The 72,089-nt window shown below is 36.2% G+C and overlaps 2 protein-coding genes and 2 non-coding genes across 5 annotated transcripts; 2 read left to right on the top strand and 2 right to left on the bottom strand.

Annotated features, from left to right (window-relative positions):
• Positions 1-9,917: 9,917 nt before the first annotated feature.
• LOC141679530 (small nucleolar RNA R71) lies at positions 9,918-10,024 on the top strand. Its single transcript, XR_012558126.1, has one exon. It is a non-coding gene; the product is annotated as a small nucleolar RNA R71 (small nucleolar RNA).
• Positions 10,025-20,730: 10,706 nt separating this feature from the next.
• Positions 20,731-20,837, bottom strand: LOC141679518 (small nucleolar RNA R71). The gene has a single exon (XR_012558124.1). It is a non-coding gene; the product is annotated as a small nucleolar RNA R71 (small nucleolar RNA).
• A 16,593-nt stretch (positions 20,838-37,430) lies between these two features.
• LOC141664270 (uncharacterized) lies at positions 37,431-50,113 on the bottom strand. 2 transcript variants are annotated; one of them, XM_074470193.1, is made up of 11 exons: positions 49,907-50,113; positions 49,736-49,805; positions 48,519-48,659; positions 46,348-46,411; positions 46,162-46,231; positions 44,558-44,642; positions 44,149-44,205; positions 38,810-38,914; positions 38,526-38,596; positions 37,944-38,080; positions 37,431-37,760 (listed from the first exon to the last, which is right to left on the bottom strand). In XM_074470193.1, the coding sequence occupies exons 1-11, from the start codon at positions 50,005-50,007 to the stop codon at positions 37,633-37,635; spliced, it is 1,029 nt and encodes a 342-aa protein (XP_074326294.1). In that variant the 5' UTR covers positions 50,008-50,113; the 3' UTR covers positions 37,431-37,632. The 2 variants fall into 2 exon arrangements, with proteins under 2 accessions (XP_074326294.1, XP_074326290.1); XM_074470189.1 differs by having other exon boundaries at positions 37,431-38,080; positions 49,907-50,111.
• A 9,776-nt stretch (positions 50,114-59,889) lies between these two features.
• On the top strand, positions 59,890-60,342 carry LOC141676579 (uncharacterized). Its single transcript, XM_074482289.1, has one exon. It carries the CDS (start codon positions 59,890-59,892, stop codon positions 60,340-60,342), a length of 453 nt encoding a protein of 150 aa, XP_074338390.1.
• Positions 60,343-72,089: the final 11,747 nt, after the last annotated feature.

Genomic DNA, 72,089 nt, shown 5'->3' with positions numbered 1-72,089 from the left:
AACCAAGAAACCAATCTGCCTCCAAGAAATTGGCAGCTTCCACTTGTGCTTTTCCTGTCAATTTTGCAACCTGCAAAATCTGCATCTGAATAACCTATTAGTTTAAAATCTGATTCTCTAGGATACCACAATCCCAGATCAATTGTTCCTTTAAGATACTTGAAAATTCTTTTCACAGCTGTTAAGTGAGGTTCTCTTGGATCTGCTTGAAATCTTGCACAAAGACAGGTAGCATACATGATATCAGGTCTACTAGCAGTTATATAGAGTAGAGAGCCAATCATACCTCTGTAATCAGTAACATCTACTGATTTACCAGTATCCTTATCCAGTTTTGTTGCAGTGGCCATGGGAGTGGATGCACTTGAATAATCTTGCATTCCAAATTTCTTCATCAAGTTTCTGGTGTACTTAGTTTGACAAATAAAAGTGCCTTCTTCATTCTGCGTGACTTGAAGGCCCAGAAAATAGCTAAGTTCCCCCATCATACTCATCTGATACCTTGACTGCATCAGTTTGGCAAACTTCTTGCAAAGTCTGTCATTTGTAGATCCAAAAATGATATCATCAACATAAATCTAAACCAGAAGTAAGTCCTTTCCATGGTTGAGGTAGAACAGTGTTTTTTCTATTGTTCCTCTGTTGAATCCACTTTCCAGAAAAAACTGAGCTAAAGTCTCATATCATGCTCTAGGAGCTTGCTTAAGTCCATAAAGTGCTTTATCAAGCCTGTATACATAATCTGGATGTTTGGAATCTACAAAGCCTGGAGGTTGTTCAACATATACTTCCTCCTCTAATTCTCCATTGAGAAAAGCACTTTTCACATCCATTTGAAAGACAGTAAACTTTTTGTGAGCAACATAAGCCAAAAATATCCTTATGGCTTCTAACCTAGCAACTGGTGCAAATGTTTCATCATAATCAATTCCCTCCTGTTGAGAATATCCTTTTGCAACCAGCCTTGCCTTATTCCTTGTAATTATGCCATCACTGTCAGTTTTGTTTCTGAATACCCACTTTGTACCAACAACAAATCTATTCTTTGGTCTTGGCACTAGGGTCCAGACTTTGTTTCTTTCAAATTCATTTAACTCTTCCTGCATTGCTTGCACCCAATCAGCATCTTGAAGAGCTTCTTCCACTTTCTTTGGCTCAGTCTGAGAGAGAAAAGAATTATAAAGACATTCGTTTGAAGTACCTGTTCTAGTTCTGACACCTGCATCAGGATTTCCAATTATCAAATCAGGTGTATGTGATTTTGTCCACTTCCTTGCAGATGGAAGGTTTTCTCTAGAACTGGATGCTCCCCCATGATCCATGCTGTCTTCATTTTCATTTTCTGATGCTCCCCCTGAACTATGTTCTCTGAGTTGGATTCTTCAGAATTTAGATTTTCAGCACTATCAGAACTTGGCTTATCAGAACTTGACGAATCAGAACTTGACGAATCAGAACTTGAAGAGCCAGATGTATGTTCTGATGTTTCTTGAGATGTGGTATGATCTTGAGTATGCTCCCCCTGCATAGGTGTTAGGGCGAGTTCACGCACTAATATTCACGCAAGTATACGCGTTCGCAAGTAATATTGAATACTTTCTAGTTCGTTCCCTCAGAGACTCAGACTAAGTTATTGTCTAATTAAACTCACTCACCAATGTATGATTACTTCTCAATGTTAAGATAACACTTAAAATTGTTGATTAAATATTAACTATAATTAACTACTTAATTAACCACTTAACTAACACTTCAATTTATCAATAATAAAACACTCATGAGATCACAACTTCATTATTACTTCCTTCTATAGCCATTGTTATTACCTTTAGCATGTGACAGTGATGATATTAATCGAATAACACGAAACTGATAAAAAGCCAACTTTCATTGTACTAATACCATTCTACCAAGCATCCACAATTAAGATAGAAGTTGAATAGTCATCAATTATGTTGAGTTCCTATATGTCTACAGAAATTGACAACACAACGATTTAAGCACAAGTTATTCCTTTTGATTACATAAGGCAAATAAAACTGTTAGAGTTACCCACTAATCATGCACAACGTACATGAACCTATGCTAGCATGGCAAGTTCTAAATCTCAAGATCCACCGTCGCTTCACAAGAGATTAACACCATATCTTATATGTTCGCGACGCACATAAGACGAATACGCACAACCAATACTAGATATCATGCAATCATCACACACTAAAGTATTAAACAATTAACTAAAGAATTTCATAATAAATCCGTTGCAACCCCATGATCACGATTAGCCCATAATAGAACTTATCGCCATCATGGGTTCATATGAAATCATGATAAACGACACAAGAAAATAATAATTAAACTAATTATATTAAAACAGAGTACGTCTTAAGAGTAAATAAGTCAAAGCAAGAAAACTAGCATCCAACGTTACAACGAAACAAGAATCACAAGAATATATGCTTCCTCTTCGTTGCGGTGTGCTAAATCGGTCTTCTTCCTTATCTCCTTCGCTTCTTGCGCAAAACACAATCTAAAACATAATCTCTTTCATATTCCCTATGAAAACATCTCAAATCTACTTATATAATAGTCCCATAAAACTCAGATTACATAGAAGTTGGAAGCCAAACAGAAGTAGAAGTCTAAAATAATTCAACTTTTTCCCCGACCCTGCGCGGCCGCTCAGCATTTCTGCGCGGGCGCGCAAGGCTGCTACGCGGCTGCTCAGCATTGCTGCGTGGGCGCGCAGGACCCTACTGGAAAAATTCCAGGTTTGCTCCGTTTCTTCGCCGTAATCTGTCCGTTCTTTTCCTCTCGCAATGGTGAACACATGCCAAGGCTTATTCTTGATGATTCCTAGGCACAAAGTCCCCTAAAATAACTCGAATACCAAAGAACCCACTCTTGATCAATTATGCAAAATTTTTTTTTTTTTTCTCTGAGCAAGTGCGTTTCGCTCCATCATGCTCAACCCTAGACTACTCGCATAACATGCGAGCCGGCTACTAGCCATTTGACGCCTAGCCACAACTAGCAACAAATTCCATTTTTGCTCCATTTTTTTTTCTTTTTCATGCCTTTACCACTAAGAACCTATTATCAAATTCTAAGCATAATAAATAGATTATCCTCGAAAATAATCAAATCATAACAACAATCTAACCCTTAAGCATTCTCTAAGACTTAGTGAAAATACAAGTGCTTCTAGCATGCATATCAACCTACACAACTTAATAACACTTTAATGCTATCACTACACTCGCATCAATATCACAATTCAGTCGATAAATCATTGCAAAAGGGATCATGGTATATGCATGAGCTATATGATATGAAAAACAAATAAAGCTATATAAAAAAAACTATATGGCAAAAATTATGCAACTATATGAACTAACTATCATGAATATGCAGCTATATGACACACACAAAATATTCCTTAACTACCACCCCCAAACTTAAAATCTTCACTGTCCCCAGTGAAGGTAGTAGAAAGGAACACAGGGTATACCTACTCGGAGTCATCATCATCATCACCCTCAGTGGGTGGAGTATCAGGCGGCGGGTATGCAGAGTCCTCACCAAAAACTGGCCACTGGATATCAGCTCCAAGGCCTCGAAAAGCAGTCCCTAACGCAAGGGCGAGCTCCTGAGCAAACCTGCTCTGCGTCTCATACATGGCATCCATCCGCCGTGAAAGCCTCCTATACTGGGCATCACCCATCCCAGCACCCTCCTGAGCTCTCGAAGAACCAGCCTCACCACGCCCTGGCCTAGCCATAGTAGCACCTCATGCTGGACGCCCTCCTGGAAGATGATAACCCAGCCCATGCTCCTCAGGCTCACCACCGGTCCACTCCTGCATCCCATTCAGAGTGCCAGAATCTATCGGAGCTGCTGGCAACTGCAACTGCTCATGAGCCGGCCAGTTCACTCCTACTGCTCGGCATAGCTTCGTAATCGTGGATGCATAAGGGATGTTTATATGCTTTGCTCCCCTCAAAAACTTCAGAATTCCTTGGTAGATAAACTCACCAAGGTCCACATAGTATTCCTCATTCAGAATTCCTCACAACAACTGTGCTCACTCAACTGTGACCTCGTGTGCATGTGAAGAAGGCAAAATATTAGCACATATAAATGCATTCCATGCACGGGCATACCTGTTCATGGCGATCGCCGAAAAGTGACGATACTCATTATTGGCTGGACTGCGGTTCCAAACTGTGCCCGGTCGACAGAGAGTCGCACAAATCAAATCCAAGTCAAAATCCTCAGCAGTCTTTTCATTCCAGTTCTCCTCCTCGGGCTTCCTCTCTCGCTGTCCAATCACACGGCGAATCACCGCAGGATGATAATCAACTGTCAGCCCACGAACTACAGAAAACCCATTCTTTTCAGCCTTCGCGTTCGCGTAGAACTCGCGAACAACACTCATCGGTACTGCTTCGGGTGACTCACAAAAAGCTATCCACCCCTTCTCTGCAATCATGGGTAACAACTCACCATCCCTCCCTGATGGTAAAAACCCCCTCTCCTTCAGAATCGGCTTCCCCAACAGCCTAGCGTACTCCTCCTCCGCAGCTTGGTCAGTTAACCGAGGCCTTGCAGCAGCAGTACCCCTTGATGAATCAGCAGTAGGAACTGTGCTGCTGCTGTCAATAGTGCGTGCTCTCTTGGGCGCCATTGATTTGTGAATAAAAGTGTGTAAGAACTGATTTTTGATGTTTATGAGAGGGTTTAAGTGTAGGAAGTTTGTGGGAGATATGTAGGATAGGTGTATGTATATATAGTGTGTGGAGTAGGTTAAATTAGATTAGGAGTGGGGTTGAGTGATAAAATCATGGGGTAATGGGAAAAGAATTCGTGGGTTTATGGGCTGTGATGGGTTTTTGTGTTTTTTTTTTTTTTTTTTTCTGAACTGTAAAAAATTTTCTGGAACTCGACCCCTGCGCGGCCGCTCAGCATTTCTGCGCGGGCGCGCAGCAAGCTGCGCGACCGCTCAGCATAGCTGCGCGGGCGCGCAGAGGGTCTCTGGAAAAAAAAATTTCAGCCCCTTTTTTTCTGATTTTTTTGTGTTTTTGGATAGGTTATTAACTTCTAAGGGATCCTGTAACAACAATTCATGGGTTGCCTCCCACGCAGCGCTTTCTTTTTCGTCATTAGCTTGACGTTCTGTACCTTTCTCAAGTAGTCAACAAAATGGCACTAACCACCTCTCGGTTTGCCATGTCCCCATAGTAGTGCTTCAACCGCTGACCGTTAACCTTGAATGCTTGGTCCGAATCATTCTCAAAAATTTCCACCGCTCCATGTGAAAACACAGTTTTGACAATAAAAGGTCCAGACCACCTTGATTTCAACTTCCCAGGAAAAAGTCGGAGCTGAGAGTTGAATAACAGAACTTGTTGCCCTGGCACAAATAACTTAGGATGTAGCTTCCTATCGTGCCACCTCTTCACCTTTTCCTTATACATTTTGTTATTCTCGTACCTTTGAAGTCGAAATTCATCAAGTTCATTAAGCTGAAGCATTCTTTCTTATCAGCTGCATCTAAATCCAGGTTCAATTTTTTCAATGCCCAGTAGGCCTTATGCTCAAGCTCCGCCGGTAGATGACATCCCTTACCGTACACCAACTGAAACGGTGACATCCCAAGTGGAGTTTTGTATGCTGTTCTGTAAGCCCAAACAGCTTCATCGAGCTTTAAAGACCAATCCTTCCTTGACGAACAAACAACCTTCTCTAGAATGCGCTTTATCTCTCTGTTAGACACTTCCGCTTGACCATTTGTTTGCGGATGATAGGCAGTAGCTACTCGATGATTCACATTATAACGCTGCATCATAGAAGTGAACTTACGGTTGCAAAAATGCGATCCTTCATCACTTATGATTACCCGAGGCGTTCCAAACCTTGTGAAAATTTGCTTATGAAGAAAATTTAGTACTACCTTTGCATCATTTATCGGTAAAGCTTTAACTTCGACCCATTTGGAGACACAATCGACTGCCAGCAAGATGTACTGATTATTGCAAGATGAGATAAAAGGCCCCATGAAATCTATTCCCCATACATCAAAGACCTCGACTTCAAGCATCACATTTAATGGCATCTCATCCTTCCCTGACAAATTTCCCACTCTTTGGCAACGATCACACCTTAAAACAAACTGATGAGCATCCTTGAACAAAGTAGGCCAGAAAAAACCTGCTTGCAGAATACGAGCTGCCGTCTTCTCACCTCCATAGTGTCCACCATAAACCGTGGAATGGCAGTCTCGTAATATCCCCTCCGTCTCACAGAACGGGATACATCTCCTGATGATCTGATCAGCTCCCTGTCTAAAAAATATGGTTCATCCCACATATACCACTTCACCTCATGCAGAAACTTCTTCTTTTGAGCGGATGTCAAATTAAGCGGCATTATATTGCTGACAAGATAGTTTACAATATCTGCAAACCATGGTTCTTCCTCCTGAATTGCAAACAACTGCTCATCCGGAAAATATTCATTGATTAACGTCCTATCTTGTGAAGTAGAATCGGATTCTCCAACCTAGAGAGATGGTCAGCTACTTGATTCTCGGTACCTTTTCTATCTTTGATCTCTAACTCAAATTCCTGAAGTAAAAGCACCCAACGAATGAGTCTCGGCTTCGAATCCTTCTTAGAAACCAGATAGCGAATAGCTGCATGATCAGTGAATACTGTTACTTTCGTACCAAGCAGATAAGATCGAAATTTCTTAAAGCCAAAGACTATAGCGAAAAGCTCCTTCTCAATAGTGGTGTAGTTCAATTGGCCCCATTTAAAGTCTTACTCGCATAGTAGACCACATGGAAGAGATTTTTCTTGCGCTGTCCCAGAACTGCACCTACCGCATAGTCACTCGCATCACACATCATCTCAAACGGTTCTGTCCAATCTGGTGCTGTAATAACTGGTGCCGTGATCAAACTCTCCTTGAGAGTCTCGAATGCTGCCAAACATTCATCATCAAATTTGAAAGGCACATCTTTCTCAAGTAAATTGCACAACGGCTTAGATATCTTTGAAAAGTCCTTGATGAATCGCCGATAAAAACCCGCATGACCGAGAAAACTACGGATTCCTTTCACCGAATTAGGTGAGGGAAGATTTTCAATGACTCCCACCTTGGCCTTGTCCACCTCCAGACCTTTGCTAGAGACCTTATGCCCAAGGATAATGCCTTCACGCACCATAAAATGACATTTCTCCCAATTAAGCACCAAATTAGTTTCCACGCATCTTTTGAGTACGGCGTGCAAATTATTCAAACATTCATCATATGAGTGTCCAAAGACGGAGAAGTCATCCATGAACACTTCGACGTTATTTCTAATCATGTTAGAGAATATAGCCATCATACATCTCTGAAAGGTGGCCGGGGCGCCAAATAACCCAAACGAAACTCTATGAAATGCAAATGTGCCAAATGGACAAGTGAAGGTAGTCTTTTCCTGATCCTCTGGTGCAATACAAATCTGATTATACCCGGAATAACCATCCAGAAGACAAAAATACTCATGTCCCGCCAATCTGTCAAACATTTGATCAATGAATGGGAGAGGGAAGTGATCCTTCCTTGTGGCTTTGTTCAATTTTCTATAATCCATGCATACTCTCCATCCTGTAACTGTTCGAGTAGGGATGAGCTCATTCTTTTCATTTGCGACCACAGTGATACCTCCTTTCTTAGGTACACATTGCACGGGGCTCACCCACGAGCTGTCAGAAATAGGATAAATGATGCCTGCATCTAGCCATTTCAGAATTTCTTTCTTCACCACCTCCTTCATGATCGGGTTCAGTCTTCGCTGCTGTTCCACAGTTGGCTTACTACCTTCCTCTAACAGAATTTTATGCATACAATATGAAGGACTTATCCCCTTGATGTCTGCTATGGTCCATCCTATAGCCGATTTGAATTCTCTCAAAATCCTTAAGAGCTTGTCTTCCTCACTACCTGAAAGGTCAGCTGAAATAATAACAGGTAACGTAGATGAATCACCTAAAAAAGCATACCTCAAGTGTTCAGGTAATGGTTTGAGCTCCAAAGTAGGTGCTTCCTCTATTGATGGTTTGAGCTTCCCTTCAGCATTCTTAAGGTCAGAAGTACCAAGAGATTCAAATGGTATGTCGAGCTTTCGCTTCCATGGAGAAGCATTCAGATATTGTAATTGCTCGTTGCTATCTTCATCATCGCTGTCAAAATCCCCCACTAAGGCCTTTTCCAATGCATCAGACATTAGCATGTGATCGAGTTTTGAAGTAACTGCGGAATCAATCACATCCACTTTTAAACACTCCTCATCTTCTGTAGGGAATTTCATTGCCTTAAATACGTTGAAGGTCACATCCTGATCTTGGACCCGTATAGTAAGTTCCCCTTTTTGCACATCTATCAAGGTACGTCCAGTAGCCAAGAAAGGCCTCCCCAAGATTATGGGAATCTTCTTATCTTCCTCAAAATCCAGAATAACAAAATCTGCAGGAAAGAAGAGCTTATCCACCTTGACGAGCACATCCTCAACTATGCCCCTTGGGTAAGTAATGGAACGGTCCGCCAATTGTAGCGACATGTATGTGGGTTTTGGATCAGGCAGATCCAGCTTTTTAAAGATCGATAAGGGCATCAGATTAATGCTTGCTCCCAAATCACAAAGGCACTTGTCAAAAGTTAGATTGCCAATGGTGCAAGGAATGGTGAAGCTTCCTGGATCTTTCAGTTTTGGTGGTAACTTTTGCTGCAGAACAGCGCTGCATTCTTCCGTGAGAGCAACGGTTTCAAGGTCATCCAGTTTCACCTTCCTTGAAAGAATAGTCTTCATAAACTTCGCATAACTAGGCATTTGTTCCAGAGCCTCAGCGAAAGGTATATTGATGTGAAGTTTCTTGAACACCTCCAGAAACTTCCCGAACTGTCTATCCAGCTTTTGTTGCTGCAATCTCTTAGGAAAAGGTGGTGGAGGATAGAGCTGTTTCTCCCCTGTATTAGCCTCAGGCAGAGTGTGTTCAACAGTAGTCTTCCTTGGTTCCGCTACTTTCTCCTTTTGCTTAGATTTTTCATCTCTAACTTAAGCTTCGACTTCTTTTGCCTTTTCAGCATCAGCTACTTTTCCAGACCTTAAGGTAATAGCCTTGACTTGCTCTTTAGCTTCCTTCCTGCCTGGTACTTCCGTGTCACTGGGAAGAGTGCCAGGTTGATGATTGAGCACTGCATTGGCTAATTGACCGATTTGATTTTCCAAGGTCTTGATAGAAACCGCCTGACTCTTGCACAACAGCTTAAGTTCCTCAAAATCAGCACTAGTAGGTGCAGCTGCACTTCCCTGTTGAGGATATGATTGCCTTGTAGCATACTGCTGTGGTTGCTGGAATCCAGGTGGGATAAACTGTTTACTCACTCCTTGCTGATATGGTGGCTGAATAGCATTCTGATTATTTCCCCAGCTGAAATTTGGATGATTTCTGTTGTTAGGATGATAAGTCGCTGGCACAGGCTGCTGTTGTCGCTGATAATTATTCACATACTGAACAGATTCGTTGACAAGAGAACACTGATCCGTAGCATGAGAACCTGCACAAAGCTCACAAACCATAGCTATTTGATTAACTCCATACGTAGCCAAAGAATCAACCTTCATTGATAGCGCTTGGAGCTGGGCTGCAATAGTGGTGGCTGCATCAACTTCCAGAATACCTGCTACCTTCCCTCACGTCATCCTCTGAGTTGGGTTTTGATGCTCATTTGCAGCCATCGTCTCGATAAGATTATACGCCTCAGTATAGCTTTTAGCCCATAAGGCGCCTCCAGCTGCTGCATCGAGCATGGGCCGAGATTGGGCCCCCAAACCATTATAAAAACCAGTGATTACCATCCAATCCGGCATTCCATGATGTGGACATTTTCTCAACATTTCCTTGTAGCGTTCCCAAGCCTCGCACATAGATTCTGTAGGTTGCTGCGCAAACTGAGTAAGAGCACTCCTCATAGCAGCAGTCTTTGCCATTGGATAAAACTTCACCAGAAACTTTTGCGCAAGATCTTGCCACGTAGTGATGGACCCAGCTGGTTCAGAATGTAACCAGTCTTTAGCCTTATCCCTCAGTGAGAATGGGAAAAGCCTCAACTTGATAGCCTCATCAGTCACGCCATTATACTTAAAAGTGTTGCAGATCTCGACAAAATTCCTTATGTGCATGTTGGGGTCTTCAGTTGCCGCTCCTCCAAAAGAAACAGAATTCTGCACCATCTGAATAGTGCCCGGCTTGATTTCAAAGGTGTTAGCTTGAATAGCCGGATGAAGGATGCTTGACTGAATGTCATCAATTTTAGGCCGAGAAAAATCCATAAGAGCTGGATCAGCTTGAACAATACGATCTCCCATGTTTACTGGTTCTTTCTGCTCAGTTCCTGAATCCGAATCCTCAAAATCTAACTTCTCCGAAGTATCAAGAACTTCGTCTTTCTCCTCAGCTGTATCTAAGGTCCTCTTGCGAGCACGAGAATGAGTTTGCATAAACGCTTGCTAAAGTACCTGAAACACAACCGAAAAGAGTAATTAACTACTACGTCCTAATCACTGAGTCCTAATGACCAATGATGGTAAGTACATAAACTAAACAAATACGCCGAGTCCCCGGCAGCGGCGCCAAAAACTTGTTAGGGCGAGTTCACGCACTAATATTCACGCAAGTATACGCGTTCGCAAGTAATATAGAATACTTTCTAGTTCGTTCCCTCAGAGACTCAGACTAAGTTATTGTCTAATTAAACTCACTCACCAATGTATGATTACTTCTCAATGTTAAGATAACACTTTAATTTTTTGATTAAATATTAACTATAATTAACTACTTAATTAACCACTTAACTAACACTTCAATTTATCAATAATAAAACACTCATGAGATCACAACTTCATTATTACTTCCTTCTATAGCCATTGTTATTACCTTTAGCATGTGACAGTGATGATATTAATCGAATAACACGAAACTGATAAAAGCCAACTTTCATTGTACTAATACCATTCTACCAAGCATCCACAATTAAGATAGAAGTTGAATAGTCATCAATTATGTTGAGTTCCTATATGTCTACAGAAATTGACAACACAACGATTTAAGCACAAGTTATTCCTTTTGATTACATAAGGCAAATAAAACTGTTAGAGTTACCCACTAATCATGCACAACGTACATGAACCTATGCTAGCATGGCAAGTTCTAAATCTCAAGATCCACCGTCGCTTCACAAGAGATTAACACCCTATCTTATATGTTCGCGACGCACATAAGACGAATACGCACAACCAATACTAGATATCATGCAATCATCACACACTAAAGTATTAAACAATTAACTAAAGAATTTCATAATAAATCCGTTGCAACCCCATGATCACGATTAGCCCATAATAGAACTTATCGCCATCATGGGTTCATATGAAATCATGATAAACGACACAAGAAAATAATAACTAAACTAATTATATTAAAACAGAGTACGTCTTAAGAGTAAATAAGTCAAAGCAAGAAAACTAGCATCCAACGTTACAACGAAACAAGAATCACAAGAATATATGCTTCCTCTTCGTTGCGGTGTGCTAAATCGGTCTTCTTCCTTATCTCCTTCGCTTCTTGCGCAAAACACAATCTAAAACATAATCTCTTTCATATTCCCTATGAAAACGTCTCAAATCTACTTATATAATAGTCCCATAAAACTCAGATTACATAGAAGTTGGAAGCCAAACAGAAGTAGAAGTCTAAAATAATTCAACTTTTTCCCTGACCCTGCGCGGCCGCTCAGCATTTCTGCGCGGGCGCGCAAGGCTGCTGCGCGGTCGCTCAGCATTGCTGCGTGGGCGCGCAGGACCCTACTGGAAAAATTCCAGGTTTGCTCCGTTTCTTCGCCGTAATCTGCCCGTTCTTTTCCTCTCGCAATGGTGAACACATGCCAAGGCTTATTCTTGATGATTCCTCCTCCGAAATGCAACTAATACCCTGAAATGCATAAACACTAGAAAAACGCATCAAATACACAAAATACTTGATTTCAAGACACCAAATTAAGCCATTTTAAGACGTTCTAAGTGGTATAAAATGCCACTTATCAATAGGTGCATCTTCCTTTGGTGTAGTCACCATAGTTTCAATAACATCAGAGTTTAATCCATCAGAGTTTATAGTATCAGGACTTAGACTGTCAGTATTTTCAGTATCAGAATTTGAGTCAAAGTGTTCATACTCTTGAGTGAGTATTGTCTTCCTGTTCTTCTTAATTGTATCAGTTCCCTGACACCTTATTTCCAGAGCATCCCATATCTCCTTAGCAGTCTTGCAGTTAATTACCCTGTTTGACATTACATTTTCAATGGCACTATGCAGTAAGTGTCGTACCTTAGCATCCTTAGCAATTAATGCGATATCTTCAGCAGTATAATCACTCTTTTCCTTTGGTACAGTCTTTGCTGCCTCGCCTGCAACTGCAACAGCGAGCTTGGTTGGTTTGTGAGGCCCTTCCTTGATTCTATCAAGATATTTTGGATCTGTAGCTTCCAAAAATATGGTCATCCTCACCTTCCATATGGCATATTCAGATGGTCTCAGTATGGGAACTCTGATGGTTTCATACCGACTTTGGATTTGTGTCTTTGGAGGTTTTTCAATTTTGGTAGGCTTAGTTGGAGTTTCTGTGTCAGACATGATTGTGTTTGGATCTTTAACTGTATGTGTGTTAATAGATAGGCTCTGATACCACTTGTTAGGTCACACACACTGTAGAGGGGGTGAATACAGTGTAAAATACAATCAAATCGAACTTTAATATCTTAAGTAACAGAAAACAAATTTTATTGAAACAATAAACTCTGTTACAGTATGGAACTGTTACCTCTCAGTGATGAACAAATATCACGAGAGCTGCTAGGGTTACAATGAATAATCTTCTCGAATATGATAACACTTATAGTGTAAACCCTATATCTGTGTTTATATATTACACAGTTACAAGATAATCGCTAATTGATATGGAATATAATTCTGCTTCCTAAAATATATCAATCAGATATCTTTTCTTCCAAGTATTCCATTCTTCACAGAACTCCTTCTTCATGCATATCTCTTCTTATGTTTATCTCGATCTTCTTTCCTTTAATCAGCTACTATCCTTATCTGATTGTCCTTCAGCACTTAAGTTCTGATATCCAACTTCTGATGATTATCTCCTGATAATATAAGTATTGATATCCTTAAGTCCTGACTTCCAGTATAAGTACTGATTCCCAGTTAAGTACTGATTTGTCCTGTTAAGTAAGATCTGAAAACAAAACATAAATCATATTAGCCATGACATTATCAAATATATCTAACATAAGACATGCTATTAACTTTAGTAAACTGTCACTTGTCATTTTCATTTTAGGAAAAGTATATCTTCCATTTCTGGCTTAGCATATCTTTGCATACTGTGTTAACTTTGATCTTTCTTTATCAGTTAATCTTCACCCTTGATCTTGCACACTCTTCAAGCTGCCTTTTGTAAACTTGTCAATCCAGCTGGTTGGATTATTTGTTGATTGTTAATCTTGAATATTGAACTGGTCTGCAAATTGTACTTTGAGATTTTACCTCGAGATCTCCAGTGTGGTCTATAGAGAACTTGACATCTCGATAAGTACATTGGCCTATCGAGATCTCTAATACTCCATTGTAAATTTGACTTGTAGAGGTGTATGAGTTCTCTATAAGAGAATTTGTCTTGTCGAGAACTCTAGTCTTCATATCTTCACTTTGACTTATCGATATCTCTAAGTTCTCTAGTGGCTTATTGACTTGCCGATAACTCAGAGTTATCTAGTCAAATTTGACTTGTCGATAAGTCAGAATTCTCTAGTGAATTTTGACTTATCGATATCTCTGAGTTCTCTAATGAATGTTGACTTATCGATAACTCTGAGTTCTCTAGTAAAGAAATGACTTGTCGATATCTTCATGTCTTCAATTTGGCTTGTCGATATCTCTGAGTTCTCTACTAGCTTTCCTGAGTTCTCTATAAGTCATTCTGGAGTTCTTGAGTGACTTCTCTATAACACTAAATCTATGACTTGTAGAGATCTTGACTTAGAACATTTTTCCCAAAACAGATTTATTCAACTCCAAACTTCTTCATAATTCTTCTGAGGCATGATCTTCTTGATCTTCTTCCAGATATATTCTTAAGCTTGATACTATTTAAAAGAAAAAGACTTCAGTCTGCTCTTTGACATTTTTACATACTTTAATGTTACGATATAAAATGCAAAATAAGATTACAATACAATTTACTTAGTGTTGTCAATTTGATTTAGTCTTGTTAAAGTACAGACATGTCTTGCACAGCACTAAATATATTGTATAGTTTTTTTCCGGATCAGTAATATTTAGTATTTTGTCTTAACCTGATAGTTAAATTTAGTTTTCTTATATTATTTTTTGTCCAAAATATTAATTATAATAATATAAAACTAAATATGAATTATAATTTAAAACTTGCAAAAGAAGTTGACTTTAATATTAATTAATAATAATGTAAAATTCGATGTGAAATAGAATTTATATTGTTAGAGGATGTTGACTATAAATTCAATTAGAATTGAAATTGACTGATCCACTAACAGACTAATTAGAATTAAAATAATTAACTACAGATAATTAAGTAATTTCAGCAAGTATTGACCGACCGACTACCAAATTTTTAATATTTCGTCTATTATAATATTGTATAGATTATATGTATAAAATTTAAAGTTATAAAATTATTCATAATTTTCTGATTGATTAATTGATCGTATATTATGGTTGACTAAAGTGTTATTATAAAGTGTGTATTGAATGTTGAGTTGAGTCTGGTGTTATAACAAAGAAAAAATTTAATTAATCGATTTTAATTAATTATATAGTTGCTCAAAATTGAATTTGAAATTCGGATGAAAGTATATGAAAAAATAAATATTACTTCATTACAAAGTTACAGAAAATCAAACATGAATCTAAAGAAGCGAAATAATAAATATAAATATTGTATAATTAAATAGTTACATGAGATAGAGCCCGGTGGATATCAATTGATGGAATCATTTAGGGGTCGTTTGATTGGAGGTATTCTGGTATCAGATATGGGTTTTGTTCATTCCAACCCCATACTTAATGTTTGGTTCAAAAATTTTTCCTCCAAACCCATTCCTCATACCCCCAAGGTATGACTTTTTGATACCCAAGGGGAGAGGTGGGTATGAGGAAGGGGTATGGGAAATCAATTTATTTATAGTATTTCAACTTTATTTAAGTAATCAAATGTAAATGTTTAATACAAAAATAATTTTATGAACTAAAATTTATTAAAATGATAATTAAAATAATATTTAAATTAATTAAAATTAATAACTTAAATAATATTTTAAATCTAAAATATTTATTCCAGCACTCAACCAAACACATAATATCATAAATGATACCTCAACCCCATACCAGCTTAACCCGATTTCTTATTTCAATCCGGTACCACTTCTCGAACCAAACGACCCCTTAGTGATAAATAAAATTTGAATATTTATTGTATGAAAAGGTGTTCTATTAAAGAGTATAGATTCTTAAATGTAAAATGGCCGTATTAAAAATATTCTTAAAATTATCCCGATGAAATAGCGAGATAAAGTTCTCACAAAAGTTCGGTGTAGTCCATTTTTATGTGAAAACCTGGAGTCCCGTTTGTAGCGCGTCAGATGGGATGAAATAGAAATCTCATGTGTATAAAATAAAATCTAAATTAACCGATTGCATATATCAACTAATTTTTTCTTCCTTATTGCATATAAATTTTTTTATCTATAAAAACTTATTTTTATCATTTACTCTATATTATATTATAATTTTTATTAGGCTAAGTTATGTATTAGAATTCTATTTTTGAATATAATTTTCACATATTATTTATTTATTTTAAATTATATTTTTTTATTTAGATATTAAAGTACTAAACTTTATTTGTAAAAGATCTACAATAGGTTATGCACTTTTTAAAAAAATATATTTTTTCACTTAATATTTTATTCTGCAAGTTGTATTATATTTTTTTTATTTAGGTTTAAAAATACTACATTTTATAATTTTAAGTACTGCACTCTTTTTATAAAATTCTACGATATGTTTTGCACTCTATATTTTTTAATATGTTTTTTCACATAATATTTTATTCAGCAACTTGCATTATATTTTTTATTTAGGTTTAAGAGTACTAAATTTTTATTTATGCATAAATTCTTTTTTTTATTTACTCTGCATCAAGCATATTATACTATAATTTTTATTAGGCTAAGTTATGCACTAGAAATCTATTTATGTATATATTTTTTACATTACATGTGTTCAGCATGTTAAATTATATTTTTATTATTTAGATTTTAAAGTACTATACTTTATTTATAAAACAAATCTACAATATGTTATGTACTCTATTTTTTCTAATATATTTTTTCACATAATATTTGATTTACAAGTTGTATTATATTTTTTATTTAGGTTTAAAAGTCCTACACTTTATAATTTTAAGTATTACACTCTATTTATAAAATTCTACAATATGTTCTGCTTTTCATTTTTTTTAATATATTTTTCACATAATATTTTATTCTTCAAGTTGCGTTATATTTTTTTATTTAGGTTTAAATGTATTACATTTTATAATTTTAAGTACTACATTCTATTTATAAAATTCTACAATATGTTCTGCACTTTTTTTTAATATATTTTTCACAAATATTTTATTCTGCATGTTTCATTATATTTTTTATTTAGATTTAAAAGCTAAATTTTATAATTAAAATACTACAGTCTATTTATAAAGTTGTACAATATGTTCTACACTCTATGTTTTTAAATAAAACTTTTACGTGAGATTGTAATCTTGTTACATTATTTTTTTATTTAGGTTTAAATGTACTACAATTTATAATTTAAACTACTACAATTTATTAAGTTCAGCACTCAATTTTTTTAATATAATTTTCACATAATATTTATATACATGTTAGATTATATTTTTGACTTTATAAGTATTAATCTTCTCTCACTCTACATTCATTTCTAACCGCACAATCTTACAAAATCTAATGACAGTTATATAGGTGTCTCCAAATAATATAGGACCCAACTATATATAACATAAATATATAAAGATCAAATTACATTTTGCATACATGTAATTTTTTACTTTTACATTTTGATGACCCAAATAAAAAACTTAACACATAGATGGCTAATTGTGCATTTTGTATTTATTTTGGGAGCTCCGCTTCTTCGATTAAGAAATAGTAAACCCCATTAGTTTTTTTAGGAAATAAATAAATAACTTGGAGTAACAATGTAAATTTATTAGCATCTCTCATATAATGTCCAAATATAACCTATTTTCATACATCTTTTTGAAATGTAGGTCGGTTGTTAATGATCCGTGGATATTCGGGAGGATGAAAAAAAGGAATGTTTTTACATGGACGGAAATGCCTCAGAGTGGGGAAGAAGCGTGGATGTGATGAAATTGTACCCTACGCAGTGAGTGACTTTCACTATCTGCCTTGTTGCCATCGGGGCTTATTCAAGACGGATTTTCGTTGTTTTAAAAGTATGGCTTCCTCACATTTTTAACACATTTGAAATGAAAATTAAATTTTTTTAGTACAACTATTCAAAATGTTCCAAAAGTGGCACAGAACGCCACTTCCTTCGGGGTTCAACCCCAGATACCCAGAAGAAGTGGCGTTCTGGGATAAATTAATTTTTCTTTTGTTTTTTTTTCTATCCTCCCGGATTGAATTGCACTTGTTAAATTGTTTGTAAGTGTTTGTAAGAGGAAAATATTTAATGAAGACCTATTTTTGAGTCTTCATATTAAATTGGAAAAATATTATTTTGGTGTAATTTTTTTTTTGTTGGATAGTCATGCAAGCCTGTATGTAGTACGTAATTTTTGTTTTTTTAAAAAGAAGTGTATGTATGACTTTTTGTGCCCTCAAAAAGGGTACCTTGGTAGTCGGCAACGAAAATATTCAATGAAGACCTATTTTGGTCCTTAATATAAAATTATTAAAAAATTGTTTTGGTGTTTTTTTCTTAGATAGTCATGCAAGATAACCTATTTTTCGTACGTATTTTTTGTTCTTAAAAAAATATAGTTTATATATGAATTTTTTGGGTTTGAAAAGGCTGTCAAGGTACTCGAGTGTGCAATTGTTACGTGCGGGCATGTTTAGCAAATCCCATAATTAATTCGTAGAAAATTATTTTGGTTTAATTTTTTTTCTATTGACTAGTGATGTAAACCTATTTGTAGTACGTAAATTGTACTTTAATTTTAAATTTTGTTTTGTAATGTTTTAGTTTCATGGAATAGTGTATCATGGGGGAATATTTGTTGTTGACGAGTCCTTATATTTGATTTGAACTAATTTGCTGATAATGAATACTTGACTTGAAACTAAAATTATATTACATAACATCAGTTACAAAATAAAACACAGTTGAAAAACTGTGCGTTGATAAGTGGCATTTTATACCACTTAGAACGTCTTAAAATGGCTTAAATTGGTGTCTTGAAATCAAGTATTTTGTGTATTTGATGCGTTTTTCTAGTGTTTATGCATTTCAGGGTATTAGTTGCATTTCGGAGGAGGAATTATCAAGAATAAGCCTTGGCATGTGTTCACCATTGCGAGAGGAAAAGAACGGGCAGATTACGGCAAAGAAACGGAGCAAACATGGAATTTTTCCAGAAGGGTCCTGCGCGCCCGCGCAGAAATGCTGAGCGGTCGCGCAGCAGCCTTGCGCGCCCGCGCAGAAATGCTGAGCGGCCGCGCAGGGTCGGGGAAAAAGATATATTATTTTAGACTTCTACTTCTGTTTGGCTTCCAACTTCTATGTAATCTGAGTTTTATGGGACTATTATATAAGTAGATTTGAGACGTTTTTCACAGAGTATTAAGAGGAGATTATGTTTTAGATTGTATTTTGCAAGAAGCGAAGGAGATAAGGAGGAAGACCGATTTAGCACACAGCAACGAAGAGGAAGCATATATTCTTGTGATTCTTGTTTCGTTATAACGTTTGATGCTAGTTTTCTTGCTTTGACTTATTTACTCTTGTGACGTACTCTGTTTTAATATAATCAGTTTAGTTATTATTTTCTTGTGTTTGTTATCATGATTTCATATGAACCCATGATGGCGATAAGTTCTATTATGGGCTAATCGTGATCATGGGGTTGCAACGGATTTATTATGGAATTCTTTAGTTAATTGTTTAATACTTTAGTATGTGATGATTGCATGATATCTAGTATTGGTTGTGCGTATTCGTCTTATGTGCGTCGCGAACATATAAGATAGGGTGTTAATCTCTTGTGAAGCGACAGTGGATCTTGAGATTTAGAACTTGCCATGCTAGCATAGGTTCATGTACATTGTGCATGATTAGTGGGTAACTCTAACAGTTTTATTTGCCCTATGTAATCAAAAGGAATAACTTGTGCTTAAATCGTTGTGTTGTCAATTTCTGTAGACATATAGGAACTCAGCATAATTGATGACTATTCAACTTCTATCTTAATTGTGGATGCTTGGTAGAATGGTATTAGTACAATGAAAGTTGGCTTTTATCAGTTTCGTGTTATTCGATTAATATCATCACTGTCACATGCTAAAGGTAGTAACAATGGCTATAGAAGGAAGTAATAATGAAGTTGTGATCTCATGAGTGTTTTATTATTGATAAATTGAAGTGTTAGTTAAGTGGTTAATTAAGTAGTTAATTATAGTTAATATTTAATCAACAATTTTAAGTGTTATCTTAATATTGAGAAGTAATTATACATTGGTGAGTGAGTTTAATTAGACAATAACTTAGTCTGAGTCTCTGAGGGAACGAACTAGAAAGTATTCTATATTACTTGCGAATGCGTATACTTGCGTGAATATTAGTGCGTGATTTCGCCCTAACAAGTTTTTGGCGCCGCTGCCGGGGACTCGGCGTATTTGTTTAGTTTATGTACTTACCATCATTGGTCATTAGGACTCAGTGATTAGGACGTAGTAGTTAATTACTCTTTTCGGTTGTGTTTCAGGTACTTTAGCAAGAGTTTATGCAAACTCGTTCTCGTGCTCGCAAGAGGACCTTAGATACAGCTGAGGAGAAAGACGAAGTTCTTGATACTCCGGAGAAGTTAGATTTTGAGGATTCGGATTCAGGAACTGAGCAGAAAGAACCAGTAAACATGGGAGATCGTATTGTTCAAGCTGATCCAGCTCTTATGGATTTTTCTCGGCCTAAAATTGATGACATTCAGTCAAGCATCCTTCATCCGGCTATTCAAGCTAACACCTTTGAAATCAAGCCGGGCACTATTCAGATGGTGCAGAATTCTGTTTCTTTTGGAGGAGCGGCAACTGAAGACCCCAACATGCACATAAGGAATTTTGTCGAGATCTGCAGCACTTTTAAGTATAATGGCGTGACTGATGAGGCTATCAAGTTGAGGCTTTTCCTATTCTCACTGAGGGATAAGGCTAAAGACTGGTTACATTCTGAACTAGTTGGGTCCATCACTACGTGGCAAGATCTTGCGCAAAAGTTTCTGGTGAAGTTTTATCCAATGGCAAAGACTGCTGCTATGAGGAGTGCTCTTACTCAGTTTGCGCAGCAACCTACAGAATCTATGTGCGAGGCTTGGGAACGCTACAAGGAAATGTTGAGAAAATGTCCACATCATGGAATGCCGGATTGGATGGTAATCACTGGTTTTTATAATGGTTTGGGGGCCCAATCTCGGCCCATGCTCGATGCAGCAGCTGGAGGCACCTTATGGGCTAAAAGCTATACTGAGGCGTACAATCTTATTGAGACGATGGCTGCAAATGAGCATCAAAACCCAACTCAGAGGATGACATCAGGCAAGGTAGCAGGTATTCTGGAAGTTGATGCAGCCACCGCTATTGCAGCCCAGCTCCAAGCACTATCAATGAAGGTTGATTCTTTGGCTACGTATGGAGTTAATCAAATAGCTATGGTTTGTGAGCTTTGTGCAGGTTCTCATGCTACGGATCAGTGTTCTCTTGTCAACGAATCTGTTCAGTATGTGAATAATTATCAGTGACAACAGCAGCCTGTGCCAGCGACTTATCATCCTAACAACAGAAATCATCCAAATTTCAGCTGGGGAAATAATCAGAATGCAATTCAGCCACCATATCAGCAAGGAGTGAGTAAACAGTTTAACCCACCTGGATTCCAGCAACCACAGCAGTATGCTACAAGGCAATCATATCCTCAACAGGGAAGTGCAGCTGCACCTACTAGTGCTGATTTTGAGGAACTTAAGCTATTGTGCAAGAGTCAGGCGGTTTCTATCAAGACCTTGGAAAATCAAATCGGTCAATTAGCCAATGCAGTGCTCAATCGTCAACCTGGCACTCTTTCCAGTGACACGGAAGTACCAGGCAGGAAGGAAGCTAAAGAGCAAGTCAAGGCTATTACCTTAAGGTCTGGAAAAGTAGCTGATGCTGAAAAGGCAAAAGAAGTCGAAGCTGAAGTTAGAGATGAAAAATCTAAGCAAAAGGAGAAAGTGGCGGAACCAAGGAAGACTAATGTTGAACACACTCTGCCTGAGGCTAATACAGGGGAGAAACAGCTCTATCCTCCACCACCTTTTCCTAAGAGATTGCAGCAACAAAAGCTGGATAGACAGTTCGGGAAGTTTCTGGAGGTGTTCAAGAAACTTCACATCAATATACCTTTCGCTGAGGCTCTGGAACAAATGTCTAGTTATACGAAGTTTATGAAGACTATTCTTTCAAGGAAGGTGAAACTGGATGACCTTGAAACTGTTGCTCTCACGGAAGAATGCAGTGCTGTTCTGCAGCAAAAGTTACCACCAAAACTGAAAGATTCAGGAAGCTTCACCATTCCTTGCACCATTGGCAATCTAACTTTTGACAAGTGCCTTTGTGATTTGGGAGCAAGCATTAATCTGATGCCCTTGTCGATCTTTAAAAAGCTGGATCTGCCTGATCCAAAACCCACATACATGTCGCTACAATTGGCGGACCGTTCCATTACTTACCCAAGGGGCATAGTTGAGGATGTGCTCGTCAAGGTGGATAAGCTCTTCTTTCCTGCAGATTTTGTTATTCTGGATTTTGAGGAAGATAAGAAGATTCTCATAATCTTGGGGAGGCCTTTCTTGGCTACTGGCCGTACCTTGATAGATGTGCAAAAAGGGGAACTTACTATGCGGGTCCAAGATCAGGATGTGACCTTCAACGTATTCAAGGCAATGAAATTCCCTACAGAAGATGAGGAGTGTTTAAAAGTGGATGTGATTGATTCCGCAGTTACTTCGGAACTCGATCACATACTAATGTCTAATACATTGGAAAAGGCCTTAGTGGGGGATTTTGACAGCGATGATGAAGATAGCAACAAGCAATTACAATATTTGAACGCTTCTCCATGGAAGCGAAAGCTCGACATACCATTTGAATCTCTTGGTACTTCTGACCTTAAGAATGCTGAAGGGAAGCTCAAACCATCAATAGAGGAAGCACCTACCTTGGAGCTCAAACCATTACCTGAACACTTGAGGTATGCTTTTTTAGGTGATTCATCTACGTTACCTGTTATTATTTCAGCTGACCTTTCAGGTAGTGAGGAAGACAAGCTCTTAAGGATTTTGAGAGAATTCAAATCGGTTATAGGATGGACCATAGCAGACATCAAGGGGATAAGTCCTTCATATTGTATGCATAAAATTCTGTTAGAGGAAGGTAGTAAGCCAACTGTGGAACAGCAGCCAAGACTGAACCCGATCATGAAGGAGGTGGTGAAGAAAGAAATTCTGAAATGGCTAGATGCAGGCATCATTTATCCTATTTCTGACAGCTCGTGGGTGAGCCCCGTGCAATGTGTACCTAAGAAAGGAGGTATCACTGTGGTCGCAAATGAAAAGAATGAGCTCATCCCTACTCGAACAGTTACAGGATGGAGAGTATGCATGGATTATAGAAAATTGAACAAAGCCACAAGGAAGGATCACTTCCCTCTCCCATTCATTGATCAAATGCTTGACAGATTGGCGGGACATGAGTATTTTTGTCTTCTGGATGGTTATTCCGGGTATAATCAGATTTGTATTGCACCAGAGGATCAGGAAAAGACTACCTTCACTTGTCCATTTGGCACATTTGCTTTTCGTAGAGTTTCGTTTGGGTTAGTGGCGCCCCGGCCACCTTTCAGAGATGTATGATGGCTATATTCTCTGACATGATTGGAAATAACGTCGAAGTGTTCATGGATGACTTCTCCATCTTTGGACACTCATATGATGAATGTTTGAATAATCTGCGCACCGTACTCAAAAGATGCGTGGAAACTAATTTGGTGCTTAATTGGGAGAAATGTCATTTTATGGTGCGTGAAGGCATTATCCTTGGGCATAAGGTCTCTAGCAAAGGTCTGGAGGTGGACAAGGCCAAGGTGGGAGTCATTGAAAATCTTCCCCCACCTAATTCGGTGAAAGGAATCCGTAGTTTTCTCGGTCATGCGGGTTTTTATCGGCGATTCATCAAGGACTTTTCAAAGATATCTAAGTCGTTGTGCAATTTACTTGAGAAAGATGTGCCTTTCAAATTTGATGATGAATGTTTGGCAGCATTCGAAACTCTCAAGGAGAGTTTGATCACGGCACCAATTATTACAGCACCAGATTGGACAGAACCGTTTGAGATGATGTGTGATGCGAGTGATTATACGGTAGGTGCAGTTCTGGGACAGCGCAAGAAAAATCTCTTCCATGTGGTCTACTATGCGAGTAAGACTTTAAATGGGGCCCAATTGAACTACACTACTACTGAGAAGGAGCTTTTGGCTATAGTCTTTGGCTTTGAGAAATTTCGATCTTATCTGCTTGGTACGAAAGTGACAGTATTCACTGATCATGCAGCTATTCGCTATCTGGTTTCTAAGAAGGATTCGAAGCCGAGACTCATTCGTTGGGTGCTTTTACTTCAAGAATTTGAGTTAGAGATCAAAGATAGAAAAGGTACTGAGAATCAAGTAGCTGACCATCTCTCTAGGTTGGAGAATCCCGATTCTACTTCACAAGATAGAACGTTAATCAATGAATCTTTTCCGGATGAGCAGTTGTTTGCAATTCAGGAGGAAGAACCATGATTTGCAGATATTGTAAACTATCTTGTCAGCAATATAATACCTCATAATTTGACATTCGCGCAAAAGAAGAAGTTTCTGCATGAGGTGAAGTGGTATATGTGGGATGAACCATATTTGTTTAGACAGGGAGCTGACCAGATCATCAGGAGATGTATCCCGTTCTGTGAGACGGAGGGGATATTACGAGACTGCCATTCCACGGTTTATGGTGGACACTATGGAGGTGAGAAGACGGCAGCTCGTATTCTGCAAGCAGGTTTTTTCTGGCCTACCTTATTCAAGGATGCTCATCAGTTTGTTTTAAGGTGTGATCGTTGCCAAAGAGTGGGAAATTTGTCAAGGAAGGATGAGATGCCATTAAATGTGATGCTTGAAGTCGAGGTCTTTGATGTATGGGGAATCGATTTCATGGGGCCTTTTATCTCGTCTTGCAATAATCAGTACATCTTGCTGGCAGTCGATTATGTCTCAAAATGGGTCGAAGTTAAAGCTTTACCGACAAATGATGCAAAGGCAGTGCTAAATTTTCTTCATAAGCAAATTTTCACAAGGTTTGGAACGCCTCGGGTAATCATAAGTGATGAAGGATCGCATTTTTGCAACCGTAAGTTCACTTCTATGATGCAGCGTTATAATGTGAATCATCGAGTAGCTACTGCCTATCACCCGCAAACAAATGGTCAAGCGGAAGTGTCTAACAGAGAGATAAAGCGCATTCTAGAGAAGGTTGTTTGTCCGTCAAGGAAGGATTGGTCTTTAAAGCTCGATGAAGCTGTTTGGGCTTACAGAACAGCATACAAAACTCCACTTGGGATGTCACCGTTTCAGTTGGTGTACGGTAAGGGATGTCATCTACCGGCGGAGCTTGAGCATAAGGCCTACTGGGCATTGAAGAAATTGAACCTGGATTTAGATGCAGCTGGTAAGAAAAGAATGCTTCGGCTTAATGAACTTGATGAATTTCGACTTCAAGCGTACGAGAATAACAAAATGTATAAGGAAAAGATGAAGAGGTGGCACGATAGGAAGCTACATCCTAAGTTATTTGTGCCAGGGCAACAAGTTCTGTTATTCAACTCTCGGCTCCGACTTTTTCCTGGGAAGTTGAAATCAAGGTGGTCTGGACCTTTTATTGTCAAAACTGTGTTTCCACACGGAGCGGTGGAAATTTTTGAGAAAGATTCGGACCAAGCATTCAAGGTTAACGGTCAGCGGTTGAAGCACTACTATGGGGACATGGCAAACCGAGAGGTGATTAGTGCCATTTTGTTGACTACGTGAGAAAGGTACGGAAAGTCAAGCTAATGACGAAAAAGAAGCGCTGCGTGGGAGGCAACCCATGAATTGTTGTTACAGGAACCCTTAGAAGTTAATAACCTATCCAAAAACACAAAAAAATCAGAAAACAGGGGCTGAAAAAAAAAATTCCAGAGACCCTCTGCACGCCCGCGCAGCTATGCTGAGCGGCCGCGCAGCTTTCTGCGCGCCCGCGCAGAAATGCTGAGCGGCCGCGCAGGGGTCGAGTTCCAGAAAATTTTTTACAGTTCAGAAAAAAAAAAAACAAACAAAAACACAAAAACCCATTACAGCCCATAAACCCACGAATTCTTTTCCCATTACCCCATGATTTTATCCCTCAACCCCACTCCTAATCTAATTTAACCTACTCCACACCCTATATATACATACACATATCCTACATATCTCCCACAACTTCCTACACTTAAACCCTCTCATAATCAAAAAAAATCAGTTCTTTCACACTTTTATTCACAAATCAATGGCACCCAAGAGAGCACGCACTATTGACAGGAGCAGCACAGTTCCTACTGCTGATTCATCAAGGGGTACTGCTGCAAGGCCTCGGTTAACTGACAGAGCCGCGGAGGAGGAGTACACTAGGCTGTTGGGGAAGTCGATTCTGAAGGAGAGGGGGTTTTTACCATCAGGGAGGGATGGTGAGTTGTTGCCCATGATTGCAGAGAAGGGGTGGATAGCTTTTTGTGAGTCACCCGAAGCAGTACCGATGAGTGTTGTTCGCGAGTTCTACGCGAATGTGAAGGCTGAAAAGAATGGGTTTTCTGTAGTTCGTGGGCTGACGGTTGATTATCATCCTGTGGCGATTCACCGTGTGATTGGACAGCGAGAGAGGAAGCCCGAGGAGGAGAACTGGAATGAAAAGACTGCTGAGGATTTTGACTTGGATTTGATTTGTGCGACTCTCTGTCGACCAGGCACAGTTTGGAACCGCAGTCCAGCCAATAATGAGTATCGTCACTTTCCGGCGATCGCCATGAACAAGTATACCCGTGCATGGAATGCATTTATATGTGCTAATATTTTGCCTTCTTCACATGCACACGAGGTCACAGTTGAGAGAGCACAGTTGTTGTGGGGAATTCTGAATGAGGAATACTATGTGGACCTTGGTGAGTTTATCTACCAAGGAATTCTGAAGTTTTTGAGGGGAGCAAAGCATATGAACATCCCTTATGCATCCACGGTTACGAAGCTATGCCGAGCAGTAGGAGTGAACTGGCCGGCTCATGAGCAGTTACAGTTGCAGTTGCCAGCAGCTCCGATAGATTCTGGCACTCTGAATGGGATGCAGGAGTGGACCGGTGGTGAACCTGAGGAGCATGGGCTGGGTTATCGTCTTCCAGGAGGGCATCCAGCACGAGGTGCTACTATGGCTAGGCCAGGGCGTGGTGAGGCTGGTTCTTCGAGAGCTCAGGAGGGTGCTGGGATGGGTGATGCCCAGTATAGGAGGCTTTCACGGCGGATGGATGCCATGTATGAGACACAGAGCAGGTTTGCTCAGGAGCTCACCCTTGCGTTAGGGACTGCTTTTCGAGGCCTTGGAGCTGATATCCAGTGGCCAGTTTTTGGTGAGGACTCTGCATACCCGCCGCCTGATACTCCACCCACTGAGGGTGATGATGATGATGACTCCGAGTAGGTATACCCTGTGTTCCTTTCTACTACCTTCACTGGGGACAGTGAAGATTTTAAGTTTGGGGGTGGTAGTTAAGGAATATTTATTTTGTGTGTGTCATATAGCTGCATATTCATGATAGTTAGTTCATATAGTTGCATAATTTTTGCCATACAGTTTTTTTTATATATAGCTTTATTTGTTTGTCATATCATATAGCTCATGCATATACCATGATCCCTTTTGCAATGATTTATCGACTGAATTGTGATATTGATGCGAGTGTAGTGATAGCATTAAAGTGATATTAAGTTGTGTAGGTTGATATGCATGCTAGAAGCACTTGTATTGTCACTAAGTCTTAGAGAATGCTTAAGGACTAGATTGTTGTTATGATCTGATTATTTTCGAGGATAATCTATTTATTATGCTTAGAATTTGATAATAGGTTCTTAGTGGTAAAGGCATGAAAAAGAAAAAAAAATGGAGTAAAAATGGAATTTGTTGCTAGTTGTGGCTAGGCGTCAAATGGCTAGTAGCCGGCTCGCATGTTATGCGAGTAGTCTAGGGTTGAGCAAGATGGAGCGAAATGCACTTGCTCAGAAAGAAAAAAAAAAAATTTGCGTAATTGATCAAGAGTGGGCTCTTTGGTATTCGAGTTATTAAGTTCTTAGGGGACTTTGTGCCTAGTGACCTAAGGCTTTTAGAGTCTGGGATCCGCTAACCTAACGCTCGTTATATGGATACCATTGTATAAGTCTTTTGTGGACCTCACTCATTGCACGGTCAAATAAGCATTTGAGTTGTAAATAAAAAGCACGATTCCGTAGTAAGCTCCAGAGTTCTTGTAGTGTTGTATATCACTTTGTGCCTAGAATTTTTATTCTTTGTATAATCGTAGGATTGCCTTGAGGATAGTCTAGTCATAGTAATTGGTCTAGTTCCAAAGCATATCTGTTAAGTATTTGCACACACCACGTTTCTGGCGGTATGTCCGTTTGCATGAGTTTCTTGATCTTTAGTGTCTAACTGCATTCGTTGAGACGTGACAATTTGGTTGGTTAACTGTAGTAAGGGGGATCGTTGCATTTTCATATAGATTGCATTCATGCATATTTTTATTTATTTTTGAGTCTGTGACGCTTGAGGACAAGCATCGATTTAAGTTTGGGGGTGTGATAAGTGGCATTTTATACCACTTAGAACGTCTTAAAATGGCTTAAATTGGTGTCTTGAAATCAAGTATTTTGTGTATTTGATGCGTTTTTCTAGTGTTTATGCATTTCAGGGTATTAGTTGCATTTCGGAGGAGGAATCATCAAGAATAAGCCTTGGCATGTGTTCACCATTGCGAGAGGAAAAGAACGGGCAGATTACGGCAAAGAAACGGAGCAAACATGGAATTTTTCCAGAAGGGTCCTGCGCGCCCGCGCAGAAATGCTGAGCGGCCGCGCAGCAGCCTTGCGCGCCCGCGCAGAAATGCTGAGCGGCCGCGCAGGGTCGGGGAAAAAGATATATTATTTTAGACTTCTACTTCTGTTTGACTTCCAACTTCTATGTAATCTGAGTTTTATGGGACTATTATATAAGTAGATTTGAGACGTTTTTTACAGAGTATTAAGAGGAGATTATGTTTTAGATTGTGTTTTGCAAGAAGCGAAGGAGATAAGGAGGAAGACCGATTTAGCACACAGCAACGAAGAGGAAGCATATATTCTTGTGATTCTTGTTTCGTTGTAACGTTGGATGCTAGTTTTCTTGCTTTGACTTATTTACTCTTGTGACGTACTCTGTTTTAATATAATCAGTTTATTTATTATTTTCTTGTGTTTGTTATCATGATTTCATATGAACCCATGATGGCGATAAGTTCTATTATGGGCTAATCGTGATCATGGGGTTGCAACGGATTTATTATGGAATTCTTTAGTTAATTGTTTAATACTTTAGTATGTGATGATTGCATGATATCTAGTATTGGTTGTGCGTATTCGTCTTATGTGCGTCGCGAACATATAAGATAGGGTGTTAATCTCTTGTGAAGCGACGGTGGATCTTGAGATTTAGAACTTGCCATGCTAGCATAGGTTCATGTACATTGTGCATGATTAGTGGGTAACTCTAACAGTTTTATTTGCCCTATGTAATCAAAAGGAATAACTTGTGCTTAAATCGTTGTGTTGTCAATTTCTGTAGACATATAGGAACTCAGCATAATTGATGACTATTCAACTTCTATCTTAATTGTGGATGCTTGGTAGAATGGTATTAGTACAATGAAAGTTGGCTTTTATCAGTTTCGTGTTATTCGATTAATATCATCACTGTCACATGCTAAAGGTAGTAACAATGGCTATAGAAGGAAGTAATAATGAAGTTGTGATCTCATGAGTGTTTTATTATTGATAAATTGAAGTGTTAGTTAAGTGGTTAATTAAGTAGTTAATTATAGTTAATATTTAATCAACAATTTTAAGTGTTATCTTAACATTGAGAAGTAATCATACATTGGTGAGTGAGTTTAATTAGACAATAACTTAGTCTGAGTCTCTGAGGGAACGAACTAGAAAGTATTCTATATTACTTGCGAACGCGTATACTTGCGTGAATATTAGTGCGTGATTTTGCCCTAACATGCGTAGTTCGATACAGAATAATAAGACGATAAATGAATAAAAATGAGTACGATGCAATAATACAAATATTAAGAGCCAACAATATATGAATCGGATCAATCATCTGCATCATCAGAGTCATCATCATCGGAGTCATAATCATCTTCATTGATGTTCCACGTTGGGAGTCGATGAACGCCTTCATTCTCTGTAATTCCCTCGCCGTCTCCTCAAGTTCACGCTGCAACTCGCGGATTTCTGCAGAGTGGGCTACATTCTGTGTGGTAATTTCTTCCCTAAGAATTTCAATGAGAAATGATGGGGTTCAAGCGGCTCTACGATCTAACGTTCGTAAATGCAAGCACCGTCGGGATATTTGATAAATCGCCTTCCTGCGTCACTACCCTTCCAGTAGTGCGCTATAACAGTTAATTTTTCACAAAAACAATAAGCCAAATTTGGAAGTGAAGACATAGTTACTTTTGACGAGTGTGACTTCATGAGGTTGTAACTCTCTATTTATAAGTGATTTGGTAAAGAAGACATGAGGTACTTTGAAGGACAGTTCACATGCTAAACATACTATACAATTATAATTCATATTCAAAACTTGATTGTGACTTATCATTGTTGCTCTCACCTGCATTATTTTAAAAATTATGGAATCATTATCTGCTGTAAAGTGACAGGGAAACTATGTACATGCAATGACTTTACATACAAAGCCTTATTTTTTCCTCTTTATGTCATGTATAGGATTTGACGTGTCATGTACTGTTTGAAAGTGTCATTCCACTTTAACTTTTTCACTGTCTATCTCAAATTATTGAAAATGCTTGCATGTGATTTCAACTATTTACTAACACGAAACAGTAATTCCAAAATAAACTGAAATGAGCACCCACCTATTAATGATAATAATATTACAACAAAGAAAGATACGACTAATATAGAGCTAGAAAGCATAAATCCAAAAAGGAAAATAAGGCCACTCAAATCATAACACAATAATTCTTGTCAAGTTTGTTCATCAGACATGTAATCATCGGAAATGTAATCCTCATTCTGTAATAGTCTGTATTGTTCTGCTTCCGTAAGCTCTCTACCAGAAGCACGAACTGAATCTTGTGCTAGTTCGAACATATAATAACGACTCCTACGCAACAACATTCTGTTATTTTTTCGTTGAATAAGGGTCACGGCTTTAACCACTTTTCGCCTAAATTCAGACCAATGAAGATTTTCATGAGGTCGAGGATATATGGATAGAGAACGACGAAGCGGAACCCTTACACTCATCGTAATAAGATCATGTGTAAGGCTTTCAGATTCTTCACGTCGAAATGCCCATTCTCGGCGTACACCAGCAAAGTACTCCACTGGATCGCTTACCCTAAGACTACGGTAATCGTCATCTCTTTCAAATAGCAACCACTTCTTATTTGTGGACGATGACATCGTAGTACTGCTTGGATGTAATATGTGTGAGGGTGTATAATTTATATAGTGTAAGTAGTTGGGTGATAAAGAAAAGTTAATAAGACTAACAGTTGTGGAACATAAAAGTAATGAAGATATACAGGCTGTTAGTGTTGTTGATGTACGTGTCATTACTGCCACCCATGTGAAATATGATAATAATTTATAGACCCTTTCCCGTGAGTACATAGTAGAAAGCACATGCAAGCAAATTAAATAAATATGCAGGAGGAATACTGAAAAGGGCCATGTGGATGTCAAATCATATTAATGAAATATAGAGGAAAGTATAACTATTTGATATGAGTTATCATTTTTTGCAGATGAAATCAATTAAAGTAATTGCATTGATGGTGGTCATGTTGTGATTGTGTTTCCATTTCACTTATTATGTTTTCGTTCATGTATTAGTTTATTTCTTTTATTTCATACATTTAACGTTAATTGCATAATGTGACAGTTTTAATTTCTTTAAGTAAGTATGACATTTTGAATATTACTTACGAAACACCTTGAAATGTAATACCGTGAATTGAAGTGACTAGATTGTGGGGTAAGAAAAATAACAAGTTTGAAAATGACGAGAACTAATAAAAATAAGTCTGAACTGAATATGTAATGAAAACATGGGAAACTAAAAATAACAAGTCTGCAAATATGTGAAATAGTACTGATCAGCCACAGAACCTCCCGCCGGTGTGGCATAGCCTCCCCTTTCCCTTCACTGCTCTACGAGGCTGCTGTCTGAGCTGTATAGGAGGATCAGCTTCCTCATCATCGTCATCCTGCTCCCCACTGTCACCCTCCACATCTGCATCCTGCATGATAGGGGGTGTATGCATCTCACCCCCTGCTCGTGACTCTGTGCGGAGGAATCACGTACTAACCAGGGGTTGAAGCCCCTAGGCGGGGTCTGGAAAGAGAAGCCCGAACCACCTGTCTCGGGCGGGAAACTATATGTAGGCTGTGGAAAAGCCTGGGGTAGATGACCGTAATGAGTCTGAGTAGAATGACCCCAACTGGATCCAGTAGCCCAGGCACTAGGAACAGTATAAGAAGCCTAAGTAGTGTGGCCCATAGTAGTTGCACCGACATAAGGGATGTGGCCCTGGAAAGGGTGTCCAAAAGTAGATGTACACGCATCATGACTCTGAGTGCTCTGCCCCCAAGAAGACCCACCAGCATCATGCACATGTGAACTGTGACCCCAAGTAGACGTATGAGGATCTCCCTCTCCCTGAATAAAGTGGTCCCAGGTACAGTCAGTATGTCCATGCCCCTGAAAGCTATGCTCCCAACCTGAGGCAGAGGAGGTGTAGAACGAAGAACCCTCTCCACCTGATGGACGAGGCCAAGGCTCCCAACCATTCCGAGGAGCTGGTACAGTAATAACAAATACAATACCTGGCCTACGGGCATGAGCACCGCTAGTACGTGGGGTGGCAGGAGGTGGATGAGGGGGCCTTTGTAGAAAATATGGGAAACCCATGGCATCTAATGTGCCATGTATACCCTGAAGCGCCTCATCCACATTATCGTCATCCTCAGCCATGTCGGACTCCTGAATTTGGTGGTAGGCAGCGGACAACCCCTCAACCTGTATTGACAACATGTAAATGTGAATGACATGTAAATGTGTATACATAAACAAAAAATATGACAAATGAAGAGGTACTAATCTAAGAAGAGAAATCTTACAGCCACTTGTAGGTATCCCTGCGACCCCTGGAATCCTTGTTGGTCCCTCCAAATCCTGGGATTGATCATGAAATGCCTAGTGACTCTGTCGTACCACTCAGGATAGTCAACAGCACACATAAGTCTGCGAGTGCGTCTATAAGATGGTGGACCAAGCACGGCAGTGTGACGTGACTCCCAAAGCTCACGCACCCTAGTCAACTTAAAAGGCCAGCCTCTTTCACCCATATGGAAAGAATCATGGTCACTAAGTGGAGAGTCAGTAGGGACCTCCTGCAAGTATCCAAACTGTCTTGTGACCCTATCAGTGTAGCATCCCTCCACCCATGTCAAGTAAATGAGAGGGCAAGGTGCACTCATGAGTGATAGCTCAAGCTCAAGGATGTCTCGTGCCTCAACCGCGGAATCACCGTAGGGCCTCCACCTGAAGGAATCCTCAACATACCATGCAATTTCACTATCTTCTCTTTCAATCAGGTTGATTTCCATTTTGTCATATTTTTTATACACTTCATCGATCTGACGGATGCGTTCATCCTCCGGCAGGGACCGATCATTGTAAGCCTTTTGGAGCTTTTCTTTATCAGCTTTTATCTCGCCCAAAATGTTTTAATTCACACACTTCTTCTTCTTTCTGCCACTCTCATCTTCTTTCATTTTCTTTCTGCGACCGATACATTCCGTGATACTAAGCTGACGCCAAATGGACTTAGATGTGCTTGACGATGATCTTTTTTTACCCTTATCCATTTTATGCTTTCCAATTGAAATTCCCAAGACATTTATAGGGCATGCTAACAACTACGTCACATTACATTTGTACAGTACTTCATACTAAATTTATCATAAACACTCACACACTATCTGAGTAGTCAAATCATTCAGAAATATAAAATAATAATTTCAAAAGCTCAAAATAATAAAGTACATTATCAAAATACAATATTCAGAAATATTACTCATCATCGGACAAGTAGAAATCGGAAATATAGTCGGGACTCGTAGCGAAATGATGATACATTCTTGCGATGTGATGGTCACCATCTTCAGCAAACTCCCTACATTTTCTTTCTAGATCCATCCGGTTTAAATGCATTTTCATTCGATTCTCTTCCTCTCCTGCACGGAATAAAGCTAGTTCCAGTTGTTGAGCGGTGTCTCGCTGCATGTGTATGGCGCGTTGTTTAGTTACTCGCACTCCATGTTCTTGACATTGGGCTACACATATTTGCAAACACCCTACATGCCATTCCCACTCCCTATACATCGTGATTACTGAACCTCTTGAGTAACGTAAATTTGGATCCATTGAATATCTAAAATCGTCATCACAAAACCATTTCCGACCAGTAGCTCGAATAATATCACCAGGAGTATAACTCATTGCTCTTCTATTAGTATACAACATTAACTTCCGAACAACATCATATTTACATAATAAACAAGGACGTAAGGCCACACAAATTAATTAGACATGCCTGTAACATTCACGTGCTACTTACGTCTCATACTATTTCGAAACAGTTAACATTCATTTGTCACATCATATAGCTTTTACAACTTCTACTACATTTGACAAGACTACTCACTATCTTGCAGTCTGCATGTGGCTAACTATCTGTGGAGGACCCTTCCGACTTTGCAGTTGCAAACTGGCATTCGTAAAAGTAACTTCTTTAACTTTCATCTCTAACAAGTGAAAATTTCAGTCAAACTGTTACATGTGCTTTCTACTGTGTATTCACGGGATACCTAATTCATTTCCTTGTCATTTTCCTTATCATCATTTTATACTTCCATTTCTGAGTAGTCAAAACTCATAAATTTACCAACAAGTAATAATACATGCCTGTAAGATTCACGTGCTACTTACTTTTCCAAAAATACTAATACGTGGAACAAACTTTTTCCAAAAAAAAAAATTTACAACCACTCCTAAAAAAGTCATCAACTTTGGGAATATTATCACAATTAGTACAAATGTTTATGTAAAGTAGTAAACAAAAAATTACAATAACGAGTGTATTTTCCATTCATCTTGGGAACAAATTACATTGCAAGGGAACATTGATTATGTAAACATATAATAAGAGAAATACATTACAGCTGAAAATTGGAAATGAATGAATCTCTCAATTTTTTTAGTCATCCGCCAGATTTACTACGTACTCATCAAACTCATCATCAACGTCCTCATCCTCTTGTATGTGAGGGGATGTATGCATATGACCTCCCTCCCCATATCCGTGGGTCGAGGCGTACGTACTCGACCGAGTATCACGCGATGGTAATGCGTGGGGCCCTGATTTTCATGACATATAGTTGTAGCCATACCAGCATCATCGTGTCCTTGAGAAAATTCCCCCAAGTTTGACGATATATTTCGCATATTTTTCATCCCACTCCTTGTGCTCTTCAGGTATCCTTTCAGCCCTACGCTTTGCGTACTCATCCTCGTACTCCTTTTTCCTCATCTCAAGCTCGTCCTCCATGAAGTGGTAATGTCGAGACATTTCATTTAACTCGTACTCATGTTCCTCCTTTGAAATGTGACCAGAGTTGAAATTCTTATTAATGTTTTCTTCATACTCGATCGATGATTTCATAAACTTCAAGTGCATTTCCCCATAGCCAACGAACTGTTCATTATCACGTACGGCATGTCCTTGTGCGGCCCGTATACCTCGCATTCTTCTCACAAATTGTTTGACCTGCCTAATTTCTGCTTGTTGAGCTTCATCCCGTGCTTGAGATTCGGTCCATTTATACCAATTAACTTTCCCGTAATCATGAATGTTAGAACTAGCGTGTCCCTTGCCCTTGTCCATGACCTGACTGTAGCAGCCTCAAAATTTAGAAACTAATATACTACAAAGGGGGAAATTTAGTTGATGGCTTATAGTTTTGCAGCTATTTATAGGCATATTACATGGTCAAAATGTAATATTAGGTTGTGCATTTACGAATATGGAAATAATTGATATTATTCACCCTATAAATTTTAATATGAAATTATTCACCTGTGTCATTCAGTTCAAAACAAAAGTTGATTTTTCAAATCATTTCATAAATTTGCATGTGCCTACTCCCGTGAATTTAGGAAATCTGCATTTCCTTTACGTAAACACAGTATTTCTTTTAACTTTTCATATTTGTCTGAAGATTCAGACTTCTAAAAGTTGACAAGTCGATTTCATCTCGTTACTTTTACTAAAAGATGTTATTGTCTTCTATTACAGCAAAAAAAATACAAACTACCCTTTCATGAAAACATTTCTTTGTCAACTCCCAAGGTATCCTATTTTGAAGTCACAAAAGGTCATACATACACCTTTTTTTTAAAATACAAATATTACATACTATAAATAGGCTTGCATGACTCCCCAATAAAAAAAATTGCATCAAAATCATTTTTTTCCAATTTAATATTAGGACTCAAAACTAGGTCTTCATTGAATATTTTCGTTGCTGACTACCCTTTTTTAGGGCACAAAAAGTCATACATACAATTTTTAAAAAAAAAAACAAAATTACTTACTATAAATAGGCTTGCATGACTACCCAAAAAAAATACACCAAAATAATTTTTTTCCAATTTAATATGAAGACTCAAAACTAGGTCTCCATTACATATTTTCCACTTACAAACACTTAACCACAATTCAATACAACTGACATTCAACCCGGAAGGAAAGAGAAAAAAGCAAAAAAAAAAAAAAAATTACCCCAGAACGCCACTTCTTCTGGGTCTCTGGGGTTGAACCACGGAGAAAGTGGCGTTGGTGCCACTTTTGGAATATTTTGAATAGATGTACTAAAAAACTGAACTTTCGGTTCAAATGTGTCAAAAATGTCCGGGAGCCTAAAAATATGGACATGTTTGGAGTTGTCCCAACAAGACAGCACCATGTATTTGTCGTTGATCTTCTTGGTCAAGTTGAGCATTTAGAACAAGCTTAAATTTTTATTATTATTAATTTTTTACCTAAAATGCTGGTCGAACGATATGCAATTCTTTGGAGAACTATACTAAGTGATTGGCGCTTGCAGTGTGCATGGCCACATGTTGACAGAAGAGAAAGTTGGGCAGTTTCTTGTCCATATGCAAACGGAGCAGATCATTTGTGTCCCCGGGTTATCCATTGATTTTGCGTCGTTCGGCATCATTACCCTTATGACAAATGTAGTTGTTTCGTATTCAAATTAGGTTTTATTGTTTTCATTTAGGGACAAAAACATTTGTATATCAAGATGGACATAACATATCAGTGGCATGTATGTTTTGACCCTTTTACCCTCGTAAATGTTAACTTCCCGTTAAGTACTTAACAGGACGGGCATAAAAAATGCACAATTAGCCATGCTGGATTTTTTTATTTGGACCACCAAAGTGTAAAAGTAAAAAAATATACATTTACACAAAGTGCAATTTAGTCATGTATAAAATACAAATCATATTCTCCGACATGAATATGATTCGAAAAATAATGTTACAGAGGACTTGGTGATGAAATTTTCATTGATACAGAGCCTACTAGATATTCTGCAGTTAATTAAATTAATTGCAATATAAATGCCAGCTTGTAACATAACGTGTTAATACAGGGTATGTCAACTAAGATGAACAAGAAACACAAAATAATTTCACATTGGATCGCTGATATGACTGCAGATATGGAAGTAAATCAAGGACCTGAATTTCCTCGCTAAGGTCTGCGACACTGAGACCAGCCTGTTCTGCTACTGTAAGAAAATAATTAAAGGTGTCAATACTGCGTATAACTGAAGCAATATATGCAACGGGCCCTTGCTTATTTGTTTGACGCCAACGATTTGAAGTTTTGTTGCTTGTGCATAGGGACATGCTATGCAAAGAATCATATTCTTTTAAATGCCTATTAAGAGTTTCTTTTTCTTCACATGTACCAGCAATGTTTTCCTCCAAGTGCTCAAAGTTTTCATCGGGAGCATGGGAGTGAGCTTTTCTTTGGCGCAGAATAATAGAAAGCACCCGAATAAGATGTGGAATGCACAATGGATCATATATCACATCTGCAGCCAAACTTTAAAAAAACAAGTGAAAAGTTTGCCAGTCTAACTTTTCAAAATTTAAAACATTTACCCCATGTAAAGGTAATTCACAGAAACAGCTGGACAATGTTTGCCACATTAGGGACAGTTTGCCAGTACACTATTAGCAACGCTGACCATATAACAGATGCACTCCTTTACGAGTAGCGGAGTAGATAATAATGGCATAAAATAACAGTCATTTCTAGTCATTTCTACTTCCTCTGTTACAAGCTGAAGACTTCTTTCCTTAGTATAAATATAATGGCATGAGTAAATTACTTTGGGAAAGAAGAAATATCATTTAAAGTGTTAAACATTTATGATTAATAAAAAACATCAAAATAGACTAGCCTGGGAGGTCACGTTCTCAGAACTGTAATACTATGTCAAAATTCCTACATCACCAAAAATAAAAGTATAAAACTAAGTACTTACAGTAAATCTGGCATGATGTCGTGAAGCTCACATTCAGATGCAGATTCCCAAGGCAGGTATTTGCATTGGACCTGAACTAAAATTTAGTCACTATTCTGCCTTTCTTCAGTTGCACTTCTATATAAGCTTGAATTTCATTATGTTGATCATCAACCTTACCTTTGATTATTAATAAGTGAATTGGCAAGATAGGTAAATCTCTGTTCTCATCTCATATTGAATGCATATTTTAGCTATAAAAGTCATTATCAAGATAACTAACAGCGCGTAACCAAAATTTTCACCTCTCTAGTTGGTTCTAGCAAACCACTTTTCAGACATGACTGATTCAGGTCGAGATTAAGCTTCATATTTGCAAGGGTAGACAAGTCACCATCACTTAGTGTCACCTGCAGAAGTAAACGGTCACATATTCTACACATTTTTATGCTTTAATAAGAAATTTGGTTGAAGACATATACCAAAGAATTCATACCTCCTAACAATTCCATACGACTCTTCTGCATATATGGGTGCTTTACTACATTATACAAAATATCAACTACTCCTGTTTTCAAATAATAGATAGATAAAAAAAGATTTATTTTTACTTTAAAAATTCTCAACTTCCAGAGCATAATCTATAAACAAAAAAAAAACTATTTTCTCCCAAACTATATCCTTAATTCATACTTTTTAAAACTCAGTCTATTTACTTAATAAAGTTGGGGTAGAGAAGTAAAAGGTTTTAATAAAAGAAGGCGTAATGACCTTTTCAGCCTCAATGTTTGCACCAGTGTACCCATAAACCCCTGAAGTTTAACACCGTACTTTATCGCCCCTCGGGTATCAAAAATGTGTCTTTTTACCCCTGGACCGAGACATATGATAAAATGGTATGTAACGGCGAGGGTATTTACGTAATTGATTAGCCGATATTCGGACAAGTTTAAAACGTACATTTTGGACCTTAAAGTTTGGAATTGTACTCGTAAACCCCTAGGGGCTAGGGTTTACATGGATATTCAAATCTTCTATTCTGTGGAAGTATTCAACAGATGAAAAAGAGAATTGGGATTCTGATGAAGAAAAATGCAGACAGCACTATGCAATGTGTTCTCACTTAACATTATTCTATTAAGGAACATAGTTAATTACATAAAAAAAGAGTCAACCTTTTATATCTCTATTTGTTTGGTTTTAAATTTTGGTTTATGGTATTTCTGAACAACAAATGCAGTTTAGGATTATAAAATCGTAGTACATACATCAAAATCTTACATAGGATAATGTTTCATCATGGTTAGACTTCACAGCTTACATACTATTATGTGTACGGAGTCGTATCCGCGTATTCACAATACAAAAAAGCTATAAATCTTGCTTATTTGCTTGTGTATTTTGGTAGCTTACCTAACAGAAGACTAAAAGTGCAATCTGATATTCTAGATAAAAATCATATGATTTACAAATAAACAAGCGGATAGGATCTCCAGGAGACTAATATATGATGACATTTGAAGTCTTGTCATTGACATTTTTACTTATGTTTTTAGTTTCGTACTTTCTTTGTCTTGATCAACCTCAATGTGTGTGTGTTTGTGTGTCTCCATCTACTTGTATATTTTTTTAGACCTATAACTTGTAAAACTAACAATAACTGGAGATATCTAACCTTGCTCTCTGGAAGACAGAATAGTGTGGGAATTGAAGCCCTTAACTTATCAAATTTCGATCAACCTATGACACCACATACCATCATTCAAGATTTTAGGTATGGTTTAAAAGTTTGTTATTTGTTTACAGCTTAAATTAAGTCGTCATTTGGATTTTGGATCATGGGATTCTAACCACGTTGATGGAAATGTGAATGTGATTCTTTTAGATTTTGGTACTAAAATACCATTTTCATTGCCGTTAACTAAGTTGGAATCCCATGATCCAAAGGATCCTAGGACATCGTATCCTGGCTATGCACTAATATGCTACAAATGTTTTGCTTAAGATATGTCCACATACAATCTTTTAGGGTTTGTGTCGCAACGTGGAATGTAGGAGGGAAGTCTCCGGATATTGATCTCAGGCTAGAAGAATTCTTGCAAGTGGAGGGATCGTCTGATATATATGTATCAGGGTAAGCTGGATTAAATATGTGTTGTTTGATTTGCATGTATGTTGCCTAATGTTTACCAATTTTCAGATTTCAGGAAATTGTTCCCGTGAGTGCAGGAAATGTTCTAGTAGTTGAAGATAACGAGCCAGCAGCAAAATGGCTAGCTCTTATTAGCCACGCACTTAACAAATCGTACCATCACTCGGTTTCTTCTGATTCAGGTTCATCAAAGTCCGGTATCAAGGACCCATCGAAGTCTCACTTTTTTCAAAAGCCTTCTCTCAAAGTACTTGGTAAAAATTTAAGGGCTGATAGTACCCTTCTCAATGCCTGCAACTGCCCTCTAGAATCATCATCCCCACATAAGAGGAGGCCAAGAAATTGAACTGACTCCAGTATTAGGCCACAAGAAGTTTCTTGCTTGCTAGCTTATGCCTGTAGTTCATTTCATATCCATGTAAATTATAAGGGTTTGTGGGTTCAATACCAAACTTTAAGGTTCAAAAGGTACGTTAAAACTTGTGTGACTATCGGTTGGTCAATTACAAAAATGCCCCTGTTACATACCGTTTTATCATCTGTCTCGGTCCAGAGGTAAAAGGGCACATTTTCGATATCCGAGGGGCGAAAAAGTACAGTTTTAAACTTTAGGGGTTTATGAGTACACTAGTGCAAACATTGAGGCCAAAAAGGTCATTAAGCCATAAAAGAATGCATTATTAGATATTAGTTACATTATGAGTCTATTTAAAATTCTGTAGAAAATCAAGAGACTTTCGCCTAGAATGGGTTTAGATTGTAATTTATTCTGATTATCCAGGGGGTGTTTTGCAATTTGCCTAATTTCGAAATGTTAGATAATTGCAGGTACGTTACAACAATTTGTCAATATCAATCAGGGCTGGTTGCTTTGTGCATGAGAGCAAATTTTATGAACACAAGGAATTTAATTAGGGTTACCCTTTATCTATATCAGCAGCTTGTCTTTAGAGAAAAGGTGAGCCAGCAGAGTTCTACTTAAAGATGGTAGCAGCAGGGGATAGACAGAGGACAGAGATACATTTTCTGCGACAACGTTTCAACTTGTTTGCCTACTCAATTTTATTTTTCTCAATCTTCTACAGTTTCCTTTCTATCTTTACCTTAAGTTGGTTTTGTTTTTTTTCCCTTTTCACAGAGCTTGTTACCATGACCAATGGCAATACTGAAAATTAAAAACGTATAAATATTGATTAAACTAGTATATTGAAGGACTCTAATCCTCATTGGTAACTACCAACTGATATGAATAAAATATTAATTCTGATAATGATTTATAATTATACACAATAATATGAAATAATTAGTTAACAACCATTTAAGTACAAGGTCTGTATCACCATAAATGTCAAAGATGCTATACTATTATCACTGGTTTGGGAACTGTATAGAGTGCCAGATCATTCTCAAATCATTTTTGCCTTTGTTTAGAGTATGCTTGTTCTTTAAAAAAATATCACTATTTTACTATATGACTTAAACTAAAAAAAATATCTTTACGAGACTTGAAAATAAAATGATATGGAGCAATCAAAGGGGCGTACGAGACAATCAGGTTCCAGGAGTTAATAATCATTGACGAAGATCTACAAGAGGTGATGAAACAAATAAACACTCTACGCAAATCACTTCAAAGAGGATTCAACAGTGCTCAGAGTCTCTTTCATTCCATTAGAGCTAATTAGAACTGCTATATTTCTGGCCAACAATAGCATGGAAAATAAATCTTCTTTTGTGCAATCTCTCCATCTTCCGATAAATCTCCACCAACACCTAGGCTTTGATATGGGACTGGCCACGGTGGACATAGATCCAAACTTTGGAGGAGAAATTCATGATGCCCCCTCTCCTACTTTGACACTGTCATCAGAAATAGTGGAGCAGCCTCAAGGACTAGATGAGTCCAGTGATATGGAGGATCATGATGAGTCAACTGAAATGGAGAATCACGATTATTGAGAAGAAATATCTCAACAGAGAGCGAATGCAGCAACCCTAGTACTGAATTTGGTAAATGTGAATCCGCAGGTCAGCCCTATACAGAGAATGCTAACGTGTCTTTGCATGAGATGGATCCTAGAGCTAGTAGTGGCATTCCAAGAATGGATAAAGAAAAACGAAAAAGTACTGGAATTGTATGCTTTTAACAAAGATGGTCTTATGAGCCAAGAAGCAGTAAAAGTTCTGGATGATGGAAATTTGGTCGTCATATCCAAAGTTTTTGAAAATACAGTAGTGGACTTGGAAGAAGAAATATTCAAAGGGATGTGTATCAAAGGCATTCTCAACATTGCGTTTAAGGGCACCGTGGAAGATCTATTCAAACTAATTCCTCTGTCTAAATCGAATCCCAGTGTGATGTAGGACAGCTGGTCGAAAAGCCCAAAGAAAGTATTTGGGACCATTATAATAGGATTTGGAACCCCATTTATTAGAATACTACAAAATAGGTTACAGTATATTATGGTTGGTAATATATATTTTAGAGTAATAGGCTGTCGAATATTTCAATGTATCGTGGAGGCTTGAATCATGGAAATTCAGGTAAAGTAGCTTGTAGTAGATGTTTTCTTTTGAAGGATGTTCATATTGCACTTTCAGTTGAGGATGATCAGGAGGAGATTTGGGATCAGTTCATTTTCTAGCCCATCGAGGAATGCTAATGTTCTTTCAAATCCTATTCGAAGGCCAGCAAATGATTTGCAACGATTACTAATAAAAATATAATCGTGCTCCAGTCTCATCACCGGGTGGGTAACAACACTAGCAAATGTTTTAACTGTCAAGGAATAGGCATAAGATGTCTGAGTGTCCTTCTCCAAGATAAAACTCACCTTCGAAAAGCATCAATGGTGGTGGAAAAAGTAAATCTTAATGATTTATATCTCGAGATGACTAAAGAAGACCTTGAAGCGGAGGAACATTTAGCGAAGGCAACGAATCTTGGGAATATGCAAGAAGCACATGATGGTGCAAATGATTCACATGTACGACGACAACAAATCTTTCGCACTAAAATTACATGCGCTCGGAAAATATGTTCCCTCATCATTGATATTGGTAGTTGCACAAACGTTATAGTCGTTGATGTTAAAAGGTTAGGCTTAATGACATCCAAATCCTTATGATATATAGTGGATTAATGATACAAAGCTTCAGGTTTAGAGAAGGTGTTTAGTTAAATTTTCATCTGGGAACTTTATGATGTAGTTATGTGTGATGTTCTTCCATTGAAGCTTTATGAGGTAATTCTGCGACGTCCATGGTTTTCTGATCGAGATGCTCATCATGTTGCATGTGCTAGGACATATATTGTTATCAAGAATGGTCGTCGATATACTCATGCTTGTGACCATTCTCATGTGCCAGCTATGCAACAGTTTTTGGTGCTCTATCGTGCTCCAAGTTAACATAGGTTTATAGATGTCTTTAATATCAGTCATTACTGTTTTTACTTTATTTAACACATTAAATTTACAAAAAAAAACATACCTTCGAAGCTCTTACATGGGCCAAACATATGCCAACTAAACCAACACCTGAACCTACCTGTTTTTCACAGGTAAACCACAAGAAAAAAGAATAAGTTTAAAATGAATAAAAAGAAGTTCCTTAAAATGAAAAAGGTGAAACAGAAGGCAGGACAGGACTCAAAATATGTGAAAGAACTACATTATTTAACATAAGAAAACAAAGAACCTAAAACAGATAGTAATTTCTTAAGGTTTCATTTATGTGAATATTTTGCATGATATACAAATGAACAAAAGGAATCATAACACTAGCAATCGTGTCTCTCAGAGGCATTTGTTCTCTAATTAAATCCAAAGCATAAATAAACTTGTCAATAATTCATGTTGCAGAGGCAACTTAGGATTTGAAGAAGAAATGCCTGGCTCACCTCAAAACAAGATTTACCTGAGAATTTCTCAGGAAATGACAAAATAAATTCTGACAAGAAAAGACTTGATGGCCAGATCGAGCAGCTGTTACCAAAAAAGTACAATCAATCCATTTAGACAAGCATACACATAGGAATTTATGGAATACTAATAAATCCATCAATTGGTAATTACTAGCAACAAAACTAATCCATCACTCTCCTCTGACATCATAATTAAACATGAAAGAAGAACAAGTGTGTACAGAGAAACGAAAGAGCCAACAATTTAAAATAAAAAGCAATCACACAAACACTCCAAAATACTGGCACACAGCAATATTTTCCTGTGTAATGCTCAGGTAGGCAATTAGAAGAAGACAACTCTATAAAATGAAATTTGATTAAACACTGAACATCATCCTATGAAATTGGTAATAGAAAAGAAATAGTTTAAGAAAGTTACCCTTGTACTAAAATTATAAAGTACATGATACAAAATTCAACATTGGAAGACCTGGAAATATTTTATTTTTAATGATTGAAACAGAAGTTTCTTCCATTATGAAACATATTGACATAAACATAGCCATACCGCAAGTTTGACAACAGCTTTCCCTATAATAAAAACTAGTCATTCAGCACATAATTAGTCCATATATAACGGATAATTTTAATCATGCAAGGGGGAAAAAATCAATAACTGCTCTTATTGAACACAAGTGAGGCTTGTCTCAACTTTTACCTAAAAGAAATTGATGCTTTTAAAAAAAACATGGGTATCAATATCAAATTTAAAAAAGTGTAATCAGTCACCACTCACCACAAAGAAATGCATATTTATTCCAATGATCAAGGTTTAAGCAATCTGACAACAGTCCAACTATGACACAAATTCTTTAATTTTCCTCCATGTATAGGGATATCTAGACTGGGCATACATATTATAAAGATGGGAACTGAATTTGTTTGGTTACGACCTAAGAAGTTCACTAAAATGGATAAAATGAACTGCAAAGGCTGCCATCTGCCTAAACTAGAATAATATAAACAAACAAAATACTGCAAATGAATTGTATAGTTTTGGTTAGGTAGAGTAGCAGATGCATTAATGCAGTCACTGGCTGAGGTTTAAAAATTCTTTCTGCAGAACAGTTTTTCCGAGGGTTATTGTCACCCCTGCCATGTAATATAAGATACATAACGTATAGTGTTTGGGACCAATAGCTTGAGAATCAGTTAAGATTGCACAATAGAAAAAATTGTTAAACAAATAAGGTTAGAGACTACCATGTTTTGTTAGACAACAAGCATGTCCAAAATCCAAGTTAGCTTGCATGTAATGTCATCACATTCCCATTTGATTAATCGGTCAGTGAAGAAGTCAAAGTTACTGAAAAGTTATTTGTTCTAGCCAGAGTAATATTTTACTAAGCATCAAAATAAGAATCCATTATAACTAAAACAGGCTTACTTGCGGTTGCGGAATCTTCGAAGGTTGATCATAATCCACCAAACAAATGAAATTTTATTATTGCACACTTTCTAATACTAGTTATCTAATGCTGCATTCTACAGATAGGAATCAACGTAATGTGTTGCATACTACTTAACGGTGAACATACCCAGTATCTCCTTCAAGCAAGTTAAGTGAGCACTGCAATGGAATTACTAGCTTCCCAGATTTTGAACAATCTACATGAGAAACCAAAGCAACAATCAAAATAAAAGGCATTGAAAACATTTTTATTTTGGTAGTTAATGTATTTCTAGGTGTATCATGTATGGAGAGGGGGCATATAGAGTTTGACCATCAGGAAAAAGGAAAGAAACCCATTTCAAAATCCTTGAAAGTCCTTTTGCCATATCATCATCCTGTGAAGTAAGAACATGTTTAAGTTGTGAAATTAAATAATAGAACAGCACAAAAATGCACTTACGTATAAGGCCTTAAATGTTTGTATTCTATGCACCTCATCACAGTTATCCTTTATTTCCCACAGTTTCAGATATCGCCATTTAAATTATTTTCTCTCAAGATTTCATGTCAAATCATAATATTTTGGTATAATAGAACTCCTGATTGATTTACCTTAACGTAACTATGAATCTATAATTCATCTTTAACCTGGATTTGATATTCAGATTTAAATTGCAAATTACGTTCCTCTCTCTATTTCTTCAAATTTCAATGCAAAAACTTTCCTCTAGCTCAAACACTTGCTCGAAATTCTAGATAAATCTAGTGAATCAGTTTAACATGGTCTTCACTGCCTAATTCTGATATTTCAGAAAATAGCAGAATAAAAAACAATAGTGTCGCCCACCTTGATTGGACACTAATTCATTAAATTGCAACTAAGCAATACAAATTGTTAAAAATTAAAATGGTAAAATTGAGAATCCATAGCTAATAAATTCCTTAATTGATATGGTAAATTTTCATTGAAAAGGGTTCAATCCTCTTTTCCATCGGTACCATATCTACTCATGCAGTTACTAGAAAAATTCACTTGATTTGTAATTTCATAAATTGAGAAATGTTTCCAAACTCTGCCTATTATATCCCAGCTTTGTCAAAGTTTTAATTACTTGTTGTAACTTAGGATTATAATCTGAAAAGTGAGTCTGCTATATGTACTTGTTGCTAGTTTTACTGTCAGATTGTTGATTTGCAATCCATAATTTGTTGGTTAGTCCATCAAGAGATCCATTCTTACATCAAAAATCTATATCTTCTTTTTTGTTTTACAAATTTTTCAGTGCATTAAATTTTTCAAGCATGCAGGGAGAGGGAGAGGGAGAGGGAGCGAGGATTTGAACAGTTTGCCACTAGATAATCAACAGATCCTCTATCAAACATCAAATTGACATTTTTCTCCCATACTTAATTATTAGAAAGTTCCATACTTTTTAAATGCAATCAAAACTTGACTAGTATACAAACTAGTTTTATTTTCAGCAACTCAATCTATAATTCTGTATTGAGTTCCAGTTTAGGGATAATGACAGTATGTGGTTTAAATTAGGGACAGATAGCAAACAGTGATTTGTTAAACAAAAATTGGTCGAAAATTGACTGTGCTTAGCCATCAGCATTCCCAGAAATCTAACTTTAACACCAATTTGATTAGACTAGGTTGATCCAAGAGCAAAATAATCACTTGGCAAGGGTTTCTTAACATGCGAAAGAGGGGAACAAAACTAATCAGGATCAATAAAGAACACCAAAATTCAAAAAATGTGAACAAGTAAACAATACAAGGGATCCACGAGGTTAAATAGAAACAAAAACCTCACCGTCTACAGTCTACACCGACAACAATTGCAGTTGTTAAAATAAATCAACATGGATATCTTACTAAAAACAACAAACAGAATACATGAGCCATATATATACAAGTATATATATACATATATATATACACATACACCGTCTACAGTCTACACCGAAAACAATTGCAGTTGTTCAAATAAATCAATATATATATACACTACATGCAAAGAAGACGATGGGTACAAAGATTATATATATATACACACACACACACACATACACAAACACATACGAGAATCAAACTGATCCATATCTGTAGAGTACTGGGTAATAATTACACAAAATGCAAAGAAGACGATGGGTACAAAGATTTTGATGATGGGATGCCAATGATGTATGGAGATGAGCACATAAGGCTTAAAGGGCAAAGACATGTTAAAAGGGAGACTAATCTTTGCACATAAGGACTGAATTAGGGGTGCCAATGGCAAAGTCAAAATTAGAGATTTATTTTAAAGAAATAGAAAAAAGATAGTAGATGACAGTGGGTAGTATAAGTAGCACTAATTTTGAAATAGAAAATATCATGAATTAATATATAATGTCTGTGCACCGGTCAGTTTCAGAAAATCTCTCCATCTTCTGTTCTCTCTTATGTATTTTAGAGCTATTTACAAATCACGCAAAATTACCTCAGAAATTTACCTTTACAGAAATCATGAAAGTGGCATATTGTTCATAGAATTCGTCAAGAACATATGCACCTGTTGATTCAACTTCCACAATTAGCTTCTTCAGAAACCTTTTTAAGTAGGGTCTGTAGAAATTCCCATTCTGCTCAGAAACCTAGATACAAATCACCAAACATTCAGAACATAAACCAACACCATTTTCTTTTTGTGAAGATATCAGTCACCTCTGCAAAAGGGTCACATCTTTGTTTGTTTATACCATATCTTATGAAATCATTAAACTCAATTCTAATAAATTTTTACAGATTTCAAAAACGAAAAGCTGGTACTCTGTTGTAAGCCAGAGGAATATTAATAACAACCTCTACTTAAACCAAAAAGAAATGCATCACATTAAAATCAAAATTAGACTATAGCATACTTAACAAATGTAGTATTGAAACCAAGGCTGTTCAGTAAACTTGTTCTGTATGGGGGGCGTTTAACGGAGATTATGCACATTAAAAACATGCATATTTGGAGAAAAAAGTTTGTACTTTATAAAGTAAAAAAATATTTAAAATAGATCCCGAACAGAGATACTTAACAATGCCAGCTATTGTTGTAAAAAAAACAATGCCAGCTACAAACCAATCTGGACAAAACTATGTAAATTCTTCCGAATAAAAACTACCAAAGCATAAAACTTATTCATCAACTTAAATCTCACTTCCAATCCCTATAGACAACTCATGTAAAAAAATATATGATAAAATTTAACATCTACTTGCAAAATGTACAAAAATTACACTCTATGGACATATATACAAACTCGAATAACCTACAAACCGATTATTGGTAGCACTGACACCCTGTTTTTTGCATATAGTTGCATTTTGCATTGAGTGTCAACTGGTTTTTCGAGTTCAAACACTAAAACAATTCGTACCGATAACACGAGAAGGTGACATACCGAGATAAAACCCAAAAGTGGCACAAAAATGACCCGATCAACCCAAAAATGACTCGTTATTAGAATCTAATTACTTAACACTTGAACATTCAATTTTTAAGTGATTTTTGTTTGACTCGTTTACAAACACGAACTCTACAATAAACCTCTATAAACTAATAGCTTCCATAGTTTAATAGTGTTGAAACCGCATTTATATTTTTATCCGAATTATATCAATTACAATAGTATGAAGAAATATAGTTACTTTTTAGAGATTCGATAAAATGATAACTTACAGCTTTACCAATACATTGGTCCCAAATAAACCTCTGCACGCTCTCCGTTACTGAACCTCCACCGCACACCCTAAAAACACAAATTGTAATTGAAAACGATTAATAAAAAAAAGACAAACTTATTGAATTCAAACGCATTTATATATGAGAGATGAGTTGTGAAAGTGTTACCGAGCTAGAGAAAGTAAGCAATCGGGAGATTCCATAGCGAGAAACGCAGAGATTAAGTGCGTGTGTGGAGTATCCAACTGCCGGAGATCTTTGTTAGCCATTGATTTTGCTGTTGTATTTACGTAAAGAGAGTTTTTAAAATTATAGAAACAGAAAGGGGGTTTACGCCCCCGTCTCAAAAGCGTTTTTATCTGCCGCTAGAAAACATGATCGCTAAATGTATTAAACTTTCTTTTACTTCCGTCAAAAAAAAAAAAAAAAAACTTTCTTTTACTCCGTGCAGTAATCACCACATAACATGACATATGTCAATAATATAATTTTGTTATAAAATAATATGACATATGTACATAATTTATTAATAATTAGAGTATCTCTTATCCAATTTCAAAATTATATTTTACTGAAATGATCTATACAATAATTTGTCCACGTTAAACTTAATCTGAATATATTCGAGTTGAGTTTAACAATAATGTAAATTTTATATTATTTAGGCGTCAAAATGTGATAAATTAGAAATTATCTTTGTTTTGAGTTCTCATTTAATAATAAAAATAAACATAATTAAATGTTTAATATGAATTAAATATTTTATAATTGAACCAAATTAAAAATATATATCATTGGAAAGTATATTTATTATACTTCAATAAATAATTTTTGGTTTTTGTAAATAATATAAGAGTAGTGGTTAGTCATTGGTAAAAAAAATAGTTAATTTTACCATTAAAAGAAATATGATAATTAAAATGGATAAAAAAGGACGAAGGAAGTATATTTCAAAAAAGTACGAGAAAAGCAGATAAATCGAAACACATAAAAGAAGTACTCCCTACGTCCCTTCTTAGTTGTCATATTTTTATTTTTATCAGTAAATTTTGATTTATAAAAAAACTTTACAAATAATGTTTCTAATTATTCAATCAAAATATATTAAATACATACAAAAATCAAAGCGTCATATAAAAATCAAAAATATTCAGTTGGAATTAAAGAATTTTATCTACCCAAGATAGTTCAATTTTTTTACATACTTTCTATTTTTTGTAAGTATATATTTTTACTTTCTATAAATAATTTTTTTTATAATTTTATTCCGATTACAAACATAGTTTACTAAGTTTTGTGACTATACTTTTATATGTTCACGTTTTATTTTACAATATTATCATTATTCGAATTAAGTATAAATATTTTTTAATTCAAGAATAATATTTCCATATTTTTTCAAGTAATTGTATTACATTAAATTACATGTTAATAATTATTTTATCAAAAATATTAGTTAAAGAGACAATTTCGATTAACAAATCGATGCAATTTAATTAGTTTTTATTCACACGAGATTACAAGATTTGTTCTCATTACCAACAGACTATTTAATACTTGCAAGATTACAAGACTGCCACTTAATGCTTGCACGGTTAGAGATGAATGACATAGTAGTAATTGCTGATTACTGCATGGAGCAAATTATTACTGCATTTAGCACCACCCGAAAACATGATTGCTAAATGTGTATACCCATATTTTAAAAAAAACTGTTTTCGGCTTTTACAAGAAGCAGTTTCATCATCAAACCTTCTCAAAAATATTATTTTTATATATTATATCTCAAAATATGCATAAATTAAAAAAAATTACCAAATAATCATCTAATTTTCATGACAACACTTCTTCTACCAGCACTTTTTCTCACAGCAGAGCAATTTTAATGGCACTCCTAAACGGAGCCTTAGCCCGAAATGTAAAATTTTGTAGTTTAAAAACATTTAGGTTTCAACCAAGGGTTGTTTCGCTGGTAAGCAATATATGGAAAGAAAATTTATTTATTTATTGCTAATTTTACCTGTACAACCAAACAGGTAAGAAGTAGGATTGACTTCAAATGTACAAATTTAATAGGGGTGGTAATCCCTAACAATCATATGCTAAATAATCCATATTTAACACACAATTTTAGAACTCTTAGATCAATATTTTAAAGGCCCGAATATAAGAAAAAAAATTTAGCCTTCTGTGGATATTTTCCGCAGAAGGGTTTTTCTCCCTTCCGCGGATATTTTTCCGCGGAAGGGCTTTTCTCCCTTCGACGGATATTTTTCGCGGAAAGAGAAAAGCCCTTCCGCGAAAAATATCCGCGGAAGGTTAAAATAATTTCCTTAAATTTGAACCCTTGAAATATATATCTGACGCCCCTAGAATAGTATGTTAGATAAAACTTAACTAATATACGATTGTGAGGGAACAAGACCCATTTAATTGATCACAAAGGGGAGCAGTTTGGTTTAATCAAATACGTAGTTTATTTTCTTACAATTTATACAGTCAGTCCTGAATGTTTTTTTGTTAATCGATAACACACACGTCAACGATCAAATTCTTTATTCCCGTAGTGGGTACAAGAGTTCCCCTACCGCACCAATATTTTATTGGCCAGTCCTAAGAATATTAATGAAGTGAGCGTAACTTGTAAGACGAACCGACAAAATTTAAACATATTGCTTTAGGTTTGGATTGGCTATATTTTTTCTGATTTTAAAGTAAAAAACAGGAAAAAGAAAATTGAACTTACTGGTCACAAAGTTATTTCCAGATTTCAAAGTAAAAAATTAATTTGCATGCAACGAATTTGAACTGATAGGTCAAAAATAAGCTTAGAAAGTGTTCAGCCGGTGATAATTTTCCATAATATAAAGTGTTCTGAAATGTTCCTTTCAATCACCAGCCGTAGAAGAGTAAATACATAATGCATTTCAAAGCTTGCTAGGTAGAAGATATCAGTAGATAATATGTTATTTTTCAGAACTCATTTTTAATTTTTAGAACAAAATAAAAGTGAAAAGATAATATCGCGCTTGAAAGCACATTGTTGTAGTCAAAATTTGGTATTGGATCATTTCGGATAAAGAACGGATCAGTTGGAATCAAATGGGGACAAAAAGATGTAGAATTAGGTTTCAGACCTTGGGGCATGAATTGTGGACGCGCCCTAGCTGGAGGACGCACCCTCGTTAGGTGAAGTGCATGATATGGCCATTCGGAAGTAAGATGGCAATGCAAAAGGAAGTGGGTGCATCCCGTAGAGTGGGGACGCGCCTTGGCTATAGGACGCACCTTCCTAAGATGAAATACAAGATATGAATGGTTGGGTCACAATGCAAGGGAGAATGTGTGCATGTAACGCTTGTAAATATTTGATATGAATGTAATATAATATTCTGTTTTATGCTATATAATTTTTGTGTATTAGATGTCAGAAATTTTGTGAATTCAATATGTTCGCATACATTCTTCATTGTGTGGCATTGCGGACTTTGTTAGATTATTTATAAGCATACACAAGCAAATTTCGTTATACGATTAAATAATATTTGAGTTATTGCGATTAGATAATAAGTGTAATAGTTGCAATTAGACGATGGATCATAATTCGTATAATAGCGGCTTAGAATCAAGTTATTTGCATTTTCTTATATGACTTAGAGTTGTTAATCATATTTTTATGTGGCTTGTATTAATCCTAGAAAATTCTTTTAAAATATATTCTTGTTCAAAATTTTTGAAAACAATTTCATAAAACTTCTAAAATCTCATAGTATTTATGGTATTAATTTTAAGATTTATGGAGTTGTATTTTATTTACTAAAATTCATTCTTTTTAATCATACTTTTATTAAATATTGAATTACTAGTATACCCTTGCATGCATTTTAGCTTATAAAAGAGTCCAAGGCTAATATCGTCAATTCTAAACCCACTAACTTGCTAGTTTACCTCTTTAACCTTGCATGCATTTTTGTCACTACTAGCAAGAGGGACATTTATGTACATTCCCCATTTCACTACCATTTTAAGAGACAAAAATCAAGTGAGTGCCCTCATTTTCATTACACACACACTCACACACATCACTCTCTCCTCTCTTCTCTCCCTCTCGACCGAACTCATCCCCCACCCCCATTCTTGCCATTTTCTTCACTTTCTCTTCATCTTTTTTTACTTCTCAAGTTAGTCAAGCCAAAAACTTCATCATTTAGTGGAGTAGCATCATTTTAAGGTGAATTTTGTGTGTGCATGTTGGTAAAGCCGAAGTTGAGGTCTTGGTTCTTATGAACTTAAGGTTTCAACCAGGGTGGCTTATAGAAATGAGTAGGATATGAACTTGGAGAGGTGTTAAACTTCTATTTTTTCCAAGTCATAATCTTGTGCATAAACATTTGGCAATGATTTCTTAAGAGCCGAATGTTTAGAGTGTTGATCTTGAATAGTTCTTATAAAGAATGACCATGCATGTTGATTTTGAAAGTATTGTTCTTTAAAAATATTTTTTTATCAAGTTTAAACTCTTGCATGTCATTTTTCCTTCAAGATATCTTTAGTTTAGTACTTGCATATTGATTTTTGCACTTGCATGTTGGATTAATACTTGCATGTCGATTTACAAGTGATTTTCAAAGTGGAAACCATACTTGTTGATTTTGTGCTATGGTACTTGACTTGTATGAGATGTATATTGAGGTTTTTAGTTATAAAATGCTAGATGAAGTATTCCATAATAATAAGTGATTATATTCAGTAGATATCAAGTGATTATTTTGATTATATAGTTCGAATTTTTGCTTAAAAACTCGAAGACATGATGTTGCTATTATAGTTGTTCTTTTAACCGCTTGATACTTGATTTTTGTGAGTTGTATGCCATGTTTACTTTGATAAAATTATAGTTTAGATTATATATGATGGTATGAGCTTAAGGTCAGTAGGTATCATGAAGTTACCATGCATGCATACTTCAAATTTTTGCTTAAAAATGCTAAAGTGATGGCTCGACTTGTGATGTGTTACTTTGCTTGTATTTATACTTAGTTTTCATGCTTAAGGGATTGTAAATGAACCTTATATGTTGTCAATCCGTAGGTGTAAGTGTATGTTAGGACTTGTCTTGGTTGGTTGTTGATTGTTTTAGGAGTAATGTAGGGAGTTAAGTTTGAAGGAGTCACTTGGTCATAGCTGGGCAGATTTTTGTACTAGAAGTTTAGGTCATTTTAGGTGAGTTTTAGCAAGGCCTTGGTAGGCCTGAGCTCAAGGGAGTTGAGAATTGGTTCATACTTGAGTTCAGTAGCTTTAGATTGCATAAAAACTTGCATTTGGTTAGGCACACACACACAAACCCGAGAGCAGCTCAAAACAGGGCAGATTTGAGTAAACTTGACTTTTGTTTGATTATCATCATGTCATAGGTTAGGAATTCATGGGGCCTTAGTCTAGATAGATATAATGAAGTCTTAGGAAGCTTAAAAAACCATTAAAACCAGTAATTGAATTGGATTGATGAGTTTTAAGTTAGTAAAATCAGGGCGGTTTGGTATTCAAGGGAAACAGTTTTGTGTCAACTTCCACTTGAGGCCTAGGGAGGCCTGAGTGAGGCCTTTGAGTCACTCAACTTTGAGAGTCATTTTAGAGTCTTAAAAACCCTTGAGAGTTGGTTTGGAGTGAAGGCCCAAGGTGGAGATACCTTATTTCCACCAAAACACTGGAGAGTCACCATTAGAGTTGCCTTTGGAAACTTTATAGAAGTGCATTGCATTTGTGTGTCTTCTAAGTGAGGCCTTGATGTCAAACCAATTGCTAAAGTTATCTTAAAGTCACAAGAAGTCATAGGAGTTAGAATATAGCAAAGTCTCAAGGTATAACTTCATATTTTTGCCAAGGCACACAATTGGTGCCAAGGTGTGCATTCGGTAAGTCAAATAGTGTGCATTACATTTGTGAGTCATTTGAAGTGAGGCATAAGTGTGCCTTACTAAATTTAGGTTGAGTTGAGGTCTGTAAAAGGAGGATTAAGAGTTTTGGTCATGATAATTGTATATTATATGGTTAATTGCTTAAGTGACTAAGGTCGTAAATAGAGTATAGGTGTGTAATATTAACTAAATAATAAATTGCCATGCCATTTGTTATTATGTGTTATGTGGTTTATGTGATGCATACATTATTTGTAATTAGTAGAATTTAAGTGTATATCTATATGTGTATATGTGTATATATATATTTATAGTATACGCGAAAGGGTAGTTAGCAAGAGTTGTGATGAGGATACTATCTATCATAGGTTCAAGTAGGAGGCCAGGAGAGGAACCCATAGACAATTCCATTCAAGTACTCAGTAAGCGTAGCTCAGGCAAGTGAACTCTCAACTTACCTCTATAAATTTGTTTCTTGTGATTAAATACCCTGTGAATGTATGACTACAGTTTTAATAAGATTAATTAGTCCCTGACATCACCCAATGATTAGATCTTGAATTCAGTTAATCTCTTTCATACTTGAGTTGATCCCTTTTCACCGCATATTACCTTTTATCCATGTGAATACCCTACAATAGTCCCTTAATATATCATGTGAACCCTAAATCCCTCATAAATTAGAATCATTTCTTTTGGAAACCCAAACACTAATAATATCCCCTCATTTGAACTTTGACAATACCAACCCTTGTTATCTTGTCCTTGATCAAGAACCCTTTGAAACTCAAATGAATTAAAAGGAATTGGATAGTATGTTTTGTTAAGACTGAGGCGCCAATCACTGTTAAAGCCTTAGTAGCAGCCAATGTGTGTCGATGATCCTCAATAGTTGTGAATTACTTGTTATGTGGTTCGGAGCTTTAATGTTGGCTGATCACCCCTCATTGCTCATAGCGCTGTGAGATTTCTAATTTCCTTTCACTTATTAGAAATTTGATCTTTTATTTGAGATTTTATATTGTTGATTAATTTCTGTTATCGTTTTATTGAGTATATGATGAATTGTTATTCACTGTTTATCACTTGTTGAGCGTTTTGCTCATTAATATTGTTATTGATGTTATCCCTTCAGTGAAACCCGAAGATGGTTCGTTTCAAGCAAACTGCCCGTAAGACTTCCGGGGACTCAGGGTATACCTACCGTCAGATGTTGGAGCAGGTAGGGAACTAGTAGTTCCCTAAGGATTATAAACTTTGGGTTTAAAATTTGGTAGTAATTTGACTTAAGATATTTTTGGTCTGTAATAATGAAGATGTTAGATGTTGTTAGTTGTTGGATTTTTAAACGCAGCGGGGCGTGGCAAAACACTTTTACACACACAACCCCAAATAAAAGCATATAAATCGTGAATAAAAATTCGAGGGATCGAATCTAACCTTTTAAAATAATTCGGAGACAACGATCAGAGATCCTTAGCAGTTGCTCCTCAAGTGTGAAGCACTCCACCGGTATCCACCAAGAAAACGACTTTTAGGAGGAGGAGGAGGTGGAGAGAATTTGATTTTCTAAAACTTTTGGGTTTCTGGGGTTAGAATAAAATAGGGTCTATAATAGTGTATTTATAGGCAAAATTTTCAGCTGAAATTTTCCCATAAATATTATTATTATTATCCCATTTATTATTCTCATTAATAATTAAAACACCTTTTAATCATTAATCCTTTTTCTAAACACTTTAGAAATAATTCTCTCTCTTGATTTAATTTCCAAAAATTAAATCCTTAATTAATAATATTAAGAACTTTTCTTAATTAATTTATAATCAATTAAATCTTATTTAATCAATTATTAAATTTGCCAATTAATTATTTATTTCATAAATAAATAATTATTAGCCATTATTAATTAATTCATCCACCATTAAATCATTCTCTTTTTATGGTGTGACCCTGTAGGTTCAATATTAAGCCGGTAGTAGAAATAAATAATAACAAAACTATTTTATCATTATTTATATAAATTCTCTAATTTATTAAATAATTAATTAATCACATTTATTCTACATCGTGAGGGATACTTCTCAGCATATCGCGACTATCCGGAGAATATGAATTCACTGCTTAGAATACCAAGAACCTATTCAGTGAATAGTTACCGTACAATAAACTCCTTCTACCCTACAATGTCCCGATTAAATACAAGGCATGGATCTCGTGTCAAGCCTATCTAATTCAATCACTTTGCTTACCATTTACTATGCGTAGTTCTATGCAAATTAGAAACTCCTTTCTAATTTCATTCACTCTGGCCAGAGATTCCTGAACTAGCATAAGTGGATCAGCCTTGAACATTCGCTTCCTTCACTGGAAGGGGTAGATCCTTTATTGATGATACACTATCTTCGTGTACAAATTCCTATACCCAGAAGAGCCCTAATAATTGTCCCTGGAGACTAAGAACTAAACCAAAGCATAGTTCAGTGTACACAAGATGACTATGATGACCTCAAGTCTAAGGATACTTGTACAACTATCACTATGTGAACAACTGCTGACACGTGAGTGAACTCCATCAGTTGTTCAGCTGTGCAAGTCATGTTCAGTGAACTTATTCCATAATAAGCACCTACATACTAGCTATAGTGTCACCACACAAATGTCTATGAGAACAGACATCCTTCATAACGAAGCAAGCATAGTATGTACCGATCTTTGTGGATTACTAATTACCAGTTAGTAATCCTATGATCAGGAACTATTTAAGTTTAGAGTTATCATCTTTTTAGGTCTCACTATTATGATCTCATTATAATCCATAAAAAGCTTTACTCTAAACTATGGTATATCTTATTTAAACACTTAAATAGATAAAGCCCGTAATAAAAACAAAACAAGTCTTTATTAATATCAATGAAATTAAAACAGATTACATAAAAGTTATTCCTAAATCCTAATACATGATTGGACTTAGGACATATTCCTTTCAGTTAGAACTCATTCCTGTGTATTCGTGGATTGTGGTTAAGCGTTGTAGCTTTAATACTCTATCTTTTGTAGTACTTTACTGTTCAATTAATATATTATGCATGTTTCTGCTAGTTAGTATGTGGGTCCGTCACAGGTTGGTATCAGAGCCACAGGTTTGAGTCACTGAACAACATAGGATAAATGAATATAATATAGGAACTTAGAGAATAGGATGAACTTAGATCATTTGGGTTTTGGGACGTTAAAATCTATAGAGTTTCTGACCCTTTTTAATTATAACCGCATATATATAAATAAATATTTGACAGGCATCATCCTCGTCGACTCCTAGATTCCCTTCTACTGTGCCATTCACTCTTCACGAGCAGATGGTATTGATGGTTGATCGACTGGAGGGCGAGAACGCGAATCATCGACGTAGGGTGGACCAGCTGTACCGCGAGAACTCGAACGACGAGCCGGACCGACCCCAACTGATAGCTACGCTTGAGGAGATCATCCAGATGGCTGAGGAATGATTGGTATTGATGATTCCACACCGTGAGAGGGAGAGTCAGATCACTCTTACCGTTATTGCTAACGAGCTCCGCCGAGTTATTAGCCGTCTTCGTGCCCCTGTTCCCCCACCACCATCCTCTTAGACTATCATATAGTCCACTTGTTTCCAGCATCGTTGTTGATTAGTACTTTGATTTCCATTTGTACCTTGTACCCGGATTGTTTCGGGAAGACTTTATTTGCACTTTATTTCCTGTTCGTACTTTATTCGCACTTTTCATTTGAACTAATATTAAATTTGCACTTTGATTATCTCTATAATATTTCCATATCATTACCATGCTATATACTTGCTTAGATAGAATTTTCCGGTTGATCCCTTTAGAACTCGATCATGTTTAATCTTTCCCTAAGATATCCCTTGAATAAGACCTCATTACTTGATATTTACCCTTATTATAACTTGTGTATGTAAATTTTAACTGTGAATAAACCTTTCTTGTCTACATTCAGAATCATGCCTCCTCGTAGAGCCCGCAACACCAATACCGGGGATCATGAAGATCTACCATCCAACTTGGCTCAACTCATGCAAATACCTCACCAACAATCTATTACCCTTGCTCAACAACAACTCCTTCAGCAACAACTTCAAGAACAACCACCTCCACCACCACCAACCCCTACAACTTTCAAATCATTATTGACTTAGATGAGGAGTCTCGTCTTGAGCACTTTCAAGCTATGAAACCACAGGAGTTCCGTAGAACTCAAGACCCTGTAGAAGCCCAATCTTGGCTTAAAGAGATGGAGAAATCTTTCAAGCTAGCCGTTGTTAGTGAAGAAAAGAAGGTCGACTATGTGTCTTATTTCCAGAAAGATGAAGCGAACTATTGGTGGGAGTCAGCCCGTGCTTTAGAAGAAGAGGAAGTTATCATTTGGGGTAGATTCAAGAAGATTTTCTTAAACAAGTATTTCCTGAGGAATATGCAGACTCAAATGCAATTGAAGTTCTTTGAATTGAAGCAAGAAGGAATGACTGTAGGAGAGTACGAGAAGGAATTCACTGAGTTGGCTAGGTTTGTTGGAAATTATATGGACACGGATGAAATGAGAGCGAAGAGATTTCAACAAGGATTGAAGCCTTGGCTACGAAGTAGAGTGGCTGCTTTTGAATTGGCCACATATGCTAATTGAAAGAGATGTGTCCTAAGTCCAATCATGTATGATGATTTAGGAATAACTTTTATGTAATCTATTTTGATTTCATTGATATTAATAAAAGACTTGTTTTGGTTTTATTGCGGGTTTTATCTATTTAAATGTTTAAATAAGATATACCATAGTTTAGAGTAAAGCTTTTTATGGATTATGATGAGATCATAATAATGAGACCTAAAAGATGATAACTCTAAACTTAAATATTTCTTGGTCGTAGGATTACTAACTGGTAATTAGTAATCCGCAAAGATCGGTACATACTATGCTTGCTTCATTATGAAGGATATATGTTCTCATAGACATTTGTGTGGTGATACTATAGCTAGTATGTAGGTGCTTATTATAGAATAAGTTCACTGAACATGACTTACACAGCTGAACAACTGATGGAGTTCACTCACGTGTCAGCAGTTGTTCACATAGTGATAGTTGTACAAGTATCCTTAGACTTGAGGTCATCATAGTCATCTTGTGTACACTGAACTATGCTTTGGTTTAGTTCTTAGTCTCCAGGGACAATTATAAGGGCTCTACTGGGTATAAGAATTTGTACACGAAGATAGTGTATGATCAATAAAGGATCTACCCCTTCCAGTGAAGGAAGAGAATGTTTAATGCTGATCCACTTATGCTACTTCAGGAATCTCTGGCCAGAGTGAATGAAATTAGAAAAAAGTTTCTAATTTACATTAAATAGAACTAAGCATAGTGAATGGGAAAGCAAATGATTAAATAAGATAGGCTTGACACAAGTTCCATGCCTTGTATTTAATCGTGACATTGCAGGGTAGAAGAAATTGATTGTACGGTAACTACTCACTGAATAGGTTCTTGGTATTCTAAGCAGTGAATTCGTATTATCCGGATAGTCGCGATATGATGAGAAGTATCCCTCACGATGTAGAATAAATATGATTAATTTATTAATTAATCATATTTAATGAATTAGAGAATTTATATAAATAATGATAAAATAGTTTTATTATTATTTATTTCTACTACCGGCTTAATATTGAACCTACAGGGTCACACCATAAAAGAGAATGATTTAATGGTGGAGGAATTAATTAATAATGGCTGGTAATTATTTATTTTTGAAATAAATAATTAATTAGCAGATTTAATAATTGATTAGATGAGATTTAATTAATTTTTAATATTATTAATTAAGAATTTAATTTTGGAAATTAAATCAAGTGAGAGAATTATTTTTCTAAAGTGTTTAGAAAAAGGGATTAATGATTAAAAGGTGTTTTAATTATTAGTTAATTGGTTAATAAGAATAATCAATTAAAGGGTTAATAATAATAATATTTTATGGAAAATTTTCAGCTGAAAATTTTGCTTATAAATATACTATTATAAACCCTATTTGCCTCAACCCAAATAATTAACCCTAATTCTAAAGTAGAACAAGAGGGAGGCAACTAATTGTCTCAATCTCTTACTCCTGCAATATATTGTACTCTTGGTGGATACCGGTGGAGTGCTTCACACTTGAGGAGCAGCTGCTAGGGATTTCCGTTCATCGTTCTTGGATCGCTATTAAAGACCTCCATCTTTCCATTAACGTAAAGCTTCTTAAGGTAAACATACTGAACTACGAATTAAATATTATTTTTTGCATGGATCCTGCGGAGGGTTTCGGTTTTTTAAGATTTAAATTTACGTTTTCGTTGCGTTTATGTGCTAAAAACCCTTCAATGGCATCAGAGCTACTTGCGAAAAGTTTTTAATTCGTTTATGTGTTTAACTGTTTTTGATATATGAGCATGTACGTGATTCGCCATGATTTGATGTTGATATAATATGCTTATATATGTATGGTTTTGAATATATGATATTCATGTGAGTTGTATAATCATAAGATGATTATGTAATCTGTATATAAACTGATATATACATGATTTATGTTTGTTCTAATTATGAGAATCATATTAGATACGGATTCTGAATTGGCTGCTGCAGATTTGCTGAAATCTGGGTCTGGTGTCCGATTTACGCAAACGAATACCCTATTCCATAGGTAAACGAGCGTCTGAACAAAACTGATAGCTGAAGCTATTAACGACTCGTCTGTAAGGCGTTTGACGTCGTTTACTGCCCGTAAACAGTGATTCTTGTTTTTCTGATTTGATTCTGATTTTTCTGATTTTTGTCATATTTTTTTTATGATTAGATCATGGATAATATGATATGTTAAGATCAGATTATGTGTTTTAACATGCTTTTATGTGTTGTATGAGCATGGTGGATTGTTATGGCCTTTCGACCTTAGTGTAATGGTTTTGGTTTTGGTTTTAAATACGACTTGCATGTCGTCAATCTTTGTAATCATAAATCTCGAATGTAACTCGAGTTATTCGTGTAAGGTCATTAGATTAGTTTTACTTTCAATATATGTAATGTAATTGAAGACTCAAGAAGGCTATCCAATGGAGGTGATATAAAGAAGAAGACGAGGCATACAAGAAGTTTAAACAAAAAAGAAGACTTATGTAATAAGTAGTTGTATTTATTTCCATCACCATATTAGATTGACATTGATCTTTATAATGAGCTTGATAAATATCACATAGGATGGGGCCATAACCAAACATATTTACTTTATTGCAATTTACATTTACTTGTTTATTTAATTTTATATATGAGATATATGCCTATGTTTACCATGCGATGATAGATTTAGGTGAACTTAAATCAATATAAGGCGTGCTCTAGAAAATCTAGAATAAGAATCATTTCTTGCCTTAAAAATAATATTATGAATACAATCATGAGATTCTTGTGTTTATGAAACACATAATTAAATATGAATTTTCAATATTGAGAGAAAGGATGATTCTGTCAAAAGCAGATTTCTATCTGTAAGAAAGGGGTATTAAGTGACGCCTCTTGACAATGCTCCCCCCGATCTGGGAATCATCTGATTATCGATTATTGATTTGAAATATTTAATTTAAAAGGAAGAATCTCTTTATAATATGATTATGATTGTAACATAATATAATCCCTCTAAAATTAAATAATATCAAGTAGTAATTGGCCAATAACACAACGGGCTTGTGTCGGTCAAAGCCTTCCAACATGGTTGAAAGTAGTTCTTATTTTTAAATCATTGTCGTTTCGTGCTACAGCCGAGGGCTTTGATTTCGAAATAAGAAATACTTGTCTATTACATAAAGATGTGTACATTGAATTAGAATCTAAAGGTCGTTACGCGCTACAGCCATGGGCCGTTGGAGACTGATTCAATTGTACGAAATGTTGGTTTAGACTTGACTTAGAATATTGAGTTTGTCGTACTACAGCCGTGACTCAATTATTCAAGAGGCTAAAGTTTTATTAGGGAATAACATAAGATGTAATTGACAAGAGTTGTCTGCCTATTGAACTGTTGGGTTCCGAAGGCATAAAACGCAGCGGATAAACGTAAATAAAACAAAAATTCGAAACCCAAAAACAGGATCCATGTATAATTATGGGCAGATTATGGAGATAACGAATCATACCTTTCAAGAGATTAACTTTTACGAACTCAACGGAGATCCTAGCTATCACGCTTTATGTCTACCTCTCGGAGAAACACCTCTATGGTATCCACACGAGCACCTTCAAGAACGTCTCACGAACTTGACTACGGAATGGATGTACTAGCCTCCTTCTTGACGATCTGAATTGCCTCTGCCTTTCTTTGCTGCTAGGGTTTTCTTGAAAAAACGTTCAAGCCTCTTTAACCTCTCATTATCTATTTATAATGACTGATTAAAAAGGCCCATAATAGCAAAGCCCAACCCTAGTAGGTATTGGATTAAATAATAAAAACGAATTTCTATTATTTAATTAATAACTAAGTCATACTTAGTTATTATGGGCAAAAACATTCCTTTTAATTCGAATTTATATTATCTCAATTAAGTCTTACTTAATTATAATAAAATTCAAATAATCATCAATTAATTTAAATCCATAATTTAAATTAACTATTCCATTAAGTGCTCTATTTGTGCGACCCTATAGGCTATTATTTAATTGGCAATAATTTTATTCTCTAATAAAATTATAAACAATGAGCGGTATCTAGTAATACATCATTGTTACCCAATTAAACAATAATTAAATCGTGATTAGATAAAACCTTTCGTGATTAATGTTTTTCCGTGTAATATAATCCCTTTAACCATACATATTATAGATTAAACTCGAGGCATGTATTTAGTCATCCTCTTCAACATTTAATCTGGGTTTACTTGATGCATGAGTAGATTATTGAAACAAATCATTATTTGAGCATGGCCATGCTTTTATAATCTCACTCAATCAAGAGGCCAATAATATCTCTCCTAATTATAGGAGGGTTAAATCCTTTATCTATCATTCATATTTCTCATACGACTCATGATATACCCGATGTCCACTTTTATCATCACCCGATCAAAAGTAACTTTTAATGTAGTCAAAGTATATTAATCCTCGTATAGAAATATAATGATTTCAAGTCAAAGGATCGTTACACCATTATCACTGTGAGTCTTTCTTATGACTTTATTAAACATGAAGAATCTCACTGTGGGTCTGTCCAGTACCATGTACTCTCACATGTACCTATGTATTGACTTCAGTATCCCCATACTTATAACCAATGAGATGTGGTTATCTTGTCAAACAACATACTAGTCTATCTATGTATTATTATTGTCCTATATAATAATACTCGACTAGGGACCTTTAAGAATATGATATATTATATAATCTCAAGTTCAAGTCATGTACTTAAACTATACAATTTGTATCATGATTCTAAGGACATTTATTATGCTAACAAAATATCGCAGTAATTAAGGTCATAATAAATACATTTATTGAATGATCAACTGACATAAAGATAAAAGAATAATGTATTGCCTCTAGGGCACCTACACTAACATGAACATCACATGACGTTTCGTGCTATAGCCGATGTTGTGTGATGGAATGTAGGATCCCTATTCCCACTAGCATTATGAATGCTTAATTTTCACTTAGGGGTTGTATAAATTAGATAAACTAGTGGGAGCCACTTATGAATAAAGACCCGATTCATATAGTGTTTTGAAATGAAATTAAATATTTGCTAAGTGTTGTTATGTGTTCATCATTTACAGATTTACTATATTCGTTATGTCTTCTGCATTATCACTCCGGAGTATACTAGATGGTCACAAGTTGACTGGTCTTAATTTTGCTGACTGGCTTCGAAACTTGAGAATTGTTCTCAGGGTTGAGAAGCTGGAATATGTCCTTGACTCACCTAAGCCTACTAAACCTACTAGCGATGCACATAATGATGAACATGTTGTGTATCGTAAGTGGATAGATGATGCAAATGTTGCTCAATGCATCATGCTAGCTTCCATGAACATTGAGCTACAGAAGCAACATGAGCATATGGATGCTCACACTATCCTTATGCATCTACAAGAGTTGTATGATGTGGCAGGGAGGACAGCTCAATATGAGATATCGAAGGAGCTGTTCGGTTGTAGGATGTTTGAGGGATCATTTGTGAATGACCAAATACTTAAGATGATCAATTTGATTGAACGTCTTGGACAACTTGGTTTTGCCATGGATGGGGAGCTGAGCCAAGACTTGGTCTTGAAATCACTTCCGAGTTCGTTCTCGCAGTTTGTTGTGAACTTTCACATGAATAAGCTGGATGTCAGCCTGCCTGAACTCCACAACATGTTGAAGACTACGGAATCGAATTTTCCCCCTAAGAAGAGTTCTGTTCTTCTAATTGGTGAAGGTTCCAATCCTAAGAAAAGGAAGAAGAACCTTCCAAGAAGAAGAAAGTAGGTGAGAAAAAGCCGGTTCCACCAAAAGCTGAAGACCCCAAGAGCAAAGCTGATTGCTTTCACTGTGACAAGGTGGGGCACTGGAAGAGGAACTGCAAGGTTTACCTTGCAGAATTGAAGAAGAAGAAGGGTAGTGAGACTACCGCTTCTGATTCAGGTATGTTCATGATCGAAGTTAATATGTCACTAAATCAAATTTCAACTTGGGTATTAGATACCGCCTGTGGTTCTCATATTTGCAATTCATTGCATGGACGAAGGAGAAGTAGGACTCTTGAAGAAGAGGAGGTGATTCTACGGATGGGAAATGGAGCAAGAGTTGCTACTGAAGCTGTAGGATCATTTCATTTACATATGCCTACGGGCAAGACTATTGTTCTAAATAATTGTTATTTTGTTCCCTCGATTATGAGGAATATTATTTCTATTCCATGTTAGACTTGGCTGTATTTTCGTTTGTTATTCAGAATAATAAATGTTCAATTCTTAGAGATAACGTTCTTTGTGGAAGTGGTATTTTAAATAATGGTCTGTATGTATGTGACGTAGAGCATAATTTATTACAAATTGAACATACTAATAAAAGAAAAAGGGATGATGAAAATCTCACTTTCTTGTGGCACTGCGGACTTGGTCATATTCGTGAAAATAGACTGCGGACATTGCATAAGGAAGGGTTACTTGACCCCTTTGATTTTGAATCATATCCTACATGCGAGTCTTTTCTATTGGGTAAAATGACCAAATCTCCATTTAGTGGACATGGAGAGAGGGCTGCAGATTTGCTAGGATTGGTACACACAGATGTATGTGGACCAATGTCTATGCAAGCCATGGGTGGATTTTCATACTTCATTGCTTTCATAGATGATCGATCTAGATTTAGATATGTGTATTTGATGAAACACAAGTCTGAAGCCTTTGAAAAGTTCAAAGAATATAAGTATGAAGTGGAGAAACAAACCAAACATAGTATTATAACTCTTCGATCAGATCGAGGTGGTGAATACTTGAATGGAGAGTTTCTAGCTTATCTCAAAGAAAATGGTATAGTCTCCCGGTGGACTCCTCCATATACTCCACAGTTGAATGGGGTATCTGAAAGGAAAAATTGAACTTTGTTAGACATGGTTCGGTCTATGATGAGCTATGCGAATCTTTCAGTATTCCTGTGGGGTTATGCATTGGAAACCTCAGCATATTTACTGAATAAGGTGCCTTCCAAATCTGTTCCTCAAACTCCATATGAGATATGGAAAAAAAGGAAACCGAGTCTTAAACACGTTACGATTTGGGGATGTCCATCTTATGTCAAGAAAGTTGACCCATATAAGCTGGAATCTCGATTAGTAAAATGTAATTTTGTGGGATATCCTAAAGAGACTTTAGGGTATTACTTTTACACCGATCATCGGGTGTTTGTCTCCAGACATGCTACCTTCTTGGAAAAGCAGTTTATCCTTGAAGGAAATAGTGGGAGCAAAATTGAACTTGATGAAGTTCAAGAAGCACAAACTACTACGGATCAAGTGGAAACACCTGTTCAGACTGAACAACCTTCTGTGGAACATCCCATTCATAGGTCAGGGAGAGTGTCTCGCCAACCTGAGAGGTATTATGGCCTTGTCATTGAGAATGACAATGAGTTGTCAAACAATGATGATGACGACCTTGTGATCTATAATGAGGCTATGAGTAGTGTTGACTTAGAGAAATGGCATAGTGCCATGAAATCCGAAATGGAATCTATGTATACCAACCAAGTATGGACTCTGGTTGAGGCGCCTGAAGGTGTTAAGCCTATTGGGTGCAAGTGGGTATACAAAAGAAAGATTGGAGCAGATGGCCAGGTGGAGACCTATAAGGCCAGGCTCGTGGCAAAAGGTATCAAACAAAGGCAAGTGATTGACTTTGATGAAACTTTTTCGCCTGTAGCCCTGTTAAAATCAATTCGGATTTTGCTTGCGATTTCTGCTTACTACGACTTTGAGATCTGGCAAATGGACGTGAAAACGACCTTCCTCAATGGGAAACTTGAAGAGGAAGTGTATATGATACAGCCAGAGGGTTTTCTTTCCAAGGGAAATGAACACCTAGTGTGTAAGCTGCTGTGAACCATATATGATTTAAAGCAAGCTTCTCGTAGATGGAACATCCGTTTTGATGAGACAATCAAAGAGTTTGGTTTTATCAAAAACATAGATGAACCATGTGTCTACAAAAGGGTTAGTGGGAGCGCGGTAACATTTTTTGTATTATATTGAAAGAGGATACGTTAAGAGAGTTGACACACATAACAACGTAGCAGACCCACTCACAAAGCCACTTTCTCAAAGTCACTTTGATCGTCATAAAGACAAGATGGGTATTAGATACCAAAGTGATTGGCTTTAGTATAAGTGGGAGATTGAAAGAGATGTGTCCTAAGTCCAATCATGTATGATGATTTAGGAATAACTTTTATGTAATCTGTTTTGATTTCATTGATATTAATAAAAGACTTGTTTTGGTTTTATTGCGGGCTTTATCTATTTAAGTGTTTAAATAAGATATACCATAGTTTAGAGTAAAGCTTTTTTATGGATTATGATGAGATCATAATAATGAGACCTAAAAGATGATAACTCTAAACTTAAATATTTCCTGGTCGTAGGATTACTAACTGGTAATTAGTAATCCGCAAAGATCGGTACATACTATATTTGCTTCATTATGAAGGATGTCTGTTCTCATAGACATTTGTGTGGTGACACTATAGCTATTATGTAGGTTCTTATTATAGAATAAGTTCACTGAACTTGACTCACATGAAAGGAATATGTCCTAAGTCCAATCATGTATTAGGATTTAGGAATAACTTCCTGTGTAATCTATTTTGATTTCATTGATGTTAATAAAAGACTTGTTTTGTTTTTATTACGGGCTCTATCTATTTAAGTGTTTAAATAAGATGTACCATAGTTTAGAGTAAAGCTTTTTATGGATTATGATGAGATCATAATAGTGAGACCTAAAAGATGATAACTCTAAACTTAAATAGTTCTTGATCATAGGATTACTAACTGGTAATTAATAATCCGCAAAGATCGGTACATACTATGCTTGCTTCATTATGAAGGATGTCTGTTCTCATAGACATTTGTGTGGTGACACTATAGCTAGTATGTAGGTGCTTATTATAGAATAAGTTCACTGAACATGACTCGCACAGCTGAACAACTGATGGAGTTCACTCACGTGTTAGCAGTTGTTCACATAGTGATAGTTATACAAGTATCCTTAGACTTGAGGTCATCATAGTCATCTTGTGTACACTGAACTATACTTTGGTTTAGTTCTTAGTCTCCAGGGACAATTATTAGGGCTCTACTGGGTATAGGAATTTGTACACGAAGATAGTATATGATCAATAAAGGATCTACCCCTTCCAGTGAAGGAAGCGAATGTTTAAGGCTGATCCACTTATGCTAGTTCAGGAATCTCTGGCCAGAGTGAATGAAATTAGAAAGGAGTTTCTAATTTGCATAGAACTACGCATAGTAAATGGTAAGCAAGTGATTGAATTAGATAGGCTTGACACGAGATCCATGCCTTGTATTTAATCGGGACATTGTAGGGTAGAAGGAGTTTATTGTACGGTAACTATTTACTGAATAGGTTCTTGGTATTCTAAGCAGTGAGTTCATATTATCCGGATAGTCGTGATATGCTGAGAAGTATCCCTCACGATGTAGAATAAATGTGATTAATTAATTAATCATATTTAATAAATTTATATAAATAATGATAAAATAGTTTTATTATTATTTATTTCTACTACCGGCTTAATATTGAACCTACAGGGTCACACCATAAAAAGAGAATGATTTAATGGTGGAGGAATTAATTAATAATGGCTAATAATTATTTATTTGTGAAATAAATAATTAATTGGCAAATTTAATAATTGATTAAATGAGATTTAATTAATTATAAATTAATTAAGAAAAGTTCTTAATATTATTAATTAAGGATTTAATTTTTTGGAAATTAAATCAAGAGAGAGAATTATTTCTAAAGTGTTTAGAAAAAGGATTAATAATTAAAAGGTGTTTTAATTATTAATGAGAATAATAAATGGGAAAATAATAATAATATTTATGGGAAAATTTCAGCTGAAAATTTTGCCTATAAATATACTATTATAAACCCTATTTTTATTCTAACCCGAAACCCCAAAATTTTATAAAACCTAATTCTCTCCACCTCCTCCTCCTCCTTAACGTCGTTTTCTTGGTGGATACCGGTGGAGTGCTTCACGTTTGAGGAGCAGCTGCTAAGGATCTCCGATCGTTGCTTTTGGATCGCTATTAAAGGTTAGTAATCGATCCCTATGTTTTTACCACGATTTATATGCTTTTATTTGGATTTTATATGTGTAAAAGTGTTTTACCATGCATCCGCTGCGATTAAAATCCAACATCACACAGCTGAACAACTGATGGAGTTCACTCACGTGTCAGCAGTTGTTCACATAGTGATAGTTGTACAAGTATCATTAGACTTGAGGTCATCATAGTCATCTTGTGTACACTAAACTATGCTTTGGTTTAGTTCTTAGTCTCCAGGGATAATTATAAGGGCTCTACTGGGTATAGGAATTTGTACACAAAGATAGTGTATGATCAATAAAGGATCTACCCCTTCCAGTGAAGGAAGAGAATGTTCAATGCTGATCCACTTATGCTAGTTCAGGAATCTCTGGCCAGAGTGAATGAAATTAGAAAGGAGTTTCTAATTTACATTAAATAGAACTAAGCATAGTGAATGGGAAAGCAAATGATTAAATAAGATAGACTTGACACAAGTTCCATGCCTTGTATTTAATCGTGACATTACAGGGTAGAAGGAATTGATTGTACGGTAACTACTCACTGAATAGGTTCTTGGTATTCTAAGCAGTGAATTCGTATTATCCGGATAGTCGCGATATGCTGAGAAGTATCCCTCACGATGTAGAGTAAATATGATTAATTTATTAATTAATCATATTTAATGAATTAGAGAATTTATATAAATAATGATAAAATAGTTTTATTATTATTTATTTCTACTACCGGCTTAATATTGAACCTACAGGGTCACACCATAAAAGAGAATGATTTAATGGTGGAGGAATTAATTAATAATGGCTGGTAATTATTTATTTGTGAAATAAATAATTAATTAGCAGATTTAATAATTGATTAAATGAAATTTAATTAATTCTTAATATTATTAATTAAGAATTTAATTTTGGAAATTAAATCAAGTGAGAGAATTATTTTTCTAAAGTGTTTAGAAAAGGGATTAATGATTAAAAGGTATTTTAATTATTAGTTAATTGGTTAATAAGAATAATCGATTAAAGGGTTAATAATAATAATAATTTATGGAAAATTTTCAGCTAAAAATTTTGTCTATAAATATACTATTATAAACCCTATTTGCCTCAACCCAAATAATTAACCCTAATTCTAAAGTAGAACAAGAGGGAGGCAACTAATTCTCTCAATCTCTTCCTCCTCCATAACATTGTACTCTTGGTGGATACCGGTGGAGTGCTTCACACTTGAGGAGCAGATGCTAGGGATTTCCATTCATCGTTCTTGGATCGCTATTAAAGACCTCCATCTTTCCATTAACGTAAAGCTTCTTAAGTTAAACATACTGAACTACAAATTAAATATTATTTTTCGCATGGATCCTGCAGAGGGTTCCGGTTTTTTAAGATTTAAATTTACGTTTTCGTTGCATTTATGTGCTAAAAACCCTTCACTAAGTGGTCCAGAAGGCGATGGTAATTGAAGGAGAAAGCGATCAAAATAAAGGAGAAAGGGAGTAAGAAACGAAAGTTTGGGAGCAATG

The sequence above is a fragment of the Apium graveolens genome, chromosome 1 (genome assembly GCF_009905375.1).
Source record: "Apium graveolens cultivar Ventura chromosome 1, ASM990537v1, whole genome shotgun sequence".
In the NCBI taxonomy this organism is placed as follows: domain Eukaryota; kingdom Viridiplantae; phylum Streptophyta; class Magnoliopsida; order Apiales; family Apiaceae; genus Apium; species Apium graveolens.
The sequence above is the reverse complement of the archived record's forward strand: the minus strand, read 5'-3'. Positions and strand labels throughout refer to the sequence as shown.

What these genes read in the sequence shown, in the direction of transcription:
- LOC141664270 (XM_074470189.1), bottom strand. Translation starts at nt 50,007, where the DNA reads ATGGCTAACAAAGATCTCCGGCAGTTGGATACTCCACACACGCACTTA. An exon ending in ACCAATGTATTGGTAAAGCT is followed by an intron (nt 48,660 to 49,735) that starts GTAAGTTATCAT and finishes ATTTGTATCTAG; the next exon opens with GTTTCTGAGCAGAATGGGAA. An exon ending in CCCATGTAAGAGCTTCGAAG is followed by an intron (nt 38,915 to 44,148) that starts GTATGTTTTTTT and finishes TTACTTCTGCAG; the next exon opens with GTGACACTAAGTGATGGTGA.
- LOC141676579 (XM_074482289.1), top strand. Translation starts at nt 59,890, where the DNA reads ATGAAACCACAGGAGTTCCGTAGAACTCAAGACCCTGTAGAAGCCCAA.